The sequence below is a fragment of the Lissotriton vulgaris genome, chromosome 2_1, assembly GCF_964263255.1.
Source record: "Lissotriton vulgaris chromosome 2_1, aLisVul1.2, whole genome shotgun sequence".
Taxonomy (NCBI): domain Eukaryota; kingdom Metazoa; phylum Chordata; class Amphibia; order Caudata; family Salamandridae; genus Lissotriton; species Lissotriton vulgaris.
The window spans coordinates 958,591,131-958,663,219 of NC_141687.1; the positions used below are offsets into that span (position 1 = coordinate 958,591,131).

At 44.3% G+C, this 72,089-nt stretch overlaps 1 protein-coding gene across 1 annotated transcript in view; it reads right to left on the bottom strand.

Annotated features, from left to right (window-relative positions):
• The window catches only part of LOC147731482 (uncharacterized), a 9,893-nt gene extending 8,518 nt beyond the window's left edge, over positions 1-1,375 (bottom strand). The window contains exon 1 of the mRNA XM_086958751.1: positions 938-1,375. Coding sequence (XP_086814877.1) covers positions 938-1,375 — 438 coding nt within the window. The remainder of the gene's footprint in view (positions 1-937) is intronic.
• Between the last annotated feature and the right edge of the window lie 70,714 nt (positions 1,376-72,089).

Genomic DNA, 72,089 nt, shown 5'->3' on the forward strand with positions numbered 1-72,089 from the left:
ATGTATATATACATAAAACTTTTACAAAGCTGATAGAATTGCAACATGTGTTTGAATTGTTTGCTACTGTGAGTTAGAAAGTGTTTCCTCAGCTTGGAGTTTTCCTCATAAGCTAATATTGGTTTTTTAAACATATAATGAAAGGAAAGTTATAGGGATTGATATGGAGATGGGAGTTAAAAGGAACAAAATTGAGGAAAAACAAAGTAGAGGAAGACGTACAATAAGATCAGCAATTGGTGATAAGCTGTTAATGGTGTACTTGATATATTGTATTTCTTAGCTATTGTAGAACATGTAGTAATTACTTGTTTTGGATATTATTGTACAATCTTATTGGTTGTACAAGTATCTATTTTAAACAAGTAAATACTGTTTGTATTGTGTGTTGTTATGTTTCGGATTTATGTAACATATAAAATTAATTACTTACTTTATCATAGTAGCTGATTGTTGCTTTGGAGGGTATAATTAACATAATAAAATAGTTCAGAATAAAATTTTGTAAGAAAATAATTGCATATTAATTACTTGTTGCAGATAGCAATGTACATCTATTTTTTTGTACAACTAGTTATGTGAAACAAGTAAATTATTTGCAGTTAAGTTGCATATGTTATAGAATTTTTCTGTTTTTGGTAATGTATAGAGAATTTACTTACCTTGTATTAATGTATAATAGTTGTCTCATATATTTGTATATCTGTATGTACTGTTCTATTTAAATATTGGCATGTTAGCAATAGTAATATCATAAAACAGTACCTTTTATATTATTTTATGAAAATTATAAGTTGTAAAACTTGTATACATATAAACATTGCATTTTATTTGTAATTTAAACAATTACATTTTATTGTACAATGAAGAACTCTTTTTAGCCAAAAGGAACTAAGACAAATAGTTGCATGCAAAATAATAATAAAATAATGCTTACTTCTGTTATTGTTCCTGACACACTCAGGAGTGTCTTTACAGCAGCTCCTCGAACAGCTTTTATTGGAGATACTGGTGGGGCTGGTGGTTGCAGGATGCATTCCGCTTCCTGGATAATACCTGCTGAAATTGTAAGGGGTGGCATTCTTGCTATTTTTGTTTGTTTTGTCAACATCAAAATATCATTTTTGAAAATGTAATTGCGAATAAGTAATCCATTTTGTTCTTTTGTTTGCATATAGTAATCCTCATTATAACATGTTGCTTTTATAGTACTACTTTCATCAGCCAATGCCATATGATACAAAACTTTATTTTCTTGCTTTGAATTTCGATAATAAGTTTTAGGTGAACATTTGATGATATTGACTCGTAGCGCTTTCTGGTATGGCTTGGAATCAAATTGATTGGTGCTCTTTAATTCTTCAATGGAAATCATCTGTAAAATAATATGTAAATATTAATAGTCAATACTGTTATTTTTGCAAAGACAGTACTTTCATAAGGTAACATTGTTAAACAGTACATTACATAGCTATCCATATTGGTTTATGATCACTGTAATATGATTCTAATGTTCCGTAATTTGTAGGATGTGCATTTGTAAAAATGTGATCTAGTAAAGAGTTGTAATCTGTTGTAGGTGTGTTAATTTTCTGCTCACAATTAAAATTTGTTTTCATGTAGTTCTGTAGTAATTTGCTACTGTATGTTGTTTGTTGTAGGTCAATGTTAAAATCACCCATTATGATGTATTTATGATGTGGATATGCATTTAATGTCGTACTTAAAATTGCTAGTAATGTTTGTATAGCAACTTTTGGTGGTTTGTATATAATGACTATTAAGTATTGTGTATTGTTCATTATTTGTGTAAATTGTAAAATGTCAATGTGTTCTTCTGTTGTAAAAATTGGATTTATAACATGTTGTTTGTTGTAATATATAGCTATTCCATGTTTTGTGTGCATGTTGTAAAATTTGTCAAATAATAAACAATTGTAATGATCAATATTATATGTTTCGTTAGGTGTTTTGTGTGTTATATTTATTTCAGTTAAACATAACACGTCTGCATTTAATATATTAGTATCAGATTTCATTGCTTTGAAATGTTTTTGTAGTGATCTTATGTTATGTGCTATTACTGTGAATTTTTTGTTGTACTGATGTATTTGTGGTATTGAAATTTGTAATAACATATCTGTTCTCATTCGAAACATTTCTTCGTGCACTTTAAAGTGTGTTAATATTTTATCTTCTTTAAAGTTTTTAATATATATGTTACTTAAAGACTTTGCTCTGCTAATGGCTACATAGTGTAAGTGATGTGTTTTGCTATTACCGAAATGTATATATAATGGTTCTATTGTTTGACCTTGAGTTCTATGTATAGTACGTGCAGATGATTGTCGTAATGGAAACTGTTTTCGTACTATTGTTATGAATTTTTTGCTATATTGAAAAGTACGAGATATCGGTAATATTGGTGTCCAAGTGTCAGAAATGTTCATTTTGTAAAGGTGTTTATTTTGTTGTCTTGTTTGTGTGCCTATTTTTTGATTGTCAAAATGCATCCAAACAATGATTGGGATATTATTTGTAGTTTCAACATATTCAATTATGCCTGTTGCACCATTAGTTAAACCGTCATTCACATTAATATTAGAAGTTACATCATAACGTAATTTAATTGCAATATGTAATGTTTTTGCCAATGACATAGTTTGATTTGTATTAGTAGGTAATTTTTCTAAAATTGCTTGTTTTACTTCTGGACTGAAGTCTCCTGGTACTGTATCTATAGCTATTGTAGTATACATTGGATAGTGTTTGATATGTTGCATCAAAACATTATGATTTATTTCATTAACCTCATTGTTAGTAAACATTATATATGGTATAGACTGTAGTATACTTGAATCTGGTTCTATTTCACGCGATTTCAACTTTTGAATATCATCTATTGTTTGCTCACCAATCCTAAGTCTATTTAGTAGTTGTGCAAATGGCATATCATTTATTTGTCTGATTATTTTGGTAAGTTCAAATATTTTGAAATGTGTTTGCCATAAGTTAGTACTTAATGGTCCATACATATTTTTTGAGTTTTCAAATATATATGTATCAAAAACTGGTTTCAATTGGTAAAAGTCGCCAATGGCTAATATTGATATACCTCCAAATGGTTCAATAGATGCTTTTATTTCTTGCAATCTATTGTGTATAAAATTTAACATATTTGTGCCAATCATTGATATTTCATCTATTATCAGAACTTTTAAATGCATTAATTTACATTGTAGTGCACTTCTATTTTCATGTGTTAATTGCTTATATGTTAATGCTTGTGAGATTGGAATTTTAAATGTACTATGTAAAGTTTGACCATTTATATTATGTGCAGCTTGCCCTGTTGGTGCTGTCAATAATATATAAATGTTATCAGGATTTTCTCCTGCTTTTGTATTATAGTATCTGACTAAAGTTTGATATAGTGCAGTAATTACATAACTTTTGCCTACTCCTGCACCACCAGTACAAAAAGTAAAAAAAGATGTTGTTTTTGTTTTTATCCAGTTTAAGTGATGGTAAACAAAACTTAGTTGTTCCATTGTTAAATCTTGCATAATATTACTGTACTCTTCTTGTGGTAGTATATTGTTCACTAATAAGTCTTCTTCTGCAATTGTTCTACTTCCTAAATCTAATGCTAGATCATATTGTGTATCTGATTGATATGCATGTGTTGTTGTTACTTGATTATCTATAACTATTGGTAGTATGGGTGATGCTGGTGATGTGTCCATTTCTTCATTATTATATGTTTCTTCAGTATTAATTATTGTATCTTCCTTATTATATAATTTATAGTTACTATCTACTTCTATTTGTACTTGTAGGTATCTTTCATAGTATGTACTTTTTCCTGAAATTATATCGTTTTCTATTCTCCAAGGGTAGTATAGCATTAGAAGTTCTCTGTAATAATTTTCTGGGTCGTTTATTTTATTGAAACGTCTATATCTTATTATTTTTTTTTTCTACGTTCACTGTACATTTTGCTGTGTTTGTTACTTATTAATTCATCTATTTGAACTTCTTCTTCATCTGAACTATAAAAGTTAGTTTCTAAAAGTAAGTCATCATAAGTATTTTTTTTTTCTGTGTGTTTATTTTCTGGTTAGTATTATAGTTTGATGCATAATCAGCTAAAGTACATTGTTCTAATGTTATTGGCCTTTTGCTGTACTTGTTAATAACATTATCAAACTGTATTTGTGTTGATGTTTCTGGTAACATATTTATTGTATTAATGTCTTTCATTAAATATGTACGCTGCTCTGGCATACTTGTATTAATAAATACAAATGATCTTGAACTTTTCCTTAAGGGTATTTGCAATATAAGGTAAGCAGCTTCTTGTGCACTAATTTCTGTGCAATTTAGAAATTTATTACCAATGTACTTTAATTGCTCTTTCATGTTTACATTATGGCCAACTTCTTTTGCAGCTTGTGCTAATATTTTACTTAAACCACGCTGAGATTTACTAATATATGATACAATATATACAGCACAAGCATATGCATCTAAAACATACTGTATATCTATGTTAGCTTTCCATGCTCTTAAAATTACTTTATTGTAATTATTAATAAAACATTCAGCTGGTGTTCTTTTTAAAAATATAGTAGTTTTAGTTATTTGTGACTGAATGCATGTTATATATTGCTCTTCTGTTATTTGAATGTGCTGTAAAAATTCTTCATATGTGTAATTTGCAAATTGTTCTGTATTCATTGTAGCATGAATAATATCTATGTGTTCTTTAAACATATTGTTAGTGTTTTCTAATTGTAATGGCTTTAATATCATTGTGCATGCCATTGGATATCTTGGGAATTGATATTTACATGTTTTTTTATGTTTTATGCGGCAATTTTTGGTATGACCATGTTTTTGTAATGGAAGTAAATTGTTTAAAGGTGTCTCTTCTGTCTTTGTACATGTTATGTGCTTATTTATAAAATGTATTACTTTGTCATCTTTATGTATGTTGTATTGTGGTGCCTTATCAATCCAAAGTAATGCATGTATATGTGGTGATCCTCTCTGTTGAAATTCAACTCTGTAAAAATAATCTAGTACTTTACCTACTGGGTTTGATTTATGAAGTAAAATACAATTGAATAATTTTCTAACTTGATAATCAAAGTGTCGTGCACATGTTATTGGGTCTTGCTGTATTAGACTGCATTTTGTTTCCCATGTCATACTTTTGAATTCATCTCTTGTACATTCTTTTCTTTTTTTATCCGTAATAATATATTAATCAAATGGTACCATTTTGTTTCTGCCGCTGATAATGTTAGAAAAAAAGTTGGAATCCCCAATTGCCTTATCATTGCAAATAAATCTTTCTTACAATTTTCCCAATATGGAGGAGAACTTCGTATTGTTTTTAATATTTTGTAACCTTCATTGTATTGTAGTATGCTGTCTAAGTTATCTTTAATATCTTTCACTGTGATAACTTTTCCATTAGTAAAATACTTTCTAAGTGATATAAAAATTTTGTCTTGTATTTGTTTAATATGCAATCTTTTTAACTTGAAAAACAGATTTGTTACATTATTAGCCACTCTTTTGTCAAAACTTCGTAATTCCCATTTACATATAGTACTATAATGTACTGGTACATGTCTATTTTCATTAGCTGTTCTACGTTTACCACAAAAAATTGTTGGAAATGCTAAGTATTCCGAATCTTTGTCTTCAAATAAACCACGTGGAGTATTATGTTCACCAGGAGCTAAACTTAATACATTAATGTTATCTGTTGGAATAGTTTCATTTGTTAATAATGTATCTAAATTACCTACAGGTAGTTCATCTGTACTACTTGAAGTATTGTTAGTTTCAGACATATTTGTATCATTTGTTTCTTCATTTGGTGTATATTGCCAATCTGAGTTTATAGTTATACCATATTCTTTAAATAATTCACTATTGCAAGCTAAATATACAGCTGCATTTTTTACTTTATTAGGTCTTACATTTTCATAATGTGTGTATGATTTATAACGTAATCTTCTTTTTAATTTTATAGGAATTGTCATATTATCACTTATTTGTCTGGGCAACATTGTAATCGTGGTCATAACATCAGCTGGTACATTAACAACAGCACCTGTTAATGCTTTTTGAAATCCACGTGGCAATGTTCTAATTTGCAAAAAAGGTATTCTAGGAGATGTTAATCTCTCCTCTAAATTGTGTAAATGTAATTCAGATGGTATATTAGGGAAACTCATTCCATTGTAAACAGAACATGGTGGAATTTTGTTTTTAATTATATAGTGATAGCATGTTTCACATATATAATTAGTTTGATATTCACTAATGTTACATAATAGAAATGTTTTCTGGTTTGCGATATAACTTATATTTTTTACTGTCTGCTTATGCCACATTTGATTACAAATAGTATATATATATTCTGGACCATATTGTATTTCATTATGAAAAGCTTCTATTATTTCTGTTATTGTTAACATATTTGCATCTATATTTGGTATTGCATTTTTATTACTATTATTAATTGAGATATTTTCGTTACTACTGCTTTCCTGAAATGTTACTTCATGCATATTATTAGTATTTTTTTCAGGTACTATACTATTCTCACTGTTACTATTTATTTGTATTTCATTTGTATATCTTTTATTTCCCATATTTTGTTTAGTAACTGTAGCTTTCATAGATATTTGTGAAGTAGATATTTCTTTATTTGTATTTTTGTTTACTCCTGTAACTTTTTTTGTCATTACTACGGATTGGAAAGTGGTAGGTGAAGAAGGTAATTGTGTGCTATAGTGTATTAGCATTTGTTTTTATCTTCAACAGTTTTTTTTAAAGTTAATCTTTTTTGTGTTTTTTTAAAAGAAGACTTTAGAATTTTAGTCACTGTTAAAGGTATTACTTTTATTAATAGTAATTCTTCATTAATGACGAGCATATTTTTACATATAGTCATTATATACTCCATTAAATTTGAATATGTTTTTATTTCTATACTGTTTGGAATGTAGTCAGTTGTATATTTATGACTACTTTTTGATGTTTGTGAGTAATAAATGCAATAGGTATCATGTTTTTTAATAATAATTATTACAATTGTATGTAAAAATATTATATTACAATAATGTCTAGCTAAAGCATTTGTTATAGTTAAGTGTATGTTTTTTTGTACTGTATTATTTTTCACAATGCTATAGAACTGCTCTTTTTGCATTTTAATTCGATATATTTTATGATCATATTCAATATAAGTTGGTATATTTTCAAAGTGTATGTTTTGTTTCTTATAGAAAGTTGTCATATCTACATACATATTTTTGCCAAGGTGCATTAAATTATGCATATCCTCTGCAGTCCATTTTGTTGTATCTGTATTTTGACTATAAATAATAGCAAATACAAGATTGCAAATGTATGTGTTATCTAATTTCATCTCTTGCAATTGTGTATTTATTAAATTACAGTTAACTTCTATCACTATGTTACTATTGTTATTTTGACAACTAATAGTATTTATATCATGTGATTGCAATGTATGCATAGTATCTAGTAATAATTCTTTTTTATTTAATCTCATTTTTTTACTATTTTTGAGTTTTGGATTACTATTATCTGTTAGTAAAGTTGCTTTTAAGGTCTTTTCAATAATTGTATGTTTTTTAATGCCTTTTTTTTTAAGTACTTTCTTGTTACATTTTTTAGCAATTTGCAATTTTTCTGTTACTGGTACATTTGTTGTACCTTCATTAATATGTGTCTGCTGATCATTTGTTTGCTGAATAATTTCTGTTTCTAACAGAGCACTAATTTTAGCTGTTTTAGCAGTTGTAGAATTAATTGTGTCTGTGTTACACCTTTTTTTTTTCAAAGTCTGTTTTGTAACATGTTCAGGTGTTGCATGTATTAATTTACTTGTAATTTGTGTGTATGTTATAGTACTAGTCTGTTTATATTGTAAATTAGATGATGTTGCTTTCTTAAGTATGCCACTATTGTTATTTTTCTGCTCTAAAATGTTTGCATCATGTACTAATAGTGTATTTTCATCCTTTCCAAGTTTATGTACTTTTTGTAATGCTTGTTTAAAATATTTTTCCTTTATTTTTATAACATCTATTGGTGTTAATTCAAATTGTATATCTGTAGCATTACCTTGTTTTATAAAACTTGCTAAAGTACAAATATGATGCATTACATCCTGAAAACTTTTTTTTATGATTACTACACATGTGCCATTTGGATGTGGCATCCCATTATAATCTCGACTATGTGAATCAAAAATAAAGTATGTATTTTCATTTTTAAATATAGAAATTACATATACATCCATGCATATTAATAATCCAGTCTGTGTTATTGATATATTTAATGCTTCTCTAATGTCTGGATATGACAAATCAAAACGTTCAAATATATTACCATAGTATGGCTGGCGACGATGTATTGAATATATATTATTTTCATGCATTACATATTTTGGTAGTTCATCAGGATGCATAAATTCGTGTTTATTAATCTGATGCATATGTAAATATAATGCATTTCCAAGATCCATTATATAATGCAAATCTTCTGCATCCCATATGGCTGAGATACCCGCCACCCCCTCTCAACACAATCCCCAAAAGGAGGGAAACCGGAAACAGTTCTTGAAGTTTTTGGAAGAGGGAGGGAGTGACCCTCCCCGGCCGTATTTATTAAAACAAAATTCAAACGTTAAACAGTTCATATTAATGTACAATTTCATAACCACATTGCGATGTTTGGCTAACCTTAACAGATTCTCTAATACAGAGGTTCTCCTAGCAGAACTACCAACCTGCAAAACATTTTCTTGAAATAATGAAATTGTACATCCTAACGTTTAAGGGCCAACGGCAAGGTCGTAACCGGTGTCAAGATCCCTAACCAGAAATACCCCCCCCACTTGGGAGGGGCGACAGCACTGAGGCGTACCCCACGTGCAACTACCAATTTCCCTTTGACTTGTCGGGGGCCCCAATAAACTCGACGCCACTTAAAGGTCGTTCGAGGACTCGTGTGAGTATCTAGAAGGTAGCGTAGACCTCCCCCCAAACCCCACACAACTTACCACATCTGCCGTCGCAGACGTCACTGGCCCCGGGAAATTCCCCAAGAGGGGGCTGTAACCCCTCCTACACAGGAAGGGGCCTTGACCGCCTTTCCTTTCCTTCCGGCGGCCTCTCCTTAGACAGGACCGCCTCCCCGTTGAGGGGCCAATGGCCACCTCTCCCGAGCGCTCCCATCCGTGTTGGGTGACGCCCACTCATAGGGATCTTCCAATTACTGCTCACCGATCATGACCTTACCGCCTACCAAATAAATACGACAATGCTACCTAAACCAACAGTCCATTGGCCACTATGACCCGAATAAGCATGCTTATAACGGACACAAAAACAGAATATCTTTAATCACAGAACATACAAAATTCGTCCAACTTTATTACACACTCAATATCAACATGATAATACCAACGGACAAACTGAATATCTTTAATCACGGAACATACATAGAAACGTTCAACTTTATTACACCTCAATATCAACATGATAATACCACAACCTGTAAACGAAAAATTAGAATTATCGAACCATCTTAAAACAACTAGCTGTCCTCAGGGGCTGGTGGGTGGGTCAAAATTGGCTCTTCGTTCCGTCCCGAGCTCACGTGCAGCGAGGAGGTGCAGCTTCAGAGCACAGGAACAAGAGGATGTCTTCCGGTCTTGCGTCCCTTTTTATCCGTCTTCAGGGCGGGCGTAAACCCGCCCCTGCCTGCCCCGAGGGCGTGGCCAGCTGCGTCAGTGTCTAGGCCAGCCCACTCCAGGGCGGGAAAGAGCGCGCCCCGGCTACGCCGCTTCGGGCATACCAGCCGAGACGCGCCTCCTGCCCAAAATGGCTTCCCGGGGGGATCGAGGTACTCCGCCATAAGTTCGGGGGGACCGAGTGGTCGCCCCTTTCCATATGGCTGAGATACCCGCCACCCCCTCTCAACACAATCCCCAAAAGGAGGGAAACCGGAAACAGTTCTTGAAGTTTTTGGAAGAGGGAGGGAGTGACCCTCCCCGGCCGTATTTATTAAAACAAAATTCAAACGTTAAACAGTTCATATTAATGTACAATTTCATAACCACATTGCGATGTTTGGCTAACCTTAACAGATTCTCTAATACAGAGGTTCTCCTAGCAGAACTACCAACCTGCAAAACATTTTCTTGAAATAATGAAATTGTACATCCTAACGTTTAAGGGCCAACGGCAAGGTCGTAACCGGTGTCAAGATCCCTAACCAGAAATACCCCCCCCACTTGGGAGGGGCGACAGCACTGAGGCGTACCCCACGTGCAACTACCAATTTCCCTTTGACTTGTCGGGGGCCCCAATAAACTCGACGCCACTTAAAGGTCGTTCGAGGACTCGTGTGAGTATCTAGAAGGTAGCGTAGACCTCCCCCCAAACCCCACACAACTTACCACATCTGCCGTCGCAGACGTCACTGGCCCCGGGAAATTCCCCAAGAGGGGGCTGTAACCCCTCCTACACAGGAAGGGGCCTTGACCGCCTTTCCTTTCCTTCCGGCGGCCTCTCCTTAGACAGGACCGCCTCCCCGTTGAGGGGCCAATGGCCACCTCTCCCGAGCGCTCCCATCCGTGTTGGGTGACGCCCACTCATAGGGATCTTCCAATTACTGCTCACCGATCATGACCTTACCGCCACAGGTCCGGATAGTTGACCGGCTATCCGGACCCCCCACAAAGCTCCTACCTAAAGGTCATGCTTCAACGTTTTTAACCATGCTAGGAAGTCTCCTATGAGTAACTCATTCCCCACCCGAGACAAATGCACACCATCCCCCGAATACACACTGTCACCATTAATACATCCATGCGGAATAGAATGCAATGTCCCGGAACGGAACAACCTACCCACTTTGTTATTAAGCTTCCTAACAGAGTGATTCAAAGCAGGAACAGAAATAGCCCCCCGCCACACCTTTCGTGGGATCATATGGGACCACGCAATTGTGCACCCCGGAACTCTCCTCGCCAACCAACTTACAGTGGAAAGCATTGCCTCCAGGAGAAGTCGTCTACCGGTGTTGACCAAATCATTGCCCCCTAGATGCACTATGACTATAGACGGCGGTGACCTCGTCCGCCCTAACAAATCTTCAAAATATGCTTGAAACTGGTCAATACAGAGACCGCCTCTTCCGTAGAAGGACACCCTGTACCCGTATTCCCCAGCTACGTGAATCATGTCACCTGCTTTGAATACGTCCGCGGCACGCCTCACGTATGAGTGGCCCACGACCCACACCTCCTCTTTCACAGCCGGTGATGTCTGACCGCTGGCCCGGTGTTGGGTCGACTGCACAGTCCGCCCCGCCTCGTAGGCTTGCGCAACTGAAAACCAAACAAAAACAAGAGGCGTGAGTACATCATTACATCTTTACAACATGTGTAACCGCACATACCTCTTATAACAATTGGAGGACCAACGCCCCACTCGTTTCACTTGTTCAACATTAAGACCCCTGGCTGTAGCTTCTGTAGCAGCCCCTATCCGAAAGGAATGGGTCCCAAACTCGCCCGGGTTCAAGCCCGCAGCGGCAATGGACATCGCAAGCACCCGCTGAAACTGTAACCTCGTCAGTGGGGTGGCGTCCGCGTGTCTCAACAAGGTCCCCCCCCATACTGCCACCCTTCGTGCTAGGTAATCTTCTAAACACTTTACCGGGCATATGGAGGACCCGGGAATCCTGCGTATGATTATGCAGTCACCCCTCCCATCTTGATCGGTCTTGGACTTGACAAAGGCGACCGTCATTGCCTCTTCTCTGATCTGAACGTGTTCTTGGCACAAACCCCCCGCCACATCCTGTTTGTTCCTTGCCACCAGTTCGCTTACTCGCATCGCCCCGTGAAATGCTAGCGTAAAAGCGGCTCGGAACAACACCGCCTCAAAAGGAGATGAACATGTGGCAGGGAGTGTAGCCAACAACTGGGCCAACCTATCCAAACCTATCGGGCGCCTCTCATCCACTCTGCGACCCTCAAGGCGTTGCCACCCACGCAGCGCTTTCTGTACAACGAAAGACGCTGTCGGGTCCTGGATACTATGAGCCCTGGCAAAAAAGGAAATAGAAGCACGATGCCTCTGAGCCGTAGCCACAGATTTCCCAGCCCTATGTAAGGACATCAGGAAATTCACCACCCATTCCTCATGGCCCCAAAGCTCCTCTCTATCAGTCCCCAAGAAGGCTAAATAGGACCTAAACGCCCCTTCGTATGCCTTCCTCGTCCGTGGTGCTAGACTCTCTCCCACGAGGTGACGAAGTTCGGGGCACCGAGAGACCAGAGAGCTTCGGGGAAGGGTGCCGGCTCTGGGTCCGCTGAGGGAAGGAAGCCCGAGAAAGCCTGCATATGAAAACGAGACAGTGCATCAGCCGCCTGATTCTGTACCCCTGGGACATGTTTTGCTCTGAACAGCACATTTAGTTGCATGCACAACAAAACAATCTCTTTGAGTAGTCTTAAAATCAGCTTACATCGTGCTGCCTGACTATTGACGCACTCAACCACAGTCATATTGTCGGACCAAAATATCACAGAGTGATCCTTGAACCCTTCTGGCCAGGTTCTCAAGGCCACAAAAATGGGAAAAAGTTCCAAGAAAGCAATATTACTTGTCAGACCATTGTCGTGCCACCACGTCGGCCACCTTTGTGCTGACCATTTTGTGCCGAAGATGGCACCAAAACCTGTGCTACCTGCTGCATCTGTCCATAGCCCCAGCTCCTCAGAGGATACGGCTGGTTTGTTCCATATGACTCGACCATTGAAGTCCGCCAGAAATGCTAACCAAATACGCACGTCCTGGCGGACCTCAGCAGATAGTCTCGTGCGGTGATGGCCCTCCTTTATGCCGACCATAGCTTGGGCAATTGACCGAGAAAAGGGGCGGGCCATCGGTATAACTCTAAGGGCAAAATTCAACTGTCCCACCAACTGCTGTAACTGATGCAGCGTAATTTTAGATCCAATTAAACACTCTTGCAGGCTTGCCCTGAACTTTAACACTTTGTCAGTTGGCAAACGAAAACAACGTTCTCTGGAGTCTAACTCGATCCCCAGAAACTCGAGGCAAGTCGTAGGACCCACCGTCTTACCCGGTGCCAATGGCACACCAAACTGTTTCATTAATACACAAAATTCGGCCAAGGCCCAACCACATTCAATATCCCCGGCTGGCCCCAGGAACAGAAAATCATCAAGGTAATGCATTACATGTTGGAAACCCGTCTTCTTTGTGAAGACCCATTGCAGAAAACTACTGAATTTCTCGAAATAAGTACAAGATATAGAGCACCCCATCGGCATACACTTATCCATGTAATAACAACCTTGAAAATTAAAACCTAGGAGACGCTGATCGTCCGGGTGTACCGGGAGCAACCGGAACGCTGACTCGATATCTGACTTCGCCATCAGCGCCCCGGACCCCAGGCGATTCAAAATGGCTACGGCCTCATCGAAGGATGCGTACCGCACCGAACACACTTCTGGGTCAATTGCATCATTTACAGAAAGACCACGTGGGGCTGACAAATTATGAATCAGTCGGAACTCACCCGGGTCCTTCTTGGGGACCACCCCTAAAGGAGAACAAACAAAATTCAGCACCGGAGGCACAGTAAACGGGCCGGCAACACGACCCCTGATAACCTCTTTCCAGATCTTACCCTGCACTACAGCCGTATGCTGCAGGACGGAAAGTTGATTTTTGCATATCCCGACACCCTGAAAGTCCCCCACCGGAATGCGGAAACCATATGAAAAACCGTTTCGCAACAATCCAGCAGAAGTACGATCTGGGTATTCACTGAGCCAGGGAGTCATCGCCAAGGTATCAATCGGGGTTGGTAAAGGCGCCCCTCGGACTATATTAGACCTGTTTGGCGCCTCCCCTACCCCCATTCTCACCCATTTTGGCTCTGCACGAGGACTCAGGATGGGACGAACCGCAACCACTACACTCGTGCTTGAATTTACACGATCCCTGTGGCCTAGTACATTTACCTTTGTTGAAATTGAAGCAGAAACCCCTTTTCCCTGTATTACTGGCAGATCTCGAGTAGTCGTCGGTACTCGTACCTGACCGAAAGGGCGTCCCCGCATATTGGCGGGAGGACTCGCCAACATTGCTCCCCACCAACGGCATTTTCAACATTCCTGACTCTTTCATTTTATCCCATGTCAGAGAATCATAACAGTCCCAGGTTAAACTTTTGTTATGCTCCTTCGCTTTCCTAAAGAGATTATCATAACAGAACCAATGGTTACCCTGGTGAGCCGTCGAGTACCCCATAATTCGTGACTGATAAATCGGTAACTCAGAAAGCAATTCGGGCCTACGTTCCCCTAAGATCGACGTAAAAATTCCCCATGCATTGCCCCAATTACCAATATTCTCATTCACTTTAAAGGCGGCCATTTTTGCGCGCCAAACACTCGGATGCATCAGATCCTTCTGACCTTTAACATGCTCCACCTCATAATGATCAACAAGCAAGGAGAAAATGTTCACATATTCCCCCGCCCAAATCTTTTCCTTTATTGCCAAAGGAACATGTTGCCCCAACTTTTCTCTACGAGAGGGTGCTGACTCATCCCTCGCGATCGGCAATGGCCGCTTACCTGCACCGGACGCTGCTTCCGTGGTCGCAACCGGGGCCTGCGGCTTGTCTATCACTGCAGCCGGCGCGGGCACCTTGGCTGCATCTCGCTTCTCGCGCAACTGTTTCATCAGTACTTGTGCCTCGGCAGCCGTGGCGCCCTCGCTACTGTCGCCCAACCACGCTGCTAGCTGTGCCGCCAACTCGGGAGGCATATCCTCAGTGGATGTCGGGGTGACCACGACGGGAATCGGGTTCCCCTCCGGTACCGGGGTTGGCGCCTCGAGCGGGGTACAGGGAATCGGGACATCTCCCCCGGCTGGTCCCCTTCTAGGCCTCTTGGCTCTCCCTCCAGGGGCTGCTCCAGCCGATGGACGCCCCGATCCCCCCTCCCCATCTCGCTCCGCCACCTGCTTTCTTAGTTCGGACATCTCCTTCATGAGGACCCGAACCATCTGATCCGTCGTCATTCTCTTCGCACCTTTCCTGGGCATCTTTCCGACCAAGTATCTAGAAGACAAAAAGAAAGATTAAAACGCTCAAAATTGGCTCTTCGTTCCGTCCCGAGCTCACGTGCAGCGAGGAGGTGCAGCTTCAGAGCACAGGAACAAGAGGATGTCTTCCGGTCTTGCGTCCCTTTTTATCCGTCTTCAGGGCGGGCGTAAACCCGCCCCTGCCTGCCCCGAGGGCGTGGCCAGCTGCGTCAGTGTCTAGGCCAGCCCACTCCAGGGCGGGAAAGAGCGCGCCCCGGCTACGCCGCTTCGGGCATACCAGCCGAGACGCGCCTCCCGCCCAAAATGGCTTCCCGGGGGGATCGAGGTACTCCGCCATAAGTTCGGGGGGACCGAGTGGTCGCCCCTTTCCATATGTGTGCTTGTTTATTGTAATTGTGAATTATGGCAAAGAGACTATTTGGTAAGCATTGTCTACCTCTAGAAGTTTGCGAAAATTTGTCATGTGCTTGATTGTAGTGTGCTTGTATGTTACTATACATTATGTTGTCTTTTTCTGAAACTGTAGTCAAAGATTTTATGTTATTCTGTTATGTGTTCTTTTTTTATTTCAGATATGTGATTTTGCTATTATTACAGTATAGTTATGCATACATGACTAATATTTTCTTTTATAATATGAAAACCTAATTTATTAGTAGTAATGTTTTGATGAACTATTGCAACATAGAATGATAAGCAACATTAATAATGTATGCATTCAATGATATTAGGCATATTTTTTATAAAAAACTTGCACTAAGTATCTTACCTTGTTGTTAGCTTCTTCTTTTTAGAACAATCTGTAAAAAAAGAAGTAATGTATATTAAACTTTTGTTTTGCCTACTTATATATAATCTATTCTAAAAAGAAAACAATATATAATTGAATTGTAAGATAATATAATAAAACGCGTATGTTTCTTGACGACATTTAAAGGCCATTTATGTTTTATATATTGCTTCTTAGTACATGTTGCAATTATTTAAACAGTCTTATTATATAAGCTATAGCATATTTAGCAGTTATATGCAAGCTGTTATATAATGAAATTGTTATAATTCTATTTTATTTTAAAAAATAGAATTAGTCATTGCCCAGTCATGCATGTTGTTGTTTTTACTAACTTGTGATCAGTCTCAAAGATAAAGATTTTTAGTTGAATTATGTTAATTGAGGGCTGAGTGCATAGTAGTGAGTGCAAAGTGCAGAATAGTGAGGGCAGATTGCATAGTAATGAGTATAGAATGCAGAGTAGTAAGTGCAAAGTGCAGAGTAGTGAGGGCAAAATGCAAATTAATGAGGGCAGTGCGCAGAGCAGTGAGGGCAAATTGTATAGTAGTGAGGGTAAAGTACAGAGTAGTGAATGCAGATTTTAGAGTATTAAGAGCAGAATGCACAACAGTAAATTCATAGTGCAGAGTGCAGAGCAGTGAATACAGAGTGCATAGTACTTAGGGCAGTAGTATTCTGTAGGTATGGTTAGGAGTAGTAAATGCAGAGTACATATGGAAAGGGGCGACCACTCAGTCCCCCCGAACGTATGGTGAAGTACCCCGATCCCCCCGGGAAGCCATCTTGGGCGGGAGGCGAGTCTCGGCTGGTATGCCCGAAGCGGCGTAGCTGGGGCGCGCTTTTTCCCGCCCTAGAGTGGGTTGTCCTAGACACTGAAGTCGCCAGCTACGCCCTTGGAGGCGGGCGGAGGCTGGTTTACGCCCGCCCGAAGAAGGATAAAAGGAGCGACAAGCCAAGATAGCATCCTCTTGTTCCTGTGCTCTGAAGCTGCACCTCCCTGCTGCACGTGAGCTCGAGACGGAACAAAGAGCCATTTTTGACCCACCCACTAGCCCCTGAAGACAGCAAGTGGTTTGAAATAAAGTTTTTTGACGTGGTAACTCAAATTTCTTACAGGTTGCTTTGATTAAAGTGGTGATTCATTATGCAATAAATTGGATAATTCTTTACAGTATATTTTATCGAATAAATTATTTGCACCAGAGTTGATCAGTGATGTTTCGACAGTCATACTTTGAGCATCTTTTGTCTTTTCCTCTTTAGTAATTAGTCTTTCTAGTTTAGTGTCGTATTTATTATTTGGTCGGGCGGTAAGGTCATGATCGGTGAGCAGTAATTGGAAGGTCCCTATGGGGGGGGCGTCACCCATTACGGATGAGAGCACCCGGGGGGAGGTGGCCATTGGCCCCTCAACGGGGAGGCGGTCCCTTCTAAGGATGGGATGCCGAAAGGAAAGGGAAGGCAGTCAAGGCCCCTCCCTGGATAGGAGGTGCTATGGGACCCTCCTGGGATTTTCCCGGGGCCAGGACATCTGCGTCGGCAGATGTGGTAAGTTGTGTGGGGTGGGGAGGGGGGTCTACGCTACCTTCTAGACACCTCACACGAGTCCTCGGATGACCATAAAATGGCTTCGAGTTAATTGGAGCCCCCGTCAAGACAAGGGAAATTGATATGTGCACATGAAGTACAGTCCTCTGTGCGGCTGCCCCTCACAAGTGAGGGGGTACTTCTAGTTTAGGGATCTGACACCGGTTACGACCTTGCCGTTGGCCCTTAACGTTAGGATGTACAATTTCAAGTTAAAAATGTATTTGTAGGATGTTAGTATTGGCTAGGAGAACCTTTGTATTAGAAATATGTTAAGGTTAGCCAAAAAATTGTAATGTGGAAATGAAATTGTACATGATATGAAACTGTTATTTTAATGTTTTGATTTTGTTTCATATTTTAATAAATACGGTCGGGAGGGTAACTCCCTCCTGACTTCCAAAAGTTAAGAAATGTTTCCGTATTCCCATCCTTGGGGATTGTGTTGAAAGGGGGTGGCAGGTATCTCAGCGATATTAATGGGTGCACACTAGTAAGCACAGAGTAGTCAGTGCAGAGTGTAGAATACTGCAGATAGAGTGCAGACTAGTGAATGTAAAGTACATAGTAGTGAATGTGAAGTGCAAAGTAGTGAGTGCATAGTGCATAGTCGTGAGGGTAGAGTGCGCAGTAGTGAATCTGAAGTGCAAAGTAGTGAGTGCATAGTGCATAGTCGTGAGGGTGGAATGCAGAGTAGTGAGAGCAGAGTGTAGAGTATTAAGGGTAGAGTGCAGAGTAGTGAATGTGAAGTGCAAAGTAGTGAGTGCATAGTGCATAGTCGTGAGGGTAGAGTGCAGAGTAGTGAATGTGAAGTGCAAAGTAGTGAGTGCATAGTGCATAGTGCATAGTCGTGAGGGTAGAATGCAGAGTTGTGAATGTGAAGTGCAAAGTAGTGAGTGCATAGTGCATAGTCGTGAGAATGGAATGCAGAGTAGTGAGAGCAGAGTGTAGAGTATTAAGGGCAGAGTGCAGAGCAGTAAATGCATAGCGCAAGTTAATGAGTGGAGAGTGCAGAGCAGTGAATACAGAGTGCAGAGTACTGAGGGCAGTAGTATTCTGTAAGCAGAGTGCAGAGTACTAAATGCAGACTATATATTATTGGGTGCACACTAGTAAGCACAGAGTGGTGAGTGCAGAGTGTACAATACTGAATATAAAGTGCATAGTCGTGAGGGTAGAGTGCAGAGTAGTGAATCTGAAGTGCAAAGTAGTGAGTGCATAGTGCATAGTCGTGAGTGTAGAGTGCAGAGTAGTGAATGTGAAGTGCAAAGTAGTGAGTGCATAGTGCATAGTAGTGAGAGTGGAATGCAGAGTAGTGAGAGCAGAGTGTAGAGTATTAAGGGTAGAGTGCAGAGTAGTGAATCTGAAGTGCAAAGTAGTGAGTGCATAGTGCATAGTCGTGAGGGTAGAGTGCAGAGTAGTGAATGTGAAGTGCAAAGTAGTGAGTGCATAGTGCATAGTGCATAGTTGTGAGGGTAGAGTGCACAGTAGTGAATGTGAAATGCAAAGTAGTGAGTGCATAGTGCATAGTCGTGAGGGTAGAGTGCGCAGTAGTGAATCTGAAGTGCAAAGTAGTGAGTGCATAGTGCATAGTCGTGAGGGTAGAGTGCAGAGTAGTGAATGTGAAGTGCAAAGTAGTGAGTGCATAGTGCATAGTGCATAGTCGTGAGGGTAGAATGCAGAGTAGTGAATGTGAAGTGCAAAGTAGTGAGTGCATAGTGCATAGTCGTGAGAATGGAATGCAGAGTAGTGAGAGCAGAGTGTAGAGTATTAAGGGCAGAGTGCAGAGCAGTAAATGCATAGCGCAAGTTAATGAGTGGAGAGTGCAGAGCAGTGAATACAGAGTGCAGAGTACTGAGGGCAGTAGTATTCTGTAAGCAGAGTGCAGAGTACTAAATGCAGACTATATATTATTGGGTGCACACTAGTAAGCACAGAGTGGTGAGTGCAGAGTGTACAATACTGAATATAAAGTGCATAGTCGTGAGGGTAGAGTGCAGAGTAGTGAATCTGAAGTGCAAAGTAGTGAGTGCATAGTGCATAGTCGTGAGTGTAGAGTGCAGAGTAGTGAATGTGAAGTGCAAAGTAGTGAGTGCATAGTGCATAGTAGTGAGAGTGGAATGCAGAGTAGTGAGAGCAGAGTGTAGAGTATTAAGGGTAGAGTGCAGAGTAGTGAATCTGAAGTGCAAAGTAGTGAGTGCATAGTGCATAGTCGTGAGGGTAGAGTGCAGAGTAGTGAATGTGAAGTGCAAAGTAGTGAGTGCATAGTGCATAGTGCATAGTTGTGAGGGTAGAGTGCACAGTAGTGAATGTGAAATGCAAAGTAGTGAGTGCATAGTGCATAGTCGTGAGGGTAGCGTGCGCAGTAGTGAATCTGAAGTGCAAAGTAGTGAGTGCATAGTGCATAGTCGTGAGGGTAGAGTGCAGAGTAGTGGATGTGAAGTGCAAAGTAGTGAGTGCATAGTGCATAGTAGTGAGGGTGGAATGCAGAATAGTGAGAGCAGAGTGTAGAGTATTAAGGGTAGAGTGCAGAGTAGTGAATGTGAAGTGCAAAGTAGTGAGTGCATAGTGCATAGTTGTGAGGGTAGAGTGCAGAGTAGTGAATGTGAAGTGCAAAGTAGTGAGTGCATAGTGCATAGTGCATAGTTGTGAGTGTAGAGTGCACAGTAGTGAATGTGAAATGCAAAGTAGTGAGTGCATAGTGCATAGTCGTGAGGGTAGAGTGCGCAGTAGTGAATCTGAAGTGCAAAGTAGTGAGTGCATAGTGCATAGTCGTGAGGGTAGAGTGCAGAATAGTGAATGTGAAGTGCAAAGTAGTGAGTGCATAGTGCATAGTAGTGAGGGTGGAATGCAGAATAGTGAGAGCAGAGTGTAGAGTATTAAGGGTAGAGTGCAGAGTAGTGAATGTGAAGTGCAAAGTAGTGAGTGCATAGTGCATAGTCGTGAGGCTAGAGTGCAGAGTAGTGAATGTGAAGTGCAAAGTAGTGAGTGCATAGTACATAGTGCATAGTCGTGAGGGTAGAGTGCAGAGTAGTGAATGTGAAGTGCAAAGTAGTGAGTGCATAGTGCATAGTCGTGAGGGTGGAATGTAGAGTAGTGAGAGCAGAGTGTAGAGTATTAAGGGCAGAGTGCAGAGCAGTAAATGCATAGCGCAAGTTAATGAGTGGAGAGTGCAGAGCAGTGAATACAGAGTGCAGAGTACTGAGGGCAGTAGTATTCTGTAAGCAGAGTGCAGAGTACTAAATGCAGACTACATATTATTGGGTGCACACTAGTAAGCACAGAGTAGTGAGTGCAGAGTGTACAATACTGAATATAAAGTGCATAGTCGTGAGGGTAGAGTGCAGAGTAGTAAATGTGAAGTGCAAAGTAGTGAGTGCATACTGCATAGTAGTGAGGGTAGAGTGCAGAGTAGTGAATGTGAAATGCAAAGTAGTGAGTGCATAGTGCATAGTCGTGAGGGTAGAGTGCGCAGTAGTGAGAGCAGAGTGTAGAGTATTAAGGGCAGAGTGCAGAGCAGTGAATGCATAATGCAGAGTAATGAGTGCAGAGTGCAGAGCAGTGAATACAGAGAGCAAACCAGTTAGAGCAGTAGTATTCTGTAGGCAGGGTGCAGAGTAGTAACTGCAGACTGCATATCAATGGGTGCAGAGTAGTAAGTGCATAGTAGCAAGTAATATGTGCAGATTAGTTAATGCAATGTACTCAGTGCAGAGTAGCCTTATTTTGTGAGTGTACTTTAAAGTTGCAGTTACATTTAATATGCAATGTACATATAGCGTATATATTTGACATTGACTAAATAACAGTCAGAAAAAAAATATGTTCATAAATGTTACATTACATTGGTAAGCAGTCATTAAGCTCGCAAAAGAGGTGCACGTGGTATACAGTGAAATATGCTATTTGTTTATATTAAATAAATAACAAAGACATTACAAGGTTAGCTCGCAGCCACCCCGTGAACTTGCTTTCTTCCATTACTAGTGCACTAAATTAAATGAATGAGACATACTGCACGCACACTTCACACATTAGTATTTATTAATGAACAAACAGATTTATATTTGTAAATTAAATTTGTAAATTAAAATAACGACTACAGCACGCTCCAGAACGTAAGCAATAGTTACAACATGCCGGAAAGTATTACAGCATGATACCATTTAGCAGCACTTCAACAGACTATTTTATTAAAGGTTCTTCCTTAAGCAAATGTCACAGCACTGCACTATTTAGCACCACTTTAACGAGTCATTTAAGTAAAGCTTCTTTAGTAAGTCACTGACGCATTGACGCCAGCCCCTTTCGAATACTTCCATCACAAATAAATGACCATGAATGCGCGCCCCCCACTGCACGCTGTACATGAATCCACAAATCCCAGACACATCGACGCCAGGCCCTTAAAACGAAAGTAACTTCTAAGCAAGCGCCCGACACTCCATATGAACAAGTACCAGACTTATTGACGCCTGCACGTGGCATACAGTGAAATGCCAAGCTGATTATTAAAAGCACTTAGTTTCTAAGCAGCCATTAGGCTCGCACAATAGCTGCATGTGGTATACAGTGAAATAGCAAGCTAATTATTAAAAGCACTTACTTTTGAAAAGATAAAGTGAGCATAAATTATTTGATAACTTGCGCAATATCTGAAACGCATATGTTGCGTTTGAACAAAAGTTAAAGACTGACATTTTAACAAATATCATAATAGCGCTATTTGTTATTAAATGTAAAATAATCTCAACATAAAAGTAATAATGAAAATATAGCCGGTACTGAGAAATAAGGAAATGTTTACGTGCGGTTTATTTTTAGCCATTAAATAGTTAACGTGTTGTTGGCACGTCAGGATAGTGGTTTAATAAAGACCAATAGGAATGCAGTATTGGTATGAAGGGAGGTAACTAAAACATTGTTGTATGTATGAGCAAAAACTGCTTGGTAGAGATTGCAGAGGGTATTCGAGTGATGAGAAAGCTGGCTTGAAAAGGTAATTTATAATTAATTTATAATTAATTGCAGTCAGCAGCAAAAATATAGTTATCACAAATAAGGAAGCGGCAATGTGTTATAATTTTACAAAGATGTTCCCTTGGTGAACTGATTGTATGTAATTTATATTTTAATTGTCATTTAAAGAAGTGCGCAGCATTTTGCAAGTTACTCGATAAAACTGCACGTTAATACCATGTAAAATTTTTAATAAAAGGATAGTGCTAATGTAAAAGCAGCATTTAATAAATTACAATTACTGCAGCAAAACGTAAGATATAAAATTACGTGAATTTACATGCATGTGAACGTAATTAATATAAGCACACATTTGGCAAGTTGGTGGACACTGTTGTACTTTAAAAGCAGGAAGACTTGTTGTATGTTGTTCACTGAAGTACAACTAAGGAACACAAATGTGTATTTTTAAGAGCACACGAACAGCTAGACTTTTTCGCGGGAAGTGAATTAAATTGTGTATTGCAAAGCCTATTGGCAAAGAACTGTTACGTAATTTATTATTAAAAAGCGATCTTTATTTAAACAGCATTTAATAAATTACAATATATGTAGCAAAACCGGATATACGAAATTAAAAGATGATGCATATGAATGTTCTATATATAATGCATACGTATTTGGCAAGTTACTCTCACTAATGCACTCAAACTTATAAAATGGCGGCCTGAATTGTAACGGCATACGTAAACAGCAAGACTTTTTGGAGGGCTAGTAAATGAAATTATATATTGCAAAAGCCAATTTTGTATGTAACTGTTGGCTGATTCATAAATTATTGGCTAGCGCTAATTTAAAAGCAGCATTCCGTAAATTATATTGACTGCAGCAAAACGTTAAAAATACGGTTATTTATATGTACATACACATAAATAATACGCACAAATGTGACAAATTAGTGTACACTTTTATAAGCAAGCGTGTACGTAGGCAGCAAAACTTTTTGTATGTTGTTTACTGAAGCACCACTAAAGAACACAACCGTATGCTATTGAAGCCGCTTGTTCATATTGGTGCTGCTTTATTTCGTAATAAATTGTGTTAATAATGCAACGTTTCCCACCACGCTATTTTGGTTATGAAAAAAATCCAGACATTATAGCGCGCCTGCCTACTTGTACCATTGAGCCCGCAAAATGCATTCAGCCTGCAAAAGTGAACAAATATACAGCGCCCTACACGCCATGTACATCGTTTCCCACCATGTTATTTTTTTTGTATGAAAATAATAGACATTACGAGCTTGGCGCGCACCCAAACTGGTAAGCATTTTTTTAAAACGTTCGTTTGTATTACAAAAATGTTGGCAAGGTATAATGTAGGCAGCTATACTGTATGCCGCCAAAATGTAAATGTGCACAACATTTCAAATGTGCATGTTCAGGAAAAGATTACATAATGTATATTGCTTTTCTTAAAGAAATAAACGCATTCAGACCGCAAGAGTGAATAAACAAATATACCGCGTCCCCAACACTATTAACATACTGTGGCTGCCTACGTATACGCATTGACCCCGTATAACGCATTCAGCCTGCAAAGTAAACAAATAGACCAGACCGTGCCAACAACACCAGTAATAAAGCGCAATTGCCACGCCATGCTTTTCTTAAAAAAATAAACGCATTCAGACCGCAAGAGTGAATAAACAAATATACCGCGTCCCCAACACTATTAACATACTGTGGCTGCCTACGTATACGCGTTGACCCCGTATAACGCCTTCAGCCTGCAAAGTAAACAAATAGACCAGACCGTGCCAACAACACCAGTAATAAAGCGCACTTGCCACGCCATGCTTTTCTTAAAAAAATAAACGCATTCAGACCGCAAGAGTGAATAAACAAATATACCGCATCCCCAACACTATTAACATACTGTGGCTGCCTACGTATACGCATTGACCCCGTTTAACGCATTCAGCCTGCAAAGTAAACAAATAGACCAGACCGTGCCAACAACACCAGTAATATAGCGCACTTGCCACGCCATGTACAGCATTTCCCACCACGCTACTTTCTGTATCAAAAGACAATGCATCACACCACGCTATTTTGCTTATGAAAAAAATACAGACATTATAGCGCGCCTGCCTACTTGTACCATTGAGCCCGCAAAATGCATCCAGCATGCAAAAGTGAACAAATAGACCAGACCGTGTCAACAACACCACTAATATAGCGCACTTGCCACGACATGTACAGCATTTCCACCACGCTACTTTCTGTATGAAAAGATAATGCATATGAATGTGCTATACATAATGCATACGCATTTGGCAGCTAAAGAACACAAACGTATGCTACTGAAGCCGCCTGTTAATATTAGTGCTGCTTACTATTCTAATAATACGTGTTAATAATGCAACAACAGTATATAATTTAATTGAACGTTTAAAGGCGTGTAACGCATTGACGATGACAAATGGAAGTTAAATGCAAATGAATAGTGCAAACTGCAACCGTTTCAAAATGTAACGTCTAACTATTTCTTATTACGCTCTTTCACTGTATATTAGCAGAGCATACAAAGAAAGTGTGCAGGTTACCAGTATACTTTTATTTGAATTAACTTCTATATTAGCACAAATTGATGTATTTAGATAGTACTTACGTATATATTGCGAGTACAACTGCAAACTCCTATGTCTCAAGATATATATTTTCTCTGCGAACAATTTGAAGTAGTGTTCCGGAAAATTATTCTGTGAAACAAGCAGCAATATATTAGATTTGTACATAAAAAAGCAATAGAAAATAAAACATTGTATGTTTAGGGAACATTATATAATGCGATGCTAAATTAAGTGCATAGCGTTAATACTTTGAAATAAATTAAAATTAGCGCGAAAAATACATTAAAAAATGTTAATAATGAAGGACATGTACGTACCTTTTGCAAAGAGGTAGCAAATGCGGAAAAGATCAGCGGTGGCCAAGTACCGATGTGCTTCGAAATACAGAAACGTCTCTACTTAAGTACGTTTCCTTTTTCCATCAGATAAGACCTTTGGGGCAATAAAATTCAAAGAAAGTAACAAATGCATAGTACTGGTGTGAAAATGCGAACGTGTGACAGGAAGTAGTCTGCTAAACCTCAATGTAATTAAAAGATCAAAGGTCAGCTATAGTATCTAAAGTGTTTCAGTTTCGTTTATAGATGTTCTGAAATGCTAAGAAACGTTCCGTTTCTTGAAATGTTCTGAAATGCTAGGAAACGTATAGCAGAAAAAAAGCGCAATGTTAGCATAAAATAGCAAACTAAATTTAAAATTTGCACAAATGTAAGAATATGTAAAACGACACAACTCATTTTTTATTTAAAAAGTGCTATAACGTTGTACCCGTAATGTTAAACAGCATAAAGAACGTATAAATTATAAAAGCGCCTCCTTTTTGCTATTGCGCTGTAAATCTACCCACCACGCTGAGGCCGCAAAACTGAAGAAATATACTGCGCTCCCCACGCCATGTATAGCGTTTTCCACTACGATATTTTGTTGATGGAAAAAATATCGACATTATAGCGCGCCGGCCTACTTGTACCATTGAGCCCGCAAAAAGCATTCAGCCTGCAAAACTGAACAAATATACAGCGCTCACCACGCCATGTACATCGTTTCCCACCATACTATTTTTTGGAATGAAAATAATGCAGACATTACGAGCTTACCGCGCATCCACACCGATAACTAGTCCTCATAAAACGTGGGTTTGTCTCATAAAAAATTTGGAAAGGAATAATGTAGCCAGCCATACTGTACGCAGCCGAAATTTAAATATACACAACATATTTAGCGGAGGTACCAAATAACTGCAAAATAACAGGAAAATTGCATTTTCTATGTATTTGGAGCACTGTAAAGACAAAATAACTCTTTGTCGGTTGGACGTAAAGCCTTTGTATTGTTCCTCCCCACAGTGGAAATTCGGGCTGAGACCCTCTGTGCCAACCCGTGAAGGTTTGTCTGGTTTAGAGTCCTAGAGGACCACGTTTACCTTGGCAGACCTTCCATACTACTGTGCCTACCAACACCAGTAAAATCCCGCACCACCCACGACATGTACAGCATTTCCCTCCATGCTACTTTCTGTAGGGAAAAAAAAAACATTACGAGATTAGCGCGCACCCACCCCGGTAACCATGTATTTGGATGAACACGTTCATATATATTAAAGATATGTTCGTAAAGTATAACGTACGCTACCAACATGTTACATTGAGCCCGCAAAATACATTGATCTGCAAAAGTGAACAAATATAGTGCGGCTATAACGCGCCCCCCACGCACAGCGTTTCCCACCACCATGCTATTAATTTAGCTGAAAAAAATACACAGACATTACGAGCTTAGCGCGCACCCAACCATGTACAGCGTTTTCCAATTACAAAGCTTCACACGTTATTCTTTATTGTCACAGCATCGCACTATTTCGTTTCCCACCACCATGCTATTAATTTAGCTGAAAAAAATACACAGACATTACGAGCTTAGCGCGCACCCACCCTGGTAACAATGTTTTTGGAAAACGTTGGTATGTATGAAAGAATTATATATTCGTAAGTTACATTGAGCCCGCCAAACACATTCCGTAAAAGTGAAAGATATAGACTGCGCCCCCACTGTGCCCCCAACACCAGTAATATAACACCCTCCCACGCCATGTACAGCGTTTCCCAATTACAAAGCTTCACACGTAAGATAGACTGCGCCCCCACTGTGCCCCCAACACCAGTAATATAACACCCCCCCACGCCATGTACAGCGTTTCCCAATTACAAAGCTTCACACGTTATTCTTTATTGTCACAGCATCGCACTATTTAGCACCACTTTAACGGGCCATTTAAGTCAAGCTTCTTTAGTAAGTCACTGACGCATTGACGCCAGCCCCTTTCGAATACCTACACCAAAAATAAATGACCATGAATGCGCGCCCCCCACTGCACATGAATCTCCAAATCCCCAAATCCGAGACACATCGACGCCAGGCCCTTGAAACGAAACTAACTTCTAAGCAAGCGCACGACACTCCACATTAACAAGTAACAGACCCATTGACGCCTGCACCTTAAAAGCGAAACTGACTGAAGCAAGCGCCCGGGCCACGTTGAAAAAAAAAGCCACACACATTAGATGCAGTCAAGGCGCGCTCACGAACTCAGAAGGCACTCCACATGAACAACTACCAGACACATTGACGCCTGCACTTTGAAATGAAACAAAGTGAAACTGACTAAAGGAAGCGCACAGCCCATTAGATGCAGTCAAGGCGCGCTCACGAGGTCAAATCTCCAAAGGAGAAGCTTGTGACAGCCTGACTACAGCAGAAAAAGCTCGTAACAGTCTGATGTTCACAATATTCCCAGAAAAGTGGCAACATAAGTTGTCTCGCATAGACAGCAAAAGCTTCGCTTTTGCTTTCGTCTAGGCGAGACCTAAAAAGAGAATTATAGTGGCCTCTTTCCAGGTTTTAACCAGAGGCCCGATGTCTGCATCTATTAGGACATAAGTTATTAGGGGTACCCAAAACTGTGATATGGATTTAAAAATATCCGATTTTATGGGTTCCTGGGGCTTTCTCGAAGGGACAGTTTTCAGTTGCTAAATTAATATTAGAGACCTATATGGATCTACTCAATTCCCAGCTAGAGGTGGGATCGCTAATTGGTATAGCATCTATAACTTGTGTTAGCATCTGTGCCTTTGGGCCAAAAGTATTTGAAAAGTGGGTCACCTAGGAATCGCTTGGATGATATACTTTTTGGGAGGGTCGCACTTAGAAGGGTCTGAGAGTTTACGACCTGCCAAAGGTTAGGGAATCTTTCCGCTCACTGGCAGTTCTTAGCTCCTTCCAGGCCTTCGCCCTTATTCCTGTTTTCCTTTTTAGGTTGAGCATAGAGCAGCGCATGCGCTGCTTGCTCAACATTTAGTATGGGCTAAAAAAAAGTGCTACCAGATGCTGCCACGGCCGGCCTAATGCTTGAGTGCATGTACTCGGCGCGAGCTTTGCTTGCCTCTCTCCGTGTTTCAATTCCCTCCCCCCTTGCGTGCCTCCATCTCTGCTTCCAATTCCACCACAGATGTGGGCCTCTACTTCCCCACACCCTCCGCCCCCGCGCACACAACACCAGGGCTTGCACACGCCCCTCACTTTTACTTTTGTCACTCGCATCGGACTTCAAGCCTCAAGGCTTGTTTTTTTAACAACCAAGCCTGGTGTCAATGGGCCATTTATATTTCTTATTTGAAGGTAGGTTTTGCTTTTATTGGAGACAGCTTTCACTATATAGACGTGTTTTTTTCTCACATTTTATCCTGTTTGCCTGTTGTGAAATGTACCTCTGGTGTTTGGTGCCCCTTATAATTGTTTGTAGTGCTTCCCACTCTGCAAACGTTAAACAAAACAGGTTGCATTTAAACACCTTGAACCGAAAATCTTCAAATCTCAGATTATGGATGAGTTTTCTTACAGCCTGAAGCAACAGAGGCTGTTAGGCTGCCAGCGCTGGGTGCTTGCTCAGTATTACATGGAAGGGATGGGCTTCCCGGCTGACCGAGTAGATGATCTCACCCGTAGGTTTGGTCTCCCCCCTACTCAGAGGGGAGCTTTCAAATACAGCTATATGCTAATTAGATGCTCTCCCCCGTCAGTTTGGTCTTTCGCATAGGCTGTAGGGGGAGACCAAACCGACGGGTGAGAGCATCTATTTAGCCTAAAGCTGTATTTGTAAGCTCCCCTCTGAGTAGGGAGAGACCAAACTGACGGGGGAGATCTATACTTTCACCCCTTCAGGTTCCCTGCTCCTTTCTTCCTTCTGAAGCTCTTACTCTGTTCTCCCTTTGATATCACATTTATATTTCTTTCCCAGCCTCTTTAATTCCTCCTCTCTCTGCTCTCCTTTTCTCTTTAGTTTGCTCTTATGTTCTTCTGTTACTCCCATGTTACCACACACAACTACACACACACAACCCCAACACACACACACAACCACACACACACAACCACACACGCAACCACACACTCACAACCACACATACAACCACACAACCACACACGCACACACACCACACACACACAAAAACCACACACACCACAACAACACACACAACCACACACACAACCACACACACAACCACACACACAACCACACACAACCACACACACACAACCACACACAACCACACACACAACACATGCACAACCACACACACACAACCACACACACAACCATGACAACACACAACCACACAACCACACACACAACCACCCACATCCACACAGAACCACACCCAACCACATACCCACAACCACACACACACAACCAACCACACACACACAACCACACACACATAACCACACACACAACCACACACACACACACAACCAAACACACACCCACACACACAACCATACACACAACCATACACACAAACACACACAACCAAACACACACACCCACCCACCCCCCAAAACCCTCAGCCTCTCACTGCCTATTTGCCTTTTCTCAGCCAGGCAGCTCAATCGTGATCACACACAACCACACACACAACCCCACACATACAATCACACACACACAACCATACACACAACCACACACACAACCACACTGTCAGTGCACACTTTCACTAGGCACAGACACCATCAGTCATCAGTGCCCGCTTTCACCGGGCACAAACACCACCAGACATCAGTGCACGCTTTCGCCAGGCAAAAACACACACCACCAGCCGTCAGTGCACGCTTTCACCAGGCACACACACACCACCAGCCGTCAGTGCACGCTTTCACCAGGCACACACACCACCAGCCGTCAGTGCACGCTTCCACCAGGTACACACACCACCAGCCTTCATTGCACGCTTCCACCAGGCACACACACCACCAGCTGGCAGTGCATACTTCCACCAGGCACACACACCACCAGCCATCAGTGCACAATTTCTACAGGCACACACACCACCAGACAACAGTGCACACATCAATTGTTAACGTATCCACAATTATCTATTGTAGCAATCGCAGTATGGCGCACTTTACTTTCAAACATATTCATCTAAAGTGCAGCATGCCACCATTGCTACAAAAATAAATACAATTTTTTTTGGCCTACAATTTATACACTTTTGTTGCAGTTAGTGTTGCAATATTTAGCAATGCCAATAGCTCAAACGTAATTAATGCGAGTCCTATTACATTGCAAATGCTTGTTGATATTGCTTCTTTGTAGATTTTTCTGGCCATCGCTACTCCCCTTCTATCCCATGGGCGTTTATTGAGAGCACTCTTTAGGAGCTTGTGCGCTTTAGAACACGTGCTATTAAACCATCTTGGGCTGGTAAGGGTTTTTCCAGCTTTTTTGGCCAGTTTATCTGCCATATACTTTGTGAGAGAGGTAAAAGCCAGAATTACCTCCCTTGTGCTTGAGTCCTCTTGCAGGACCTGATTAAGCTCCTTTTGTTTATATATAGATAGGTCATTGTGGAAGGCATCCTTGTCAACCTGTCCCCATCTGATGTTTGGCCTTTAGATTTATTAGATTCTATTTGGTTCTGTGGGATTTTCTGAACATCCCTACATAAAGATACTTTTAGATTCAGCGTTAGTGGGTTATGATGACTCATGCATTAGGGGACCGTTTTAGAAGCGACCAATACTGGTAGCAGCTCCTTGGGGATTAATATATTGTCTATGATAGAATTAGACCCTTACCCTATATATGTCGTAATACGGATGGGGGACCACATACTTTAATCATGTGCAAATACCATATTGTTAGCAGAGGAAACTCTGTTTAGTACGTTCCCATTAGGGGTATGTCTAAAGTGTGTGAGGAGTTCACCAAAGTGATCACAAATTCTGCACGTTATGGAGGAGCCATTAGCATGCATTTCTATGTTAAAATCTCCAACCCACAAGATTAATAACTCCTTTTTATGGTTATTTAAGGACTTACGAAAAGTGTCCTTTATCACATCCACGATCTTGGCTTTTGAGGGGTCACATGTATTATAATACTAATTAACTAGTATTAGGTCAAAAGATTTCCTCAGGGTGAGCAAGAGTATGTGATAGAACGGAGTGATAACCACTTCAGAGACCTTGCAGTCCGTCAGAGTCACAGAAACAAATGTTACCAATCCCGCTTTAGCTCTAGCTGACAATGAGGGGATTGCTGGGATGTGAAAAGTGACAAAGCCATTTATATGCGGGGTTCAGTAAATAGGTGTCTTGGCAGCAGATTATTTGATAATGACCCACCAAGTTCAGCCATTCCGGGACCTACAGTTTGGTTTGTGGTCCTGCCACGTTACTTGAGATTAAGTCAAATTCCACTTCTTGCTGAAAAGCACCATGAGAAACCTGTTGTGTTGGTAAGGAGAGTAAAAGATGGTCATCGGTTGAAACTGATTGGGCCACTATGGGGGTAGTCAATCCAGTAGCTCTAGAGAGGCCAGAGGGGTAAACCTATTACAAGAGGGAAGAGGCAGTTCAAATGGTGGTTTGCAGTTGTATCATTTGCTGTATCCAGGTGAGTGGCATTACTATTACTGTATGGTAATTAACTAGGAGCCCATGGAGGGGAAAAGATGGCCTCTGGGAATGATGGAGTTTGACTGGGTAATTGTAATAGGGACCTGACTAAGCTTGGTCTCTTAAAATTGATAATTATACAGTCCCCCTGTGAGCTCTTTGGTTGTTTTTGGGAGAGGTCATTGGTCTATCCGGAATGTTTTAACAACCAGTGTGACACTTTATTCAAGAGCGATGTGTGTGATTCTATGTGGGTATGAGCCAGGGTAGGAGCATTTTCAAACACGATGATATGTGGGGTACACTCTGGGTGGATATTAGGCCGAATGCCATTTGGTTGACTCCAAAATATCTCATTTAGTGTGCCTGGCCCCTTACCAACTGATTCTTTCCATGTGGACTGTACACCACTAGTCCTATGAGGGATTAGAACTTTGTTTAGTAGAGGGTTATTTTGTTTAGAGCCACCCAGGCCCATATTGTCTTTGTTATTGACCCCGGAGTCCCCTCCCCTGAGAATATGCTGTGTATATTTGTGTGGAATTGGTTTGTTTTGGCTAAGAGAAGTTTGGAGCAGCTTTGGGTACCCAGTGTATCCACTAACCCTCCTCCCAAGACTGATTGCACTGATCTTAGCATGGGAGCGGGGGTGAGGGGTGTGGTAAGGGTTGAAGTATGTAGAGGGTAAACTTCCCCCACAATAAGCAATCTGTTGATTAATTTTCTTGAGCTCCAGTTCAATAGTCTCAAGACGCTCCAGGATTGGGTATAGCCTTGTCTCCAGGGCAGCAATTATGGTATCTTTAAGAGTGACCCATGAGGGATCCGCTACTGACTTTTTCCTTTCGGGGTGTCTTTCTTCTTGGGGGACAGAATAATATTTACCCTTGGGTGTTTGGATTTCCTAACGGGATCCTGCCTTTGTCTCTTCCCAGCCATATGTTCATCAATTAGTGGTGACATGACCACCATGATTTCTGGCTCCAAGGGAATGGTGTGCTGAACGACCCGGGATGAAACTGGGATCTCCAGTACGGGTGGATTTTGAGCTCATCCTCCTTGATGTTTGTCCTTTGTGGGTGAGGATCGGCTACCTGAATCTTCGCCCGTATTTGGTGAATTAGATGCCTGACTTCCAAGCAAGCCCGGCGGGGATGATGTTTAAGAGGATAGAGAAAGGCTGCGTTCTGCAAGCTCAATTTCTTTACTAATGATACCAACTGTACATGTCATAAAAGCGTCTGGGGGGACTTTTAAGGTGCCAATATTGGTATTTGCATTGGTCTTGCGTTGCCCCATTGATGCTTAGGGATAATGCAATAACAGATTAGATGGTCTGCTCATCCCCTCCCTGCCCTTCTACAGTGCAATTAAAATGTCTGGGGACACCCAGGATACCCTCAGGATATTTAGAGTACTTTGAGGAAAGCCTAAAGCACTTAAAGAAACAAACATGCAGCTATGTGACTATGCAGCACACCCAGAAAACAGTACCATAAAGTAACCCTGGATGGGGAACTCCGCTCCACTCGCCGAATTTGCAGAGTTTTCCCATACTCAGCGTTAATGCGGAGCTCGCAGAGTTCCGAAAACGCAGAGAAGTATTTTGCCTCGCTTGCGTTCGTCAATGTCAAGTTGGCGACCACGAGCGAGGAAAATCAACCTCCCGGCGAGATTTTTCCTCATTTGCGATAGCCAACATCAAATTGGCAAGCGTGAGCGTGGAAAATTAACCTCTTGGCAAGATTTCTCAATGCAGAGGGGTCAGGTTTCTCATTGAGAGTGGTTGCGTCCGCTCGCGTTGAGAAACAGCCCGGTCTCGTTGAGAAAGCTGCTGCTCGAGTAAAAATCTACTTTAGTTCCAGAAAAGGAAAGCAGGGACCGCTTGCGCTGTGCATGGTGCAGTTTGTGATGATGGCACAGTGTGGACAAGCATCCGGCACTGTGCAATCACCTCATTTTTCTATCGTACTCCGCCGTTGGAGGAGCGCCACGTAGTGCGGTGGAGTTTTTTTTGCACTTCGCGGAGTTCCGTGTAGTGCAACTCCGCAAACTCCTCCCAGGGTTACCATAAAGTCACAATGCAGTACAAATTAGTACAAGGCGCAATAATAAGCAGTCAGCACACATCCAGACATCCACTTACCTCCCCGATGGTCTGGCTTCCACTGCCACCACCCGCACATGAAGGAAAAAGCTGTGGTTGCAATATGCAATTGTATTACCAAGCAATACAAGGAATCTAGATGGTAACTGGAGCTATTAATGCTAGAACCCGAGCTGGGACCTCTAGTGTCGAGCACCCAGGAATCCAAGGCGCTCCGTGGTTCTCCTTTAAAGGCTGCACCACCCCTGCAATGGTTTTCTCCAGAGGCTTCTCCAGCAAGAGCTGCCCATTAGGCCAAAGTCAGAGTGAGGGTCAGGGTAGGATTGGTAAGGCGGGCACTCTGAAAATGGCCAAAGGGCCAGTAGCCGAATTCCAGCTGTGGGCTGCTTTTTAGGGCAGCCTGGGGGCTGTCTGTGCTGTTAGGATGCCGCCAGCTGCCTAGTGGATGCCTGAGTGGCCTTCCTAGAGGCAGATGGGCAGAGGTATTGTAGTGTAGTTCCTATATTCCCAATAGGCTCTGCGCATTGGAAAATTATATCCTATAGATGTGACGTAGGACTGAGGTCAGTAGGTCTCTATCGAATATACTAAACTTAATTGTGAGTGCCAGCTAGCTCAGAGGTCACTAGAAACTTTATTGAATACACAAGAAGGGATTCGTTTCTGACATCCTCATAAACATGACAACTTTGTTTCCCTAGGACAGGAAAATATCTTCAGAGTCGTGGAAACAATAGATAACTATTTAACTCAGTCAATCGTGCATGCTTAGTTTCTACAGAGTTGCAGAGAAATAGTGAGACGGGCGTTTTCAATAAAAGTTTTATTGAACAGTCTTCTTTCTCATGCAAGAGAGGTGAACTGCTACAATAGTTAGACAGAATGCATAGTATAATGTGTACAGCGAGAATAGTATTATAAAACAATACTGTAATAGCATTGTCTTGTGTTATGACATATAAAAATACATACATAAATAACACATGCTAAAATACTCAACTGGTGCTTCTAAAATACGCCTACCCCAATGTACCTAACCTAAGTCTAGTATGAGGGAGGAAGTAAGTATTTGTCTTTTAGTATAGGTTTAGTTCTTGCCAAGGTTCTAATCAGCTCCATACCTTAGAATGAAGGAGGTTGGTATCTCTGTCTCTGACTTGATTTCCCAACACCCCGCAAGGGGAGTAAGAAATACTGGAGATGGATTCTCAGCAGAGGATAGCTTCTTGTCAGTCCGTCAGCTGGAGAGTCGGCTTCCTTTTGCACTTGCTGTAGTGAGCTGCGTCGGGCAAGTAGGTAGTCGAACTGCACCGAACCACACCGTGCTTTGCTATAGCAAGTGAAGGTATATTTATTCCGTTGAAGGTGTTTAGGAATGCCAGCTTTGATGTAAAGTTGGGCATATGAATGTCATGGATGAACCCCTAAGGAATAGTTGTACATGCATACTAATGAGTTTCTTGGAGAAATCAATGTCCAGGCTAGGGGAAGTCCCTTCTGCTTAAGAGTCTGGTTTTCCAAGAAACCGTTGTGACGTTATTGAACGGATGGAAGTAGCCATGCCTGTATTTGGGTAGCATGGGCTATGCCTAAATAAGGACTGGATTTCTATGCCTATATAAGGGCAATGTGAATTGTACCTATATAAGGGCATGAATCGGGAAAATGTATACGGAATCTAAATCGCCATACAACAGTATCACTCCCTATCTCACGCAGTGCCGGCCCATTAATGTATGCTGATTGAGCGGGCAGGGGGCTGAGCCAGAAGTGCAACTAGAGCCAAATTTCCGGGGGCGGGGGGGGAGCTAATTCTTCCAGCAATAGGCATAGTGGAGATGCAGGGAGTCTAAGAAGGGGTGAAAAAAGCAACAAAGCCTTGTTAACAATAAAATGGTATTTTAAAGACCTATGGACATTGCGGGCCTGGGCTGAGCAGAAGTGGTCTCACTTGCATTCATGTGTGGCTTAGCAATGTGAACTAATCTGTGCATTTCTTTTATCTAAATGAAGTTAATAAAACATGCTCCCACGCCCTTTCTTTTCATAAAACTTTGCTGAAGCAGGGTTTTGCAGAAAGGCAATACACAAATGTGGGCCACTTTATTTTGGTGTGTCTGGGCCGATTTTTGATTCCAATTCAACCCTGGTCGGGGTTAATTAATTATGGCAATCGAAATTCGGTACGAGCAGCCAGCAACCTGCACCCTGCAACACCAGCTGAGCCTAGATCACCTCGTCCTGCCGTACACCTGAATGAGACTCAGGCCGGGGAAGGCCTATCCGGACCCAATGATGGTCTGGGACAAATGCCGTCTGGAGGCGGAAAGCCCTACACCCCAGTCGCAGAAGCCTGCAAAAAAGGTTGGGTGACCCGGATTGGTTGCCCCAAGGTAGCACCCCTCCCCCCCCAATCAGGGGGCGAGGCCGAAAGAAGGTGGGGGGGTTAAATACGGGCCCAAGGCCCAGCGATAGCACATAACCCCCCACCTGCAAGAGGAACACAGAATCCCACCCACCCACACCAAAAAGAAGCAGACGTCGCAGCCGCAAGTCAGAGGTGAGGCAGAAGAAACCCAGGAAAGATACACAAATGAGAGAAAACTTATGAGAGGTGGATGGAAGGTTCACACAGTGTGCTTGGTATGCCTCACGGCAAGGAAACTGAGGGAGCTAATGATGGCAAACAGCCACAGGCAGAGGAGATGGTGCTCCCACAGGGTCCTTGGGATGCCACACGGCAGGGCACTGAGGAGCAGGCGAGTGGCCAACAAAGGGTCCAGGGCAAGCGGAACAGCACTTGCATCCCGGGCAGGTCCTGACGGACGCCCACAAAAATCGGTAGCAAGGTGAAGCCTGGAACTGCAGACACAAGGGCCCAGCAGAAGGGGCAGCTGGCAAAATATAGGTCTGTGAGCAAACAACTACAATGAATGTACAAGACAAGGAAAAGGATGCAATAACATGGAGGTTTATGAATGACCAGATGATTTGCGAAATATACAACCATGTTATGTTTTGAATAAACCTTTCAAGGCACCAAATCACATTGTCAGTGGAGTCATTAAAAGGTGAAAGGGACAAAGTTATGTGGGCGGGGGAGGGAGGGGTAAGGAGGACTCGCCCCTGGGAGGGGTTCTGCCTGCCTCCTTGAGTGGCATGGGTGCAGTGACGAAGTGGTGGACATACCAGGAAAACAACGGCATAATGGTGCTGGGGGGCACTAAGGCACTATGCCTGTAGTGGACTATGTCGCAGAACCGTATCATGGGGGGTGGCTGGAATAGACCGCTTGGGTGTCTTTGAGAGTGGCCAACCCAAGGGAGAGAACAACATTGCCACTAAGCATGGGCGGAAAATCCGTTCCGCTCGTGGATTTTGAGGATTTTCGGTAAATTCGCGATCCGCGAACGCTCGCAAATTTACTGAAAATCCGCAAATTCGCACGCAGCGGATTTTTTTTTCTTTTTAATAATAATAATAATAATAATCTTTATTTAGATATAAAACATATCTTTAAAAGAATTTACAGTTCACAGCCTGACCAAAACTTAGATTAAAAACTTCTAGAAAATAACAACACAGATATTGATATAAAAACACAATCCATTTCCAATCGTTATAAAAACAGGGATTTTGTCTCATAAAATGTTTTTAGAATCACAAAAGTTAAAACAAGGCACCAGCTTACATTAATTATCGCCAGATTATTTTTTGACCTTACTAAGGATAATACCAGTTTTTACTGATTACGATGAGAGAAAAAGGTTAAGCACTTTAACATGGCCTCCTTAAGTTAAAGATGTAATATGCTTGCTGAACAAATTTTGTAAATTTTATATTTAGCACTGTATTTTCCGGATTTACAGCTGCCATGATGGCTTGCCTGCAAGTCCGAACCCCCAGCCTGTTCCATTCTAATTTTAGTCCGGACCTACGTTCTGCGTTAAGGGCTGGGCAGAGGCAACTTACATGCAACATGGTTTCCGCTGTTTTCCCACACCCTCTACAGGAAAGATCTTCCGATGTACGTCGCCATGGTGGGAGGTCCTGCAAGAAACGCCAGTCGCCCATTCGGATGGCAATAAAGCTGCGTTTCAAGTATAATGGGTATGTGCTGGCCAGATAGCAAACTGGGTCTGGGAGTCTGTAGGAATTTATCATGGCCCAGGCATGACTACGTTTTAGAAAAAGTGCTTTGTCAGTAAGACAGGAGGTCATTCTCACACATTTTTTAATAGCTTTTTTAAAAGCTATCTGTCCTGGGTTTAGAGCCCACAGATCGCTTGCTGACATTTGCTTAATGGCGTCTGTGAAAAGGCGTCCATACAAACCCGTCGGGTTAATCTGGCTGATTTCTTGCCAGACAAGGGATTCTGAAGTGCCTGGCTCGGCTTGCCTTAACTTGTGACACAGGTTAAGGTATGCCCCATTGGCAGAGGCCTCGTAGTTTAACAGCCCCATCTCCAACCTTATCTGTGCTGCTGAGGCGTTATTTGGCAGCCGGAGCACCCTTTTGTAAATTTTGGTTATCTGTTGGTTCAGGGTTATGTTCATTTTGCCACAAAAAATCTCAATGCCGTAGGATAAAGTAGGGCCAACCTTTGCTCTCAATACCTCCAAGAGGGGAGCTAAGGTTGGACCGGAAAGATCTTTCGCAAGTTTACCTAGTGAGACCATTAGGGTCACTGCTTTGGCTCCGATCTCTCCTCGCGGTTTTTTGTAACCACATTTTGAGTCCAGGTGGACGCCTAGGTATTTATAGGACTGGCCAGTTTCTAGACTGACATTATTGAATGACCAACCGCCCCCTGTGTGTCGTTTCTTGCCGAATGTAACTACTTGCGTTTTCCTTAGGTTAACCTCGAGTTGGTTGTTGATCGTATAATCAAACAGTTTGTCGAGGAGTCTTTGTAACCCTACCCTGGTTAATCTAAAGAGAACCAAGTCATCGGCATATAAAAGATTGCTTAGGGTCATGCCACCCACCTTCGGGGAGTGGCTGTTAATGTCGTCTAGGGCCGCCGACAGGTCTGCTACAAATAGGTTAAAAAGAAGAGGGGCCAGCACACAACCCTGCTTCACTCCTCTGGTTGTCATTATTTTACGTGAGAGGTGTGTGCCGGTCCCCAACTTCACCCGCACCCAGGTCCTGGTGTGGAGCTGAATAATTCCCTCTAGTAGTTTATCTGGGATCCCCCACATCTTTAGTTTGGCCCATAGGGCCTCCCTGGGGACTCTGTCAAATGCTGCTTTGAAGTCGACAAAGCAGCAATGAACTAATCTTGAGGTTAAAACTGCCCTGTCGACTACGGTGGATATTGCTAGCAAATTGGTACGGGTTCCTGAATTTGCCACAAACCCTGTCTGGTTCATTGGCAGTAGCTTATTGTCCTTTACCCATAACCTTAGGTCCTCTAATAGGAGACCTGCATAATGCTTTGCTTCAATGTCCAGGAGGGCAATGAGTCTATAATTGCTCGGTTGTGCATGAGATCCGGATTTATAAATCGGGTGTATTATGGCTCCCCGCCATGACTCTGGGATTTTGGATGTTCTTAATGCGTAGTTGAATAGATTGGCCAATGTTCCCGACCAGAGGGCAATATCTGAGTTAAACAAAATCTGTGGCAGGCCGTTTGGGCCTGGCGCCCCATCCGATCTTGCTTTTGACAATAGTTTTGAGACCCTTTCCTGTGTTATACTCCATGTGGGGCCATGCCCTTGGTTAGTCTCAGTTACGGTGATGTTTCCGATGGAGCTTGGATAATCAGGGGACTTGAAGTGGTCGGATAGGAAATCGGCCCAGACTGATTCTGGAATATTAGCCGATCCCGTACACACTGTTCCTAAGCTGGTGTGGTTAATAAGCGCCCAGAATTTCCTTGAATTTTTTTGCTTACTTTCCCACACCAGTTTACTCCAGAATTGATTTTCATGTGCCCGTTTATCCTTTTTAATCGCTCGCTTGAGTGATTTTTGCGAGATTTGATAATTGGATATGCACTCACTGTTTCCCGGGGATTTGGCCAAAGCCCGCAGGGCCTTATTTCTTGCTTTCTTTAGTGACTTCGTCGTCTGAGATAATGTAAATTGATGCGTCGGAGTTACCCTTTGAGCTTGGTGCCTTGCAGGAAACAGATGAATCAAGTGGGAACATAACGTGGACCATAGGTCAATTGGATTAGCCTCTTGCTCCTGGCCCAGTCTTATTATGTCCGAGCTTGCCCGAAGGATATTCAAGCTAATTTCTTCTTTCCACTTTAGCTGCTTTAGGTTTTCTGTGTAGGTTCCCTGAGTTGTCGATGGGGCAGTTTTGTGATACTCTGGGTTTGTATTAAAGGTTGTAACCTGGGGCCTGTGATCACTTTCAGTTCTTGGGTGTATTCTGAAGTCAATAATGCAATTTAGCAGGGGTGCGGTACAAATCGTATAATCCAGATGCGATTGCTTTGAGCCATTTGACCATGTCCACTTAGGTGGAGTGTCCCCAGCTGTTCTGCCGTTGATAACGAGGTAACCTGCACTATAAAATTAGCTCACACACAAGTCGCCTAGGTTACTTTGAGATTGTATTAGCAGTTTAGTTAGCTATTTGACCTCGGTAATTTTGATTAAAGGGGGGCCGTCGTTGTCTGCTGCGTTCCCCTGAAACAGATAGGTGTTAAAATCCCCAGTAACTATACAGTCTGAGTTGGGTTGGTCCGTGACTATGTCGTTCATGATCTCAGTTAGACGGGTCAGGTGGTCCTTTTTGGTTCGTGTACTGGGGTTAATGTACACATTTAGGAGAAAGAGGGGACGATGTTTCCGCCAGGGTTCGATCTTGACCCCTAAGGCCCAGTCTTCCTTAAGGGGCCATCGTGTGATTTGAGCTTTTAAAGAGTTTGATACATATGTTGCCAGTCCGCCTTTCGAGTGGCCAAAGTGGCTGTCCCTGGTTGCTGGATTCCATATCTCAGTGAACCCAAGCACTGGGCACCCCTGTAAGCCCCAGGTTTCCTGTAGTGCTGTTACTGAATGATTCTGCAGGAAAGTTTGTATATCTGGGTCCCCAATTTTTTGATGTAGACCGCTTGTGTTCCATGAGCATAATTTTTTTTTCTTGGCGATACAATTTTGCGGCGTGCGGCGTAAGTTTGCAATTGCGAACATGTAGGTGCGGCGGGCAGCAACAATCTCGCACTCACGAAATTACAAAATTTGCAATTCTGCACAAGAAATCCACTAGCAAGCAGTATAGACCTTCTGAAAATGATGATTTTTATCAGAATAACTCCTCAGGTTGACATTTGCCTGCCCTTTTTTGGATTTGAGGCCTTTTGACTTTCTTTGGATCACTATTGGATTAGAAATCAACTTTCACAAGTAAGTTTGTTTGGGGCATTACATTTGCTGTTCTGCAGAAAAACGAGTTTTGCTAAACTGAAAGCACTCAGCAGGTGCAAAAGTTCAAATTCATCATTAGTAACCATTACCTGCAGTGCTTCCTGACTGAGGCCCCTCCAGAGTTTAGTTGCTAGTTTCAACAATTGTATGACCCTGCTCTGACCCTCACAGCCGGATCATAGAATAGCTACAAGTAGGCCACAAAGGTCCTGGAAAAAAAATTGCACTGCAACAGAAAGCAAATTACAGATAAGGGAGCAGGTGCCAGACTGGAATTTTAAAACAGTGACACAATAATAAATCAACCCCAAATTAATTCATGTCCGTTGAAGCAGGGCAGGTGTGCTTGCTTTTCCCCCCCATAATCTACAGTGATGATGATGAACCAGAGGGTGGCCTTGATGTACCAGAGGGTGGTATGGGTGAAACAGAGGGTGGCAGTGTTGAAACAGGGTGCTGTGAACCTGTGATGATGAACCAGACGTAGAAACAACATAGTCGTGACCGTTGCGTGCCGACAAGTAAGTTCACAATTGCGAACTGGTACAAAATCCTCGCGAACTGGCAGAAACCCTTGCGAACACTATAAAAACAAAAAAATCTGCAAATTCGCGAAAATTCGTGGATTTTGCGGATTGCGAGTTCGCAAATACGCAAATTCGCGAACGCCAGATTCGCAAAATTCGCCCATGCTTAATTGCCACCACCACCTCTCCGTGGCTTCCATGATGTGCAGTGCGTACACATGGAGGCAGACACGAGCACAGCCTCAGGGTGATGGACACTCTTTCATGTTTATTATGCACTGGGCCTTTCACACTCCAGGGCACGGGTGCACTGCACCTGGTTGTATGTCGTTACAGCGCATACTTTTACAACGCATACCTTTACAACGCATTTTTTACACCGCAACATCTATTGCAACGCATTCCATTACAACGCATGCCATTACAACGAAATCTTTGAAACTACCTTTACAACGCATTCCACTACACCGCATACTACATTTACAAAGTATACCATTACAACACATACCATTACATTGCATATATGGGAAGTATTGGATAGTGTAGGGGTAAAATTACTATTCTAACTCCAGGGGGTGCAACAGTAGGGTAAGTGTTGGATAGTGTACGGGTAAAAATTACTATTCTAACTCCAGGGGGTGCAACAGTAGGGTAAGTATTGGATAGTGTAGGGGTACAAATTACTATTCTAACTCCAGGGGGTGCAACAGTGGGGTAAGTGTTGGATAGTGTAGGTATGCGTTGTAATGGTATGCGTTGTAATGACTGCGTTGTAAAGGTATGCGTTGTAGTGGTATGCGTTGTAGTGACATGCGTTGTAATGGTTGTGTTGTAATGGCATGCGTTGTAATGGATGTTGCGGTGTAAAAGTTTCGTTGTAAAGGTAGTGCGTTGTAAAAGTTGCGTTGTAAGTGTTGTTTCCCACTGCACCTGCTTCACTAATTATATCTATATCCCTGATGTCTGCCTCTCTTTCACCTCTCTTCTCTGCTATGTCTTCTGTCCTCTCCGGCGGTGGGTGACATTTCAAAGTGGTGGGACTCAAAGTGATTTGCATACAGCACCGTAGCGAGCGAGCATATGCTTGCGAGCCCGAACCCCAAAAGGGGGGTTTGGTGGGGTTTGGGGGGGTTACCCCCCCCAAGAAAATTTTGAAAAAAAGGAAGAAAAATCGTGCATTTTCAAGCAAATTTGAGAAAGCAGGAAGGTTAATAAAGCAATTGTGAAAGTGCAGTTATTACATTAATAGATGGCATAACATAGGTAGCTGCTTATTCAGTATAACCACAGAATGACCATGCAAGGTTCTACAGCATATTCTAAAGCAGAACAAAACAAAACGCCCACTCTGCGACTTTTCCCACTTTCACTGAGCTATGATGGACTCTCTGCCCTCTTGCACTCTATGGCACCCATGCCCTGTGCACCGTCTACGACTGCGTCACACTCCTCCATGCGCATACCTCTCGGTTTGTACTTGTAACCCCATCTTCGAGCCTTCATCCGCTTTTTTTGTTGTTGCAGTTTTTATATAGCGCGAACTCGACCAGAAGGTATTTCATTCATGAACACCAATAACAATACACATAATTTTCGATAAACACAGGGAGAATAAGTAATTTGCCCAGAATCACAGGTTGTTGAGCCAAAGCTGAGACCCAAACCTGATTCCCCAGCTCCAAGGTCGGTCCCTCAGTCGCCTTCATGTCCTCAGACAACCCTGCACCCATTCCCATGTTCCATCCTCCAGTGAAATGCTGCTAAACCCTCCCTACTAGCACTTGGGCTTGATGTCAATACCCTCCTCTTGAACTTCATGGTCTGGTGCAGCTCATACTTCTCACTGATGACACCACCCCTGCCAGCTCTCCACAAGCTTTAGATCTTTTTTTTTAAAGCTACAAAAAATATTAGGTGTAATCCATTCACACAGTATTGCCGTATTCCTTACCAATCCACTTCATCACATAACTATTACCACAAAACATTTCTGCACACCTCTAGTCTCCAATCTGCTAACGTTATAACAACCATTCAGTGGCACTGAGTGACCCTTTGCTCTTTTATGCGGAGCACCTCAAAGTGAAACTCATACGAGTTGGTATTGATTCACTTATCAGGCTGTCTGCGCCCATCCTATTCCAGTGTGGCATTAGTACACACTCCACATCGGCGGGGGAGAGGCGGATCAGGGGGGGGGGGGTTTGATGAGTGAAATAGCGAGTAAATGCATTTCAGTGGATGGGTGATTATATTGGTTTTGTGAATGGGTTTATGCATAGATGGATGAGTGGGTACATGAGTGAGTGATTCGATAGGCGAATAAGCAGATAGGTGGATTAGTGGATCAAAGGATGGGTGAATGGGCTGATGGATGGCTTAGTAGATACCTGAGTGGATAAATGGAAGGGTTGATACATGGGTTGATGAATCAGTAACTGGGTGGATGAATGAGGTGAGTGGATGATTGAAATGGTGAGTGACTGTGCAGATTAACACCTGCATCAGACTTCTCACAAAGCTTTATCACAAGATCTTATACTTGTGTTCCGCAGCAGGAGAGCAGCAGGGTCAGTGGAGCCAAATCATATGGTGAACCCCCAAATCACAGCAGCCTAAATGTGTAAATGTTATGCAGGATTACTCCTGGTAAGGAACTTTACTCTGCCTATTGTTGCTTTGCAGAAGCAGTGCTGCACATTGTGGCTGAAGTAGCAGGGGCCCGGGCCAGTGATCTTTAACTAAGCACAACTGTGGTTGAAAGATAACACCACACATCAAGGGGCATGATTGTTGCCCTCTGACCCTCCCCCCCGTTTGACCCTCAAGCCCCAGCCAAGAGCAGCTTTCATCCCTCCACGCCCGCGCGCCCGCCCGCCTGCACCAGCTCCCTTCCTGCCCTCAAGCTCCTTCCTACACGAATGCTCTAATCCAAAACACAAAACACCGTAAAATTACAGCGCAGCCAGCTAAGCTAATATAATCTCTGAATGAGCAACTTACCTGTTTATACCACGTGTCTGGAGCACACGAAAGAGACGCCGACCGCCACAGAGGCAGAGCTCTTCCTTGACAGGATGTCCCACCCCCACCACGCGCGGCATCCAATGATGGATGCTGCGCAGTGGACCAGCCAATCATGGCGCTGCATGCAGCGCCAGGATTGGCTAGGGGGTCACATTTGCTGCTCGCCCTGTCGCCCTTTGGAAACCCGGGCTGTGGCAGCAAACAAGCACCCCTGGGTCCCGCTGGGGAACTTACAGTGTGCATATTTGAGAAAGTTGCCAACTTTCCCAAGCATGCGCTCTGTAAGTTCCCCAGCAGGACTGTCACTGCGCACCACGGTCTGCTGCAGCCTGAGTGTGGACTGTCACTCAAGATGCAGCAGGCCACCCCCCTTGCGCAATTCCCACCGGCGGCTTTTATTTAATTAGAAGATACTAGGATTGTGGCAGGCGGCCGCGATGCGGGTCCATGGTGGCTGGTGGGGCTACGCCCCTACGCCCCAATGGACGCACTGCGGCTGCCTAAGTGGGATAAAAAAGATTGAGGGTTTCTAAAATAGGTGCGATCAAAGTAACGTAACCAGGAGTCCTCTACAAGAAGAGATGTGGCCTTTGCAATTATGGGCACGGTCTAAAGCACACGAATTAGACACCTTTGCTTGAAAAAAAAAGCATGTCACCCAGCAGTATTTATGGTTCTCTGTGTTTTCTGTCAGTGCATCCACATACATCACACAACAATAAACACATACGCCCAAAGAACTATTCGCAATACTTTTTTTAATTCTATATCAGATAAATGAGTAAGAACGTCTACTCTTCCTTTGACATCACTTTCCCCTGTAATCTCCCCTTCTGCTTTCGTCACTTGTAAAAAAAAAAATTCACACCTCTGCTGCTGAAGTCCCTTCTTCTGCATATCTCACACTTCACCTCCTTATTCATCTCTTCGTCGCTCTTTTCACGTTCTCCTTTTGCAAGTGCTTTCTTTCCCCTTCCCGCTTCACCGTGCCCTCTCTTCCTCACACACAAATATACACAGACACTGCATTTGATTTCCTTTCGTGCTATCCATATTTCAACAGCTTTGTAACTTGTCACACACTTTATGTCATAGGTACAGACATTGTCAAAACCCCCACGATCTTCAGAGCTCTCAGTCATGCCCTGTCGTGAACACTGATTGACACCCCTGAACTTACCCAAACACTTGAGCCCTCATTAAGAGATGAGTGGTGTTTGGTGTAATATCTATTGGACCTGAAAAACTTTAACTATGCGGGGATCAGATATTAATAGGTGTGACAAACAGCACCTTTTAGAAGATGTATTTCTTATCGCACGAAAATGTGCATACGCTGGAAGAAGTGTAGCGCAGCGGCCAGGGCGGCTGACTCCAGGACACAGGGGCTCATGGTTCGATCCCCAGCGGCAGGTTAGTCCAGTACCGTGTGACCCTGAGCAATAGCTCACTTAGGGCCAGATTCATCAAACCAAAATCCGCTTGCAAAGGGGCAGATTCTCAGAATCTGCCCCTTTGCGACCGGTATTTTTGCATTTGGGATGCATCATCCCAAATGCAAATATCACAAATAGAGAATTCGCTAAATTGCGATTTATTGCATTTAAGGAATCTCGAATTGAAATTCCTTAAATGCAATGAATGAAAGTTTAAAAAATAGCGAATTCGCTAATAGGGCACGCAAATTACCATGAAGTACAACTTCATGGTAATTTGTAAAAACGTTGAAAAATGCACTAAAGTGCATTTTTCAAAGTTTCATGTTGCACACGGGCATGTGTGTGTGTAACATATGTGCACAAATCAATTTCAGGGGTGCAACAGGGTGTCCTTTGGACACCCCCGTTCCCTTGAAATCGCAATCTCAATTTGCAAATCACGATTAGCAAATTGAGATTGTCTTCCCATTCATTCCTATGGGCCTACAGGCCCATAGGAATGAATGGGGAGGTATTCCTTAATTGCGACTCGCAATTTGCGAGTCGCAATTAAGGAATATTAAGAAATCGCTATTTTTGGGTGATTTCTTGATGCATTCTATTTTGCAATTACTTAATAGCGAATCGGTATTTTTCGCTATTAAAGAATCGCAAAATGTGTTCTTGATGAATCTGGGGGATAATCTTCCCCACGGCCTTTAGCGCCTTGACTCCCTATGATAGTTGTTCGCACTTTACAAATACTGGTATTTAGTGTGCATGTTCTGGCGATCATCAAACATTTTTTCAAAGATACATTTGGCGAGTTTGGTCTGCTCAAATTTAACTCTGGGGTCGGACTTTATCACACTTGGTAATTACAGTGTGTGGTACAGTCAGTAGAACTTTGACTTTGTGTAGAGTTCGAATTTTTACGGGCCCTCTTAACTAGGATCCAGAGGCCACTACGTTTCCAGTATACTTTCTGCAAAAATTATAAATTGCATGGAAAATAAAACTACAGGAAAACATTTGGGGGAAAGAAATACTCTTAGGAAATAGGGGCCACACCACTGCCTCAGATTATGGAGGGTTCTGTGGCTTGTAAATATAGGGGCATCAATATATGGGGCATGGTAGGGACCTGTTTCAGGTTCTGTTTTTTATTACATACATTTCCTCCATCCTCACTGGTTCCTAGGCAATGATTTTGATTTATCCTGCTCTCAGTGATGGAAAATAGAGCATGATACTCTGCTATGGAAGCAATCTTGTCGCCCAGCCAGTCATATCCTTTGCTGGACTTCTCTTGCACGATAGCAACACCTTCAGCATTGGAAGAGCAAAATGACCTGTACAAGAAAATGTAAAACTCATGCAATAATATGAGACCCAAATAAATGCCGACTGGATAAGAGGTGTTTATCAGTTTCCTTGTGATTATGCCAAGCAGTGGTGGTAGAAAACTGGGGGGCTTATTTACAAGCCCCTTGCTTTGCCGTTGCGTCACTTTTCGTGATGCAGCGGTGGCGTAAACAATGCACTACGTTGCGCCATATTTACAATGTGATGCATCTAGGCAGATGTGTCACCTTGTAAACCCCTGTGCACATTATACCTGGGTGAGGTATGAAATGAAAATGACCTGTTGGCGGCCTTTGATACGGTCCCACATGATAGGCTCTTAAAGAGGCTCAGAGACATCGGCCTGGGTAGGATCGCCTTGACATAGATGTCCTCCTTCTTGGGTAATAGATCTCAGGATATCTGGCTCCCGCCGTTTTCATCTCTGGTGCCGGCCTCTGACGTGGGCATCCCTCAGGGCTCCATTCTTAGCCCTACCCTCTTTAATATCTATCTATCCCCTCTTGCATCCATGGTAGAGTAAGAGGGCGCCAAGATTGTCTCCTATGCTGACGACACTCAGCTGATTTTCACCTGTGTTAAAAGCCTAGACTTTGATGGGGTAAGGATCAGGGCCTGTCCCAAGAAGGTGTTCAACTGCCTGAAGATTAATCAGCTTCAGTGTAATCCGGATAAAACAGAAGTGGTTTTCTTTGGAAACCCAGAAACCCCAGAATGGAGCTCCTGGTGGCCCAAAGATCTTCCACTTCCACCCCTGGAAAAGGAGAAAGCCAAAAATTTAGGAATTATGATTTAGAAATCACTCTCCATGCATTCTCAGATTCAGAATCTCACTGGCACCTGTTTTGGCATACTCTGTATGCTAAAAAAATTCCTGCAACTACTTTCCCTGGAGAGCGGAAGGATAGTGGTGCAGACGATGGTGACTTCAAAGCTTGACTATGTCAACTGGCTGACCCTCGGTCTTCCTAAATTTTTGATCCAGCAACTGCAAGTGGTTCAGGACGCGACAGCCAGAGTCATTGTTAAACCCAAACCTGGATCTAATATGACTCAGATTCTGGCATCCCTACACTGGCTCCGTATAAAAGAACGGACAGATTTTAAAGCTCCGACCATCTTTTCAAAAGCAATTCACAAAGTAGGAGCCGGCTACCTAACTAAATGGGTTAATCACTACACTACCTCTAGACCTCTGCGCTCTTCCAATGCCAACTTGGCCTGCGTTCCCAGGATACGTCTGGCAGTCACATGAGGCAGATCCTTTGGCTTCTTGGGTGCAAAGCTCTGGAATAGCCTCCTGGAGGCCTTGAGATTAAACACAAACCTTCTGTCTTTCAGGAAGAAACTAAAAACTTGTTTTTTTAATCATTAACTGGGTCTTTCTCACTCTTTATCCTACTTCTGTCAAGGCGCCAGGACACTGTAGTTTTGAGTAGCTATGCGCTCTAACAAATACCACATTTCATTTAATTTCATTTCATTTCAATGTGCATAGGCCTCCCCCATGCATTGCTGGTGCAGTGCTTGCGACACAACTCCAGCAATGCATGAGTTTTGCGCCTACAGATATGTCAGGATTCCTGATGCATTTGTCATTCCTTGCGACATGGAGCGCCCTACAGTAAATACGGTACATCCATTGTGTCGCAAGGAGGGCTCAGTGAAAAGTGTTGCATCACTGTTTTAGCGCAGCGATGCAACACTTTATATAAATGAGGCCCTGAGTTTATAAAATGCACCGCTTCATAACTTAAATCCATTGTATAGGTGGGCTCTCTCTGACGCACACTGTAAAAGCAAAGCATTGGGGAAGCTAATAAGTCTCACCTAGGAAAGGTACACACCAACATTTTGGATTTGCTAATGCGTGTTTCCAATGTTGTCCAGCATTGGCAAAAAGAAAAAATTACTGTTGATGATTTTAAACAATACTGGTGAAAAAAAAAGAAAAATAGAATTGGCTGTTGCGTGATGACTTAAACGTGACTTGGCAGCCATTTTGGCTTTTGACTACTATGTCATGGCATCTGAGAAGGTTTGGGTCAAAAAGCATGTGCACACATACACCATGATCCTGTGGCCATTTTGTTATTTTTTTATTTACAGTTTGAAGCTGTTGGACGTCCATCTTTGAGCAGTAAATGCAAAATAATATATTAAAAGATGCAGAAAAGGGGTGGTCCAGTAGCAAATGGCAGCTGTTGGGCTATTCTAAAAAGTGGCTTTAAAAAATGCAGGGTGGGCTGGGCAGGGCTGCATTAGAGGAGCGCAAGATAGTGGTAGCATGTAAAAACCTCCAACAAGTGGCTGCGGTGAGCAGGGATGAGAGGGAGAGCACTGCTAGTTCAGTTGGGGAGTAGTTATAAAAAAATTCAAGCGGGATGTGTGCGGAGAAGTGGTGGAAGTAACAGACAAACTGAGGAGTGGGTGAGCAATATGGAGAGTGTAAGAGACAGGGATGTGAAATGGCAAACTGCACACAGGAGAAAGAGCAAGATAACACTCAAACTGTGGAGTGTTACAAATTAAATAAAAAACAGAAGTTCCATTTATCTAAGCAGTGAAGGATATAGGTCCTCCAATAACCTGGATGGAAAAAATATATTCTCCAGGAGAGGGACAAACACAAGAAAAGGAAGGAAAGCCAGCAAATAAGAAGCAAGTACATAAGATTGACAAGAAAGTCAGGCAACTATAAGCATTGGGCTGACCTTTCCCAAAGCGCCCTGGAAGTATTGGTATTGTAGACAATAGGGTCTCTACAACTAAATGCTAACGACCTAAACATCCCCAACAGCAAAAAATCTTTAGTTGTGGTATTAGTCTGACCTCCAGTGGCAGTCAGTCAGAATTGCAATCATCATTCAGCAAGTTGTACCTTGCATTACGGTTCCCATTCCAGCATTAGGTGTACGGACTTCGCTTTTGTAATAATACTAGCAGTAGGGTGACCAGACGTCCCGGTTTTTCCCTGGACGGTCCCCGTTTTTGGAGAAGTGTCCCCGTGTCCCGACACTTTTCTCCAAATGAGTCAAATGTCCCCGTTTTCGAACAGTGTCCGGGTTATACACACAAATGTCCTGGTTTTTCATTAGTCCGATTGGCCGCATGCTCTGTTTGCACTGCGTGTGACTTCACGGAGGTGAGCGCTGTAGCAGGAAGGGAAATCCTTTGAAGAGAGACATTTTCTCTCTGGATTTCCCTTCTCTTTGTCCACGCAGCGCCACCTACGTACTTTTGCTGACTTCCAAGAGGTGCCCCCACAGGCGTGTTGCAAAGATGTTAATCAGGCCTCATGTGCACATTAGAACAAATCCTCGCGCTCTGCTTGCGGCACCACAGGGGCCTTTTAACTGCTGTGACCGCCTACTAATACTGGTCCAGTACCTGGGGCCTCATTTATGAGGCCTTGCGTCAGTTTTGCGCTGCGGATGCGTCACTTTTTGTGACGCATCGGCGGCGTAAAACATGCGCCTTGTTGCGCCATATTTAAAAAGTGACGCATCTAGGTAGATGCGTCACTTTTTAAACCTCTGCGCCACATTATGCCTGCGTCAGGTATAATGTATGCAAAGGGGGCGTTCCCCCGCAAAAAGCCTTGTAATAGTGACGCAGTGAAATCTATGAGATTTCACTGCGTCACTTTTAGGATGCGGTTGCGTCAAAATCTTGCGCCTGCCTCACAGCAGGCGTAAGACTGACGCAAGCCCTTTCACATGGGGCTTTCCCCATGTGAAAGGACGCATTGCTGGAGTTGCGTCACTTTTGTGACACACTCCAGCAATGCGTCACTTTTGCGCTTACAGATGCGTCAGAAATACTGACGTATCTGTAAGTCCTTGCGACATGATGCGTCATACATTAAATATGACGCATCATTGGTGTCGCAAGGAGTGCGCAGTGAAAAGTGATGCATCGCTGTTTTCACGCAGCGATGCGTCACTTTTCATAAATGAGGCCCCTGGTGTAAACACAAGTCTCTGCAGTTATGGGATCTCAAAAGTCTCTGACAATGAAAGGGAGAAGCTGACGTTAATCTTAGTCCATCAGTCTGATGAGGGAAAGCGGGGGGGGGGGGGGGTTTGAATAGAGGGGGAAATCGACAAAGGTCTAGTCAAACCTGTAAATACACTGCTCAGCCATTGTCCGTTTTTAGGAGGAAAAAAGTAAGATATAATTTACTGGAACGAGTGGGTATTGCATTTTCTGGAATATAGTCTTTTAAACAACAGGTCACTACTGAGAACACTAATATTCTCCTCTGATAACGTATACTTGCTCAGCTTAATTGCCCATTTTGTCAGGGATGTTCGTGAGGTTTTCTGCCACCCCAGAAATGTCTTTCATCTGGTCGACCTGAATAATGCGATGATTTGAAGCGCTTTAAAAAAAAAGTGTTGCAAACTGATGCTCCTTATAAAGTTTTGTGCATCTTCCTTTGGACATTTACCCAAATCGTACTTTACAAATTCAACCTAAACATGGTTACCACCTGAGGAATTTATCTGCACATTAATATAATGAATAATGGATTCACCGGTGGGGACACTCTTTAGCCGAGCCGAGCCGAGCAAGTTGATGAGTGCACATTCTGTGACACCAATACAAACTGGCTTTCTTTCTTACATATCCTGTGTACGGAACACCCATGAATTCCCTATGTGACATACAGTGTAAACCTCTTGAATGAATTAATAAAGGTTCTCGAGTAGCCCACATTGTGAACTGAGGCACAGAAAAGGAAATTAAGTTACATTTGTCAGCGCCAGTCTTCTGCTTCCAAAGTATGCGGCGAGGAATTAGATTGCATCTTGTATAATTTCCGTCATGCTTATGTTCAAACGTTGTGCCTGCTTACATCCTGCCCTTTTTTTGAAAAGTGCGTAAGAGCAAGTCATCCGTAGGATCCCACAATCCGGTCCAGTGAGGACAGCCAGGATAACAACACAGGTCTTCCTAATGCTACAGGTGACATATCTACTAAACCCTTTCACCTGAGGGGCATTCGTGTAAACTGCGCTGATACCCCCACCTCTAAATTTATTCTACTCAGGCTGCAACACACCACATATACACACCGGCGAAAGCACGGGCAGTGATGGGGCAAGCACCTGTCTTGTAGAGTGCAGGTATAAGGCACGCAACACCAATGCAAGCATCACACACACGCACACTTGCCTGGCAGCATGTACAGTGGCAGTGCGCGTTTCTCTTATACAGTACAGGTTCAGCACAAATAGTGGCACTGTAAGTTTCCTTCACAGATATATGTACACCGAGGGTCCGGCTCAAATAGCCTGTGACAGTGTGAGTTTCCTTCGCAACCTACAGGTTCTGCATAGCCAGTGCCCACTCGGTCTGTGGAGGGAGCGGTCGTTGTAGTCCCTTTTCTATGTCTATGACAGCTGTCAAATAGTCCTACTTTTATGTCGATAGTTACTGCAAACCGTAGTCCTACTTCTATGTTTATGACCTGTCCCCGTTTTTTGTTTTGAGAATCTGGTCACCCTAACTAGCAGGGACGTCAATTAGGGGAATCCATTGGTACTATCTGCTACCCGTGGCTTGTCCTTTGCAGCCCTGTTCGTTCTTATTACACCTCAACAGCAAAGAAGGAACTGTTCAACTTAGTGCTAATACCAGGACAAGCGAGCAGCTCTGGGGCTTCCAGGGGGCCAAATGGTTTTCTGAACAGACGTCACTTCCGCTGCCCCTGGCTTCTTAGTAAATTATTCTCTGCTGTTAGCCCTGATTAGTGTCTCAGTCTAAGAGTAAAAGACAAATCTCCTGTTAAGGAAGTGTTAGATTTGAATACTGAAAAGTTTAAGAAAAAAATTAAATGTGGTCATACTCGAAAACACCTAGTGGCAGAGTGAATAAAACAGATTGCTGCGATCACGAGGTACGTCCGTGGAGAACTCACTGTAGAAATCAAAAGTCTGGGCCACAATCGTAGCTTCCTTCTCAGCCTGGCACCGTCCAGCAGCTCCAAGCGCTCCAGATGCCAAGACCATGTGGTGAGGAAAGAGAGGAGGGCAGCCTAGTGGTAACTGTAGTGACCCGTTGGTCACGTTCTTAGTGGTCATAATTAAGGTGCTTCCACCAGACAGTCTCATAGAGCTGGCTTCCACACTTACCTCACACCCATCCATCACAGTTGTCACAGGACATGTGGCCCTGCCAATAAAGGGGCCGGGAGCATATGCCTTGGGCAAGTTCCACAAAGTATAATACTGGGTATGCGTGGGCATTATCTGTGCATGGGGTCCTAGGGCCCGACCCTCTACATTGGCAATGAGTAAGTTGGACCCATGCGTGTAGCTGCAACCTTGAAGGTTGGCAAGGGGGAAGTGCAGCCTGTGCTATGGTTTCCCCACTAACAAGCTGCAAGACGTAGATGAGGAAGTTTGTACCCTCCTGCGCACAACCCAGAAGCAGCATACTGCTGTGAGCCTGAGCCAACACCGTGAGTGATGTCCCCGGAGACAAGGAGGGTCATTCATAGTGAAGTAGTGTGGCTCACTGGTTAGAGGCGGCAGACCCGAGAGCAGAGGACGGCCCGGGACCAGGGTTCGATTCCCGGCGCGGCAGGTTTCTGGACCAGGGTCAGCGGACTCGATAATTCTCTCGCCTCGGTGCCCACTCTGATCAGCGATCACACTCGGCAACTCTGGGCATTAGCTTGCCTCATCTTCACTAGCGGCCCCACCAGACCGCCCGGGATGCCTGGTCTCACCCTGGAGATACCCATTAAGGGGGACCATCTCTCAGGGAAGCCAGGAAGGGTTTCGCAGCGGTCGAAGCGCCTTGGGACCCTACGGGTAAGTAGTGCGCTATATAAATGCCAATACAATACAATACAATACAATGCTGGCCAAGTGTTCTGCCTGTCGTGACCCCTGTGAGGCCTTAGGGAAGCCCAGGATGACCCGGCGGGCATGAGGTGAGCCCACGGAGTGGAGGAGATGCAGTGAGAGGCGGTGTTCCCCCCTGTGGATAAGGGGTGGAGTGCCAGGTCCAATATATAGACCCTGAATATGAAACTAACTGGGAGCCCCCCTCCTCCCCCATCAAAAGTGCCAGCTTTGCAATAGGACAGCTGGTATGAGGAGGTGTGGCTGCCGTTGGAGGACCTGAAGAGATGAGGCTGCTCCGGACCCAAAGAGGGAACACCCGTCTGTACCCCAGACTGATGTCTGGGCCGGTGGAGCGCTGAGGTCAAGCACTGGAGTCTCCCCGACTGCAGCAGCCAGTGAGGTGAGAGAGGCTGCCACAGAGGATTAGGAACAACTGAGGTGCCAGTGGGAGGCTGTTGGTTGCATCGCGAGCAGGTAGTGCAAATATGCAGTTAAGGACACGCCAGGGAAGGAAGGTGCGGGCAGCCACATAGTCCCAATATGGCCAAACACCCCACCCATACTACAACAGAGTATGCCTGCATAAATAAATACATAACACAACTTATGTTTAGAAAAAATATTGCTGCAGGTTTATTCCATACAAAGTATGCAATATGGTTGGTTATCTTATGGGTGATCCAACGGCGGGCAGCTGTACCATCCTATGCTGCACTGCCCGCCTGATGAGCCAAGCACTGTGGAGAAACCAAACAGCGCTACCCTTATGGTGGTGATCCCCTTACTGGATCACGTGACACATTGGTCCCTTATTACTCACGCCCCTTTCAGGGCAGAGCGTAGCAAGGCAAGACTCCGCTTGTTCAGGCCCACAACAGCCCGAAGGACTAACGGGGCGCTGACGTAATTACTCCAGGACTCTTCCCTGAGGCTCCTGTGATTTGGCTCTGGCACCCTTATTGTGCTCTTGCAGAGGTACCCTTCTGTACCCATGTGCTTCCAGATCGCCCTGTAACTCCGCCACAGCTCTGGAGGCGGCCACCGTGGCCTAAAGAGCCCCCAACAAAAACAGTTCCTTTCTCACTGCAACCTTCAAATTCCCAGGCCTCCTTCATGTCCAGTAGGAACAGATCCAAGCCCACCTGTGCCAAATGCACCCCAACTTTGTCAAAATAACCTTTGGTGTTCGCCCGGCATAGCTCATGCCTGTTGAAGCCAAAGCCCCTTGCTCTGCAAACTTGCTCACCAGGCCCGGACTGGCCGTTGCGGGCACCGGGCAATCCCCCGGTGGGCCGCATGGTTGGGGGCTGGTTTTGGCCCCCTGGGGGCCGTTTTTGTTACAGGGCCGTTATGCTGCAAAAACGGTCCTGTAACAAAAACGGCCGAAAACCGGCCCTGGCGGGGGGGGGGGGAGGGAGTAAGGGGGGGGGAGCACTTTGCCAGGGCCGGGTCTGGTTCCCAGTCCGGCCCTGTTGCTCATGGAGCAGTTTATGCTTCTTTGGGAATGTACCAGTTCCTCGCATGACCTGCAAGGATGTGATGGTCTTCCAGGAGGGAGCTCTACTCTTAACCATCGCAATATTACCCTTCGAGCTGATATGGCTCCCACCTCCTGCAACCTGCAGTTGCAGTCCTTCTAGCATTTCGTGCTCCCTAACACCTGTTTCCCCAATTCATGGAACAGCAGCGCACTTGCTTCGAAGAATGCTTTCACAACCAGGCTATATACTCTGGCTAATCTGGTGGGGGATTTCATGCTTACTGAAGCAACCCATAACCGGCCCTGGGAGCAGAGTGCACCCTCTTTGTTGAAGTTGACCAGACATGGCACCGACCATTGGGATTAATAAACCATGGCAAATCGGACTGTTTGCATAGCGCACACTATTGCAGTCACAGAACCATTTGGAGTGATAACTTATGCCACCTACCAGGCTTGCTTAACTAAAGCTTGATGATAGATACACACATACCTGCTAACCTGCTGTGACCCTTGATGCTCAACCCAGCTAATGACCTCGTACTTTGATATTCCTGGGAATATTCCACAAGATCAAACCTCACATGAGCACCACTCTATTAATGCTGATACCTGCAATGTACCCTTCTGCCCTGTATGGGCAGGAAAATACCCGTAATATTGCGAATTCCACCGCACCAACATTCTCAGGCAGTCCAGTAAGGGAGAGAGTCTTTAGGATCGGTTCTGCTATCTTGCCTGGCCTAGTAGCCCGCAAGCACCCTCGTCTGAAAGCACACTATCTGCTGTGTCGCCCGGGCAATATCCGCACCCTGGCGCAGGACGTCCCGTTCTATAACTCTCCTAACAGACTACTTTCAGTGAAGCTGGAGTGAACGGTTGTCTGACCATAAGAACCTTGGTTTGCTTTGGAAAGGAATCAATTTGTTGCCTCTGTCACACTCAAAATAGTGGCAACGTGCAGTTCTTTTGCGTTCTACACTACAGGATGTGCTTAGCCGATCCTAGACACCCCCTTTGTGCTAACCCGCTTTTACCCAAGGTGCAATGCACTACACCCGGTACACTTGGTTAACCCGTACTTAATTGCCCTCCACTGAAATCCATGTGTAAAGGTAGCTGGTCCCTGATTTAATTCCTAATAGTCTATGTGTTATGCCATACTCCTTTTATTCCTTTTTTAAAGCAGGCAACCCGCTCACACACGAGACCCGCTAGTAGCAAGTTTAGTATAACCTGTACATGGAATTTAAATTCCCCTAACAACTGCACAGAGGGCCAGCCACACTCACCGCTACTGGTGTCTGACTGATTGCCCCTTGGGGACCATAGCGATACTGCCCAGCCAGCAAGTAAGCCCACTGTACAGTTGTAATTTAGTAACTCATGGCGCTGACAACCGCAGGTGCCTAATACCGGGTTGTGTGTATGCGACCCTGGAACCTAAGCAATAGGCTTGGTGTGGATGGGTTTGTTAGCAATGCCTGTCAATAAGTGTAATATCTTTGACAAACCTCTCCTGAATGGCATATATGTCATTCTAAAACATATTTACGGTTTTGCCACATGGCACCCTTCTGGTTGGTAATACGGACCCTCCTACCCAGCATAAGCTCACAGTCTCGCGTTGTCGTCACACCGCCTGTGTATCTTGAATCACCCTCCTGTGCACCTAACCTCTGTTCTAGAGTGCACTTAATCCGCACCATTGACCAGACAATTCCACAGACCTCTTTGATTGCTAGACCCTGGTGAACACATTAATGTTGTCAATTCTGGTTTGAAACAATATATGAATTGTTCCCACTATTGAAGACAACTCACCCCTTTGTGGAGTGACAAATACACATGTGCCTACACAAGTCACCCAACAGACAAGTTGGCCCTGACTACCTTGTGTTCTGGTGCCATATTTGGAAAGAGTCTTGCCTTCACTTGCTGCCCCCGGGGAAACACACACTGCCCGTGCTCTGCTGCAACTCAGTGATGCCTTCATGTAGCATTGAACCCCATGTCAAATCAGAGTGCCAACTCCAACTAATTAAGCCTACACCTTGACCATGGGGGGAGTCTAGCTCGCCCCAAACTTCTGCTGTATAACCCATGGTCACGCCTCCTGTCAGTTCAATTTAGTAATTGCACCGACCACCACAAGGGCCTGCTATTGGGCTGTGTAAATGCAGCCCAGGGTGACCTTAAACAATTGGCTTGGTGTGGATGAGTGCTAACATTACCTGGCTGAAGTGCAATCCCTTCTGACAATCACTCCTGACCAGATGGGCCAATGCAGGTAGTAGAAAGTTATCTAGCCCGCCTTTTATTTCTGTCCCAGTTATCTGAGTAAATATTTGAAAGATGCACGTTTGAATTGGTAGCTGATACTGTTACTTAAGCCTGCAAACGTTCTGCTCGGAGCAGCCTGCTAGACAATGGCTTCCATTGAAAGGCGGTGCCAACAGACCTCCAAGCACTTAAAGTGGTACCTCAGAGTAGGGCTCTATTCTAACAGATGCCACTTGCATTGGATACCGCATCTCGCTGTGAGCCGCTCAGTGCTACTGATGCCTTGGTGCTTCCTGACCCACAGCCAGCTCACCCTAATACAATCCGCTCGTGGCTGGGACTCAACCGTGCCACTGACTCAACCGTGCGGCGAAAGTGCAAGACATCCTAGCCTGACCGTAGCTCTTCAACAGACTTACACACAAGAGCCTTTCACAAACGTGGCCTAAAACATTTGTCCTGTGGAGCGGTTTTGAATGGACTGCAAACAAATCCTAGGCATTCTCTACCAATGTTGTAAATGGAGTTTCTGATTGGCTAGGGTATGCACCTAATCCTGGCTAAACCCACCTCTCTAGTCAGGAGAAGGGAGTACACACTTAAGCTGACTTCAGCCCACCCCTTAGGTGGTTAGGCAGAGACTTTGGCTTAGCCGAGAGGCAGTGTATCTGTAAAGTGCCATCCGCACTCCCACTGTGGCACACTAGGTACACTACAAAGAGACTCCATACCAGGTTATTTTAATTACCCAGGATTACATAACTCAGTAGGTCAATCGGGCCTCCATCCTACAGCTCAGTTAGCACAACCCTGTAGCTGCTGGTAGGAACTGTACTTAGCATAACACCATTTGAATTCCACGCCGCACCCTAGACCGAGGTCGTTGCACAGTGCCCATTACTCCTCACTGTGAGACCCTTCCGCGCACACAGTAAGAATTAGATCACAGGTTAATCTCGTGTCCGATCGATTCCACTTTACACTAACAAAGTGTGGAAATGGGGGCCCTCCTATGACGACGAGGCTGTAGGCAAATGTGCCCACGCAAGAACCTTCTGCAGGGAAACATATTCGCCAGTGATGGAGCGTTGCCGAGTAATCGTAAGACCCCTCGGGTCAGCAAAGCACAGGAAGCGCAGAGTCTCCTGTCCCAGCGCTGCGCCGATTCCACTGAAATGGACGTGGTGGGGAGAGGGGGGGGCGGCGCGGCCGGGTGCACGCCCCGCCCTGCTTATATCAGCGTTGCTTGAAACAAACCACAAAGCCAAATACATTTTGTGGGTTGCCGCCAAGCCGTGGTCGGTTCCCCACACACGCACATCACATGTGCGACGGCCGCCATTACTGCAAGCGAGCACATTACGTTTAATTGCACGTATAATGGGCTCCCAAGCATGTATTCATCGCGATACTGGTTCTACCTTTAACCACCAAAACACTGTATGAACATTTACTACATAGGATGCTTAGAAAGCATTGGCAGGATCCGAACCCTTGTCCTGTGTGATCCTGTGCCCCCAGAGGCACAAGACTTACGGTTGACCGATAGCTCAATATGTGAAACATCAAACAAATTGCTCTTTGTCCCCCTCAGCACCTGACCATTTGCGATCTGTAAAACCCCAATGCTCCCTTCTACCAGGAAACGAGCCAGCCCGCGAAGGGGGGCCACCGCAGGTGCCAGAGCTCTGGTACTGAAAGTGCCCTGCAATCACGCTAGATCGGTAACCGCCACAACAGCATGTCCAAAAAAGGCTGCAGCTGTGGCCCTGCCTGCAGCACTCTTCATTCCTTACAATGGTTCATGGGCCTCTGTGTCCAGAAGCGCCCCATGTACCGCGGGCCACATACGAAACCGATGCACCATAGGTACAGCGGCCCCCCTCTGGGCACACCGGCAATTGGGCTGCCCGCAACGTCAGGTTAGCGGAGGTTGGGTTGCGCTGGCTTCCCCGTCTCAAAAGGCAGGGTGCCATCCTACTAGGTTCCTTCCGACCTTGCAATCTAACTTCAACATAGTTATACACATTGGTACCGCTGCTGGTACCTGTTGCAAGAGCTTCACTGACACAACGGCCTTGGTAGTGACTGCGCTGGGAAACCCTTGTTGGGTAGCTGCGCGCAATACAAAATAAAACAACATAACATAACATAACATATAAGTAACCTATCAGGCGAGCACACTCCCTAGCAACCCACGATGCAGCCATTGCCCCACTCGCAGCAAGCCAGACACAATGACAGCGCCGTTCACCAACTCTAACACAACGCTGCAAAATAATGTAACTGAACTAGCAGTACACGTGTTAACCTGCTATGGTTGACACCCTCCGAGGCCTTCGTGCCAAGTCCGCACTATATGAAATGTAATTAAAATAATACGCGATCCAGCGCGAGCACCGCACCCACTGCGGAACGTGGTCACCACCCCTACGGCAGATGCGTTACCTGTATCCTGGACTGAACCATTTTAGCGCACAAAACAAAAGACGCCCGGGCTGCAAACGAACCTGCGTGCCCATATTTAATTGTGGATTACCTTGTGACTTGGCCCTTCTACCATCAAACGTCTAACCAAAACAGTCTCCTGTCCCAACAGACAAAACCAAGAGGTGGTTGTCGTGTTAGCACATAAATGTGCTACACCAAATAAGCCAGTTTACAGGATACCAACTAATCCTAGTCTAAATGAGGAATACGTTACACCCTTGGTCTCAGAATTCCATAGCTCACCTCATCAGTCACTCCTGTGATCTTTATTCTACTGGAGATAGGCACGGAGAGATTGGCTGCATTTTTCACCCTCACTGGATGGCGAGCCGCGAGCTGACCCCAAAGTCCAGACCGTGCTTCCCCGCTCCACAAACTGGTAGTTGAGCCACATCCACATACGTTTACACTATGGCTCAAAAGATTACCCTAACAATGCAGTTGATGGACAGAAAGTAGAACAATGTCATACATTCACCCCAGTACAAGGATCTGGGCCTAAATCCATCGTTTTTTTGCACTCCACACCACCCTGGGTTAGACACTGGCTATATGCAAATCAGCTCTGACCCTGTGCCTCATGGGAACAGTCCAGTCCGAACTACCAAGCCATGTCTTTCCCAGACCGGAATCAAGCATCCAAGGACCGGTTTCTGGCTATCAGCCTTCATCAGCCTGGATAGCTTGACTCCAGTGGTGTGGAGAGCCTGGGACTCACGTCTGAGTATACCCAGCACACTCGGGGTGAAAATTGCAAAAAATACAGTTGATGGACAGAATGTAGAACAATGTCATACATTCACCCCAGTACAAGGATCAGGGCCTAAATCCATCGTTTTTTTGCACTCCACACCACCCTGGGTTAGACACTGGCTATATGCAAATCAGCTCTTACCCTGTGCCTCATGGGAACAGTCCAGTCCGAACTACCAAGCCATGTCTTTCCCACACCGGAATCAAGCATCCAAGGACCGGTTTCTGGCTATCAGCCTTCATCAGCCTGGATAGCTTGACTCCAGTGGTGTGGAGAGCCTGGGACTCACGTCTGAGTATACCCAGCACACTCGGGGTGAAAATTGCAAAAAACACAGTTGATGGACAGAATGTAGAACAATGTCATACATTCACCCAAGTACAAGGATCTGGGCCTAAATCCATCGTTTTTTTGCACTCCACACCACCCTGGGTTAGACACTGGCTATATGCAAATCAGCTCTGACCCTGTGCCTCATGGGAACAGTCCAGTCCGAAGTACCAAGCAATGTCTTTCCCAGACCGGAATCAAGCATCCATGGACCGGTTTCTGGCTATCAGCCTTCATCAGCCTGGATAGCTTGACTCCAGTGGTGTGGAGAGGCTGGGACTCATGTCTGAGTATACCCAGCACACTCGGGGTGAAAATTGCAAAAAACACAGTTGATGGACAGAATGTAGAACAATGTCATACATTCAACCCAGTACAAGGATCTGGGCCTAAATCCATTGTGTTTTTGCACTCCACACCACCCTGGGTTAGACACTGGCTATATGCAAATCAGCTCTGACCCTGTGCCTCATGGGAACAGTCCAGTCCGAACTACCAAGCCATGTCTTTCCCAGACCGGAATCAAGCATCCGCTTGATGAAGGCTGATAGCCAGAAACCGATCCTTGGATGCTTGATTCCGGTCTGGGAAAGACATGGCTTGGTAGTTTGGACTGGACTGTTCCCATGAGGCACAGGGTCAGAGCTGATTTGCATATAGCCAGTGTCTAACCCAGGGTGGTGTGGAGTGCAAAAAAACGATGGATTAACGCCCAGATCCTTGTACTGGGGTGAATGTATGACATTGTTCTACATCCTGTCCATCAACTGTGTTTTTTCCAATTTTCACCCCAAGTGTGCTGGGTATACTCAGACGTGAGTCCCAGGCTCTCCACACCACTGGGGTCAAGCTATCCAGGCTGATGAAGGCTGATAGCCAGAAACCGGTCCTTGGATGCTTGATTCCGGTCTGGGAAAGACATGGCTTGGTAGTTCGGACTGGACTGTTCCCATGAGGCACAGGGTCAGAGCTGATTTGCATATAGCCATTGTCTAACCCAGGGTGGTGTGGAGTGCAAAAAAACGATGGATTAAGGCCCAGATCCTTGTACTGGGGTGAATGTATGACATTGTTCTACATTCTGTCCATCAACTGTGTTTTTTGCAATTTTCACCCCGAGTGTGCTGGGTATACTCAGACATGAGTCCCAGCCTCTCCACACCACTGGAGTCAAGCTATCCAGGCTGATGAAGGCTGATAGGCAGAAACCGGTCCTTGGATGCTTGATTCCGGTCTGGGAAAGACATGGCTTGGTAGTTCGGACTGGACTGTTCCCATGAGGCACAGGGTCAGAGCTGATTTGCATATAGCCAGTGTCTAACCCAGGGTGGTGTGGAGTGCAAAAAAAAGATGGATTAAGGCCCAGATCCTTGTACTGGGGTGAATGTATGACATTGTTCTACATTCTGTCCATCAAATGTGTTTTTTGCAATTTTCACCCCGAGTGTGCTGGGTATACTCAGCCATGAGTCCAAAGCTCTCCATACCACTGGAGTTAAGCTATCCAGGCTGATGAAGGCTGATAGCCAGAAACCGGTCCTTGGATGCTTGATTCCGGTCTGGGAAAGACATGGCTTGGTGGTTCGGACTGGACTGTTCCCATGAGGCACAGGGTCAGAGCTGATTTGCATATAGCCAGTGTCTAACCCAGGGTGGTGTGGAGTGCAAAAAAACGATGGATTAGGGCCCAGATCCTTGTACTGGGGTGAATGTATGACATTGTTCTACATTCTGTCCATCAACTGTGTTTTTTGCAATTTTCACCCCGAGTGTGCTGGGTATACTCAGACGTGAGTCCCAGGCTCTCCACACCACTGGAGTCAAGCTATCCAGGCTGATGAAGGCTGATAGCCAGAAACTGGTCCTTGGATGCTTGATTCAGGTCTGGGAAAGACATGGCTTGGTAGTTCGGACTCGACTGTTCCCATGAGGCACAGGGTCAGAGCTGATTTGCATATAGCCAGTGTCTAACCCAGGGTGGTGTGAAGTGCAAAAAAACGATGGATTAAGGCCCAGATCCTTGTACTGGGGTGAATGTATGACATTGTTCTACATTCTGTCCATCAACTGTGTTTTTTGCAATTTTCACCCCGAGTGTGCTGGGTATACTCAGACGTGAGTCCCAGGCTCTCCACACCACTGGAGTCAAGCTATCCAGGCTGATGAAGGCTGATAGCCAGAAACCGGTCCTTGGATGCTTGATTCCGGTCTGGAAAAGACATGGCTTGGTAGTTCGGACTGGACTGTTCCCATGAGGCACAGGGTCAGAGCTGATTTGCATATAGCCAGTGTCTAACCCAGGGTGGTATGGAGTGCAAAAAAACGATGTGTTAAGACCCAGATCCTTGTACTGGGGTGAATGTATGACATTGTTCTACATTCTGTCCATCAACTGTGTTTTTTGCAATTTTCACCACGAGTGTGCTGGGTATACTCAGACGTGAGTCCCAGGCTCTCCACACCACTGGAGTCAAGCTATCCAGGCTGATGAAGGCTGATAGCCAGAAACCGGTCCTTGGATGCTTGCTTCCGGTCTGGGAAAGACATGGCTTGGTAGTTCGGACTGGACTGTTCCCATGAGGCACAGGGTCAGAGCTGATTTGCATATAGCCAGTGTCTAACCCAGGGTGGTGTGGAGTTCAAAAAAAACCATGGATTAAGGCCCAGATCCTTGTACTGGGGTGAATGTATGACATTGTTCTACATTCTGTCCATCAACTGTGTTTTTTCCAATTTTTACCGCAAGTGTGCTGGGTATACTCAGACGTGAGTCCCAGGCTCTCCACACCACTGGAGTCAAGTTATCCAGGCTGATGAAGGCTGATAGCCAGAAACTGGTCCTTGGATGCTTGATTCCGGTCTGGGAAAGACATGGCTTGGTAGTTCGGACTGGACTGTTCCCATGAGGCACAGGGTCAGAGCTGATTTGCATATAGCCAGTGTCTAACCCAGGGTGGTGTGGAGTGCAGAAAAACGATGGATTAAGGCCCAGATCCTTGTACTGGGGTGAATGTATGACATTGTTCTACATTCTGTCCATCAACTGTGTTTTTTGCAATGTTCACCCCGAGTGTGCTGGGTATACTCAGACGTGAGTCCCAGGCTCTCCACACCACTGGAGTCAAGCTATCCAGGCTGATGAAGGCTGATAGCCAGAAACCGGTCCTTGGATGCTTGATTCCGGTCTGGGAAAGACATGGCTTGGTAGTTCGGACTGGACTGTTCCCATGAGGCACAGGGTCAGAGCTGATTTGCATATAGCCAGTGTCTAACCCAGGGTGGTGTGGAGTGCAAAAAAACGATGGATTAAGGCCCAGATCCTTGTACTGGGGTGAATGTATGACATTGTTCTACATTCTGTCCATCAACTGTGTTTTTTCCAATTTTCACTCCAAGTGTGCTGGGTATACTCAGACGTGAGTCCCAGGCTCTCCACACCACTGGAGTCAAGCTATCCAGGCTGATGAAGGCTGATAGCCAGAAACTGGTCCTTGGATGCTTGATTCCGGTCTGGGAAAGACATGGCTTGGTAGTTCGGACTGGACTGTTCCCATGAGGCACGGGGTCAGAGCTGATTTGCATATAGCCAGTGTCTAACCCAGGGTGGCGTGGAGTGCAAAAAAACGATGGATTAAGGCCCAGATCCTTGTACTGGGGTGAATGTATGACATTGTTCTACATTCTGTCCATCTACTGTGTTTTTTGCAATTTTCACCCCGAGTGTGCTGGGTATACTCAGACGTGAGTCCCAGGCTCTCCACACCACTGGAGACAAGCTATCCAGGCTGATGAAGGCTGATAGCCAGAAACCGGTCCTTGGATGCTTGATTCCGGTCTGGAAAAGACATGGCTTGGTAGTTCGGACTGGACTGTTCCCATGAGGCACAGGGTCAGAGCTGATTTGCATATAGCCAGTGTCTAACCCAGGGTAGTGTGGAGTGCAAAAAACGATGGATTAAGACCCAGATCCTTGTACTGGGGTGAATGTATGACATTGTTCTACATTCTGTCCATCAACTGTGTTTTTTGCAATTTTCACCCCGAGAGTGCTGGGTGTACTCAGACGTGAGTCCCAGGCTCTCCATACCACTGGAGTCAAGCTATCCAGACTGATGAAGGCTGATAGCCAGAAACCGGTCCTTGGATGCTTGATTCCGGTCTGGGAAAGACATGGCTTGGTAGTTCGGACTGGACTGTTCCCATGAGGCACAGGGTCAGAGCTGATTTGCATATAGCCAGTGTCTAACCCAGGGTGGTGTGGAGTGCAAAAAAACGATGGATTAAGGCCCAGATCCTTGTACTGGGGTGAATGTATGACATTGTTCTACATTCTGTCCATCAACTTTGTTTTTTCCAATTTTCACCCCAAGTGTGCTGGGTATACTCAGACGTGAGTCCCAGGCTCTCCACACCACTGGAGTCAAGCTATCCAGGCTGATGAAGGCTGATAGCCAGAAACCGGTCTTTGGATGCTTGATTCCGGTCTGGGAAAGACATGGCTTGGTAGTTCGGACTGGACTGTTCCCATGAGGCACAGGGTCAGAGCTGATTTGCATATAGCCAGTGTCTAACCCAGGGTGGTGTGGAGTGCAAAAAAAACGATGGATTAAGACCCAGATCCTTGTACTGGGGTGAATGTATGACATTGTTCTACATTCTGTCCATCAACTGTGTTTTTTGCAATTTTCACCCCGAGTGTGCTGGGTATACTCAGCCGTGAGTCCAAGGCTCTCCATACCACTGGAGTTAAGCTATCCAGGCTGATGAAGGCTGATAGCCAGAAACCGGTCCTTGGATGCTTGATTCCGGTCTGGGAAAGACATGGCTTGGTGGTTCAGACTGGACTGTTCCCATGAGGCACAGGGTCAGAGCTGATTTGCATATAGCCAGTGTCTAACCCAGGGTGGTGTGGAGTGCAAAAAAACGATGGATTAGGGCCCAGATCCTTGTACTGGGGTGAATGTATGACATTGTTCTACATTCTGTCCATCAACTGTGTTTTTTGCAATTTTCACCCCGAGTGTGCTGGGTATACTCAGACGTGAGTCCCAGGCTCTCCACACCACTGGAGTCAAGCTATCCAGGCTGATGAAGGCTGATAGCCAGAAACTGGTCCTTGGATGCTTGATTCAGGTCTGGGAAAGACATGGCTTGGTAGTTCGGACTGGACTGTTCCCATGAGGCACAGGGTCAGAGCTGATTTGCATATAGCCAGTGTCTAACCCAGGGTGGTGTGGAGTGCAAAAAAACGATGGATTAAGGCCCAGATCCTTGTACTGGGGTGAATGTATGACATTGTTCTACATTCTGTCCATCAACTGTGTTTTTTGCAATTTTCACCCCGAGTGTGCTGGGTATACTCAGACGTGAGTCCCAGGCTCTCCACACCACTGGAGTCAAGCTATCCAGGCTGATGAAGGCTGATAGCCAGAAACCGGTCCTTGGATGCTTGATTCCGGTCTGGAAAAGACATGGCTTGGTAGTTCGGACTGGACTGTTCCCATGAGGCACAGGGTCAGAGCTGATTTGCATATAGCCAGTGTCTAACCCAGGGTGGTGTGGAGTGCAAAAAAACGATGGATTAAGACCCAGATCCTTGTACTGGGGTGAATGTATGACATTGTTCTACATTCTGTCCATCAACTGTGTTTTTTGCAATTTTCACCACGAGTGTGCTGGGTATACTCAGACGTGAGTCCCAGGCTCTTCACACCACTGGAGTCAAGCTATCCAGGCTGATGAAGGCTGATAGCCAGAAACCGGTCCTTGGATGCTTGCTTCCGGTCTGGGAAAGACATGGCTTGGTAGTTCGGACTGGACTGTTCCCATGAGGCACAGGGTCAGAGCTGATTTGCATATAGCCAGTGTCTAACCCAGGGTGGTGTGGAGTTCAAAAAAAACCATGGATTAAGGCCCAGATCCTTGTACTGGGGTGAATGTATGACATTGTTCTACATTCTGTCCATCAACTGTGTTTTTTCCAATTTTTACCCCAAGTGTGCTGGGTATACTCAGACGTGAGTCCCAGGCTCTCCACACCACTGGAGTCAAGTTATCCAGGCTGATGAAGGCTGATAGCCAGAAACTGGTCCTTGGATGCTTGATTCCGGTCTGGGAAAGACATGGCTTGGTAGTTCGGACTGGACTGTTCCCATGAGGCACAGGGTCAGAGCTGATTTGCATATAGCCAGTGTCTAACCCAGGGTGGTGTGGAGTGCAGAAAAACGATGGATTAAGGCCCAGATCCTTGTACTGGGGTGAATGTATGACATTGTTCTACATTCTGTCCATCAACTGTGTTTTTTGCAATGTTCACCCCGAGTGTGCTGGGTATACTCAGACGTGAGTCCCAGGCTCTCCACACCACTGGAGACAAGCTATCCAGGCTGATGAAGGCTGATAGCCAGAAACCGGTCCTTGGATGCTTGATTCCGGTCTGGGAAAGACATGGCTTGGTAGTTCGGACTGGACTGTTCCCATGAGGCACAGGGTCAGAGCTGATTTGCATATAGCCAGTGTCTAACCCAGGGTGGTGTGGAGTGCAAAAAAACGATGGATTAAGGCCCAGATCCTTGTACTGGGGTGAATGTATGACATTGTTCTACATTCTGTCCATCAACTGTGTTTTTTCCAATTTTCACTCCAAGTGTGCTGGGTATACTCAGACGTGAGTCCCAGGCTCTCCACACCACTGGAGTCAAGCTATCCAGGCTGATGAAGGCTGATAGCCAGAAACTGGTCCTTGGATGCTTGATTCCGGTCTGGGAAAGACATGGCTTGGTAGTTCGGACTGGACTGTTCCCATGAGGCACGGGGTCAGAGCTGATTTGCATATAGCCAGTGTCTAACCCAGGGTGGCGTGGAGTGCAAAAAAACAATGGATTAAGGCCCAGATCCTTGTACTGGGGTGAATGTATGACATTGTTCTACATTCTGTCCATCTACTGTGTTTTTTGCAATTTTCACCCCGAGTGTGCTGGGTATACTCAGACGTGAGTCCCAGGCTCTCCACACCACTGGAGACAAGCTATCCAGGCTGATGAAGGCTGATAGCCAGAAACCGGTCCTTGGATGCTTGATTCCGGTCTGGAAAAGACATGGCTTGGTAGTTCGGACTGGACTGTTCCCATGAGGCACAGGGTCAGAGCTGATTTGCATATAGCCAGTGTCTAACCCAGGGTGGTGTGGAGTGCAAAAAAACGATGGATTAACGCCCAGATCCTTGTACTGGGGTGAATGTATGACATTGTTCTACATCCTGTCCATCAACTGTGTTTTTTCCAATTTTCACCCCAAGTGTGCTGGGTATACTCAGACGTGAGTCCCAGGCTCTCCACACCACTGGGGTCAAGCTATCCAGGCTGATGAAGGCTGATAGCCAGAAACCGGTCCTTGGATGCTTGATTCCGGTCTGGGAAAGACATGGCTTGGTAGTTCGGACTGGACTGTTCCCATGAGGCACAGGGTCAGAGCTGATTTGCATATAGCCATTGTCTAACCCAGGGTGGTGTGGAGTGCAAAAAAACGATGGATTAAGGCCCAGATCCTTGTACTGGGGTGAATGTATGACATTGTTCTACATTCTGTCCATCAACTGTGTTTTTTGCAATTTTCACCCCGAGTGTGCTGGGTATACTCAGACATGAGTCCCAGCCTCTCCACACCACTGGAGTCAAGCTATCCAGGCTGATGAAGGCTGATAGGCAGAAACCGGTCCTTGGATGCTTGATTCCGGTCTGGGAAAGACATGGCTTGGTAGTTCGGACTGGACTGTTCCCATGAGGCACAGGGTCAGAGCTGATTTGCATATAGCCAGTGTCTAACCCAGGGTGGTGTGGAGTGCAAAAAAAAGATGGATTAAGGCCCAGATCCTTGTACTGGGGTGAATGTATGACATTGTTCTACATTCTGTCCATCAAATGTGTTTTTTGCAATTTTCACCCCGAGTGTGCTGGGTATACTCAGCCATGAGTCCAAAGCTCTCCATACCACTGGAGTTAAGCTATCCAGGCTGATGAAGGCTGATAGCCAGAAACCGGTCCTTGGATGCTTGATTCCGGTCTGGGAAAGACATGGCTTGGTGGTTCGGACTGGACTGTTCCCATGAGGCACAGGGTCAGAGCTGATTTGCATATAGCCAGTGTCTAACCCAGGGTGGTGTGGAGTGCAAAAAAACGATGGATTAGGGCCCAGATCCTTGTACTGGGGTGAATGTATGACATTGTTCTACATTCTGTCCATCAACTGTGTTTTTTGCAATTTTCACCCCGAGTGTGCTGGGTATACTCAGACGTGAGTCCCAGGCTCTCCACACCACTGGAGTCAAGCTATCCAGGCTGATGAAGGCTGATAGCCAGAAACTGGTCCTTGGATGCTTGATTCAGGTCTGGGAAAGACATGGCTTGGTAGTTCGGACTCGACTGTTCCCATGAGGCACAGGGTCAGAGCTGATTTGCATATAGCCAGTGTCTAACCCAGGGTGGTCTGGAGTGCAAAAAAACGATGGATTAAGACCCAGATCCTTGTACTGGGGTGAATGTATGACATTGTTCTACATTCTGTCCATCAACTGTGTTTTTTGCAATTTTCACCACGAGTGTGCTGGGTATACTCAGACGTGAGTCCCAGGCTCTCCACACCACTGGAGTCAAGCTATCCAGGCTGATGAAGGCTGATAGCCAGAAACCGGTCCTTGGATGCTTGCTTCCGGTCTGGGAAAGACATGGCTTGGTAGTTCGGACTGGACTGTTCCCATGAGGCACAGGGTCAGAGCTGATTTGCATATAGCCAGTGTCTAACCCAGGGTGGTGTGGAGTTCAAAAAAAACCATGGATTAAGGCCCAGATCCTTGTACTGGGGTGAATGTATGACATTGTTCTACATTCTGTCCATCAACTGTGTTTTTTCCAATTTTTACCGCAAGTGTGCTGGGTATACTCAGACGTGAGTCCCAGGCTCTCCACACCACTGGAGTCAAGTTATCCAGGCTGATGAAGGCTGATAGCCAGAAACTGGTCCTTGGATGCTTGATTCCGGTCTGGGAAAGACATGGCTTGGTAGTTCGGACTGGACTGTTCCCATGAGGCACAGGGTCAGAGCTGATTTGCATATAGCCAGTGTCTAACCCAGGGTGGTGTGGAGTGCAGAAAAACGATGGATTAAGGCCCAGATCCTTGTACTGGGGGGAATGTATGACATTGTTCTACATTCTGTCCATCTACTGTGTTTTTTGCAATTTTCACCCCGAGTGTGCTGGGTATACTCAGACGTGAGTCCCAGGCTCTCCACACCACTGGAGACAAGCTATCCAGGCTGATGAAGGCTGATAGCCAGAAACCGGTCCTTGGATGCTTGATTCCGGTCTGGAAAAGACATGGCTTGGTAGTTCGGACTGGACTGTTCCCATGAGGCACAGGGTCAGAGCTGATTTGCATATAGCCAGTGTCTAACCCAGGGTAGTGTGGAGTGCAAAAAACGATGGATTAAGACCCAGATCCTTGTACTGGGGTGAATGTATGACATTGTTCTACATTCTGTCCATCAACTGTGTTTTTTGCAATTTTCACCCCGAGAGTGCTGGGTGTACTCAGACGTGAGTCCCAGGCTCTCCATACCACTGGAGTCAAGCTATCCAGACTGATGAAGGCTGATAGCCAGAAACCGGTCCTTGGATGCTTGATTCCGGTCTGGGAAAGACATGGCTTGGTAGTTCGGACTGGACTGTTCCCATGAGGCACAGGGTCAGAGCTGATTTGCATATAGCCAGTGTCTAACCCAGGGTGGTGTGGAGTGCAAAAAAACGATGGATTAAGGCCCAGATCCTTGTACTGGGGTGAATGTATGACATTGTTCTACATTCTGTCCATCAACTTTGTTTTTTCCAATTTTCACCCCAAGTGTGCTGGGTATACTC